General features: G+C 46.7%; 3 protein-coding genes across 14 annotated transcripts; 1 reads left to right on the top strand and 2 right to left on the bottom strand.

The window, feature by feature from the left end:
• Window positions 1-5,621: 5,621 nt before the first annotated feature.
• Window positions 5,622-14,304, bottom strand: SLC25A5 (solute carrier family 25 member 5). The gene is made up of 4 exons (XM_058196710.1): window positions 14,067-14,304; window positions 9,847-10,333; window positions 8,500-8,640; window positions 5,622-6,065 (listed from the first exon to the last, which is right to left on the bottom strand). The coding sequence occupies exons 1-4, from the start codon at window positions 14,175-14,177 to the stop codon at window positions 5,908-5,910; spliced, it is 897 nt and encodes a 298-aa protein (XP_058052693.1). The 5' UTR covers window positions 14,178-14,304; the 3' UTR covers window positions 5,622-5,907.
• Window positions 14,305-17,371: 3,067 nt separating this feature from the next.
• On the bottom strand, window positions 17,372-32,160 carry SLC25A43 (solute carrier family 25 member 43). The gene is made up of 5 exons (XM_058196709.1): window positions 31,743-32,160; window positions 29,695-29,936; window positions 28,333-28,505; window positions 21,718-21,852; window positions 17,372-19,764 (listed from the first exon to the last, which is right to left on the bottom strand). Exons 1-5 carry the CDS (start codon window positions 32,015-32,017, stop codon window positions 19,588-19,590), a joined length of 1,002 nt encoding a protein of 333 aa, XP_058052692.1. The 5' UTR covers window positions 32,018-32,160; the 3' UTR covers window positions 17,372-19,587.
• Window positions 32,161-32,197: 37 nt separating this feature from the next.
• On the top strand, window positions 32,198-56,738 carry LOC131204967 (A-kinase anchor protein 17B-like). 12 transcript variants are annotated; one of them, XM_058196696.1, is made up of 7 exons: window positions 32,199-32,395; window positions 38,607-38,710; window positions 40,000-40,126; window positions 41,652-42,428; window positions 45,252-45,382; window positions 50,234-50,474; window positions 52,657-56,738. In XM_058196696.1, exons 4-7 carry the CDS (start codon window positions 41,667-41,669, stop codon window positions 54,280-54,282), a joined length of 2,760 nt encoding a protein of 919 aa, XP_058052679.1. In that variant the 5' UTR covers window positions 32,199-32,395; window positions 38,607-38,710; window positions 40,000-40,126; window positions 41,652-41,666; the 3' UTR covers window positions 54,283-56,738. The 12 variants fall into 12 exon arrangements, with proteins under 12 accessions (XP_058052683.1, XP_058052679.1, XP_058052677.1 ...); XM_058196694.1 differs by having other exon boundaries at window positions 32,199-32,432; XM_058196692.1 differs by having other exon boundaries at window positions 32,199-32,451; window positions 38,611-38,710.
• The last annotated feature ends 4,210 nt before the right edge of the window (window positions 56,739-60,948 follow it).

Raw genomic sequence — 60,948 nt, 5'->3', positions numbered from 1 at the left:
CTGCCTTCTTCGAGGCAGGTGTCCTTGAGGCAGCATCTCGAGAAGGCACAGCACTTACTTTCATTTCCCCAAGCTTCCCCTCTTTATCCTCCCTCCTCACAATATATGGCAGTCCGTCACTGCATAGCAGCAAACGCAAGCAAGCATAGGATGGCAGCTGACAAAGAACTACTGAACCAATTCAGTTCTAAACCATTAGAATCCGAGGCAAACGTAATAGTCACGCATAACCTTAAACCATATTTTTTTTAAAAAAAACAATGATGTGTTATAATATAGGTAGCCCTCGTTTAGAGACTGCCTCATATAGCAACTGAAATTGCAATGGTGATGAAAAATTACTTTTAAAACCAAATCTTGCATTTACAAGTCTTCCGAGGTCTGTAAAGCAAATGAAAGCAGAAGCAAGATAATAAATGCAGATGTGATTTCACTTAGCAACTGTTTTGCTTAATGACCGAGTTTCCACTCCTAATCACGGTCGCTAAATGAGGACCACTTATATTAGACTTATATTTATATAGTATATTTATATACACTTATATATAGTGACAGCAATCCACCGATGGAACAGAAGTTGTCTTCGGAAGTTGTGGGAGCTTCATAGAGACTGGACTGCCATTTGTCAGAAATGGTGTAGGGTCTCCTGCTTGGGCAGGGGGGTTGGACTAGATGACCCACAAGGTCCCTTCCAACTCTGTTGATCTGTCTGTTTAATCTGTTTAATAGACCTTATAGCATGAATGTTAAGTCAGTTCCTTGATTGATTAGATACGACTCCCGATGCTTAATTAGTCCGAGTACTTTTTTTCAATCGACGGCATGCTTCAAATTCCAACTTTTTTACTGATTAAACTTGGCAGCCTTAAAGAGCGACTCTTTGGAAAGATGTCGCAACAGGCACACGTGGTGTGGCTGGCACTCAGCAGGAAACACAGAGAGCAGAGTGTTCTCCAGCTAAGATTTCCACTTGGTTGTGACGCTGTTGCTTCCGATGAGCTGCTACTACGCTCTCCAAAGACTCCCTTGGTTTCACAATCGTCTATTTTGCAAGCTGCTAATAATTTTGAGGATATCCTAGGGCTGACTCAATCATTTTAAAAATGCTGGCTGAGGAATTCTGGGACTTGAAGTCCCCACGTCTTAAAATTAGCAGAAATCGAGAAACACGGTGTTACAGCCATAAGAAAAGATTGCAGTTTAACGCAGGTGCTATAAAAAAAAAATCACATATCATGCCATGCTTCTCAATCTTTTATTCACTTGTGGGCTCCTTCCAACCTTGGTACCATCCTGTGCATCCAATCGCCCTTCTCCAGGTGTCGTGAACAATGGAGAAGGTTGCCACTGTCACCCTTCACTTGTAAATAAAATATATTTTTATTTATAATAATAAAAAACAAAACAAAACAGAACAAGTAAAATCCTCGACTTTTGCTCGTGGAAAGCTAGCTGGGAAGGTTGCAAATGGCAATCCCGTGGCAGCAGGATGCTACAACCGTCATAAATACATGCCAGTTGCCAAGCTCCTTAATTCTGATCATGTGACTTTGCAATGTTTGTAAGTGCGAGGACAGGGGTAAATCACTTTTTTTCAGTGATATTGTAACCTCAGTCAGTAAACAAATGGTTGTAAGTCAAGGACTGCCTGTTTTTTGCAGTATAAAACAACAGATGGAAACTCATCAAGGAGACAAGCAACCTAGAACTAAGGAGAAATATCCTGACGGTGAGAAAAATTGACCAATGGAACTACTTGCCACGGGAAATTGTGGGTGCTCCAATACTGGATGTTTTTAAGATTGGACAGCCATTTGTCTGAAATGGTATAGGGTCTCCTGCTTGAGCAGGGGGTTGGACTAGAAGACCTCCAAGGTCCCTTCCAACTCTGTTATTCTGCTTTGCTGTGACCCCCTTCATTACATTTTTTAAAATCAGGGGTCTGCAAACTTGGCTCTTTTAAGACTTGTGGACTTCAACTCCCAGAGTTCCTCAGCCAGTTCCTCAGTTCCTCAGCAAAGCTGGCTGAGGAACTCTGGGAGTTGAAGTCCACAAGTCTTAAAAGAGCCAAGTTTGCAGACCCCTGACCTAGGTCCCTCTTGAAATCCTCCAGGGCCCCTAATTTAGGGTTGAGAACTGCTCTTGTTGTAATGGATCAAAATATTGTGCAAGAATAAATAAATACTGGCCCTAAGGCGCATCGCTGCTTTTGCTCGATTTGAAGGGGGGATTTCCAACTCCGAAAACAATTCTCAGCATTGCACACATATTCGTATTAATGGCTCTCCCTTCACCGTTCTCTTTAATAAATGACACTCACAACTATCACATCTTTGGAAGAACGAGGGAAGGAGAACTTGTCTAACCGGAATTTCCAACCCGAACAACTTCCTTTCCAAACGGCCATGAGAACAGCACTCTGAGACTTGCAAAACTCCGAGGCAAACTATGTGAAGCATAAACAGGAACGTAACTTGGGAGATTTGTGGGTTCGGTTCCAGACCACCACAATAAACTTAGTGCCACAATAAAGGACGTGGTGGCTCAGTGGCTAAGACGCTGAGCTTGTTGATCGAAAGGTCGGCAGTTCGAATCCCTCGTGCTGCGTAACGGGGTGAGCTCCCGTGACTTGTCCCAGCTTCTGCCAACCTAGCAGTTCGAAAGCACGTACAAAAAAATGCAAGTAGAAAAATAGGGACCACCTCTGGTGAGAAGGGAACAGCGTTCCGTGCGCCTTTGGCGTTGAGTCATGCCGGCCACAGGACCACGGAGACATCTCCGGACAGCGCTGGCTCTTCATCTTTGAAACGGAGATGAGCACCGCCCCCTAGAGTCGGGAACGACTAGCACATATGTGCGCGGGAAGCCTTTACCTTTTACCTTTACCTTATTGCAATAAAGTCCCTTTTTGAATGTGAAAAATAAATTTTAAAAGAAAGAAATGAAAGGGAGTCACACCAATTCTTTGGATCCCCAGTGTCTAGAAGTTATATTTACACTGTGTTGTAATCTATTAAGCATGCAATAGCATTATGTCTAAAAAAAGAATAAATAAACAGGCCTATTTAATTAAAAATACTTCACGGCTAGCGAGCAAACGCTATTGCAAAAACGACGCGGATAGACTTGTTCAGTGCAAGGATCCTACAAACCATAAATTTCTTTTTAAAAAATGTAGACATACAGGTATGCTTGCAATAGCGGAGGAATAGACAATCATGACAGCTAGTAATTGGGCAGTAGTTTGTACACCTTGCTGAGGCTGTACTGTCCCAATTGGTGGTTTTTCTTTAAACTACACGAAACCAAGTTTGTAGCTGGGTTGCACCACGCAGTGTTTGCTAGTGTCAGCAATTTTTAAGATGCGTGGATTTCAGTTCCCAGGAAAAATTTGTTGTTGTTGTTAGTTGCGAAGTCGTGTCCGACCCATCGCGACCCCATGGACAACATTCGTCCAGGCCTTCCTGTCCTCTACCATCCTCTGGAGTCCATTTAAACTCATGCCTACTGCTTCAGTGACTCCATCCAGCCACCTCCTTCTCTGTCGTCCCCTTCTTCTTTTGCCCTCATTTTTTCCCAGCATTCGGCTCTTCTCCAGGGAGTCCTCCCTTCTCATTAGGTGGCCAAAGGATTTCAGTTTCATCTTCAGGATCTGGCCTTCTAAAGAGCAGTCAGGGTTGATCTCCTCTAGGACTGACTTGTTTGTTCGCCTTGCAGTCCAAGGGACTCGCAGGAGTCTTCTCCAGCACCAGAGTTCAAAGGCCTCAAATCTTTGGCGCTCAGCCTTTCTTATGGTCCAACCTTCACAGCCATCCATTGCAACTGGGAAAACCATAGCTTTGACTATACGCACTTTTGTTGGCAGGGTGATGTCTCTGCTTTTTAGAATGCTGTCTAACTTTGCCATAGCTTTCCTCCCCAGGAGCAAGCGTCTTTTAATTTCTTGGCTGCAGTCCCCATCTGCGGTGATCTTGGAGCCCAGGAAAATAAAATCTGTCACTATCTCCATTTCTTCACCATCTATCTGCCAGGAATTGAGAGGGCCGGATGCCATGATTTTAGTTTTCTTAATGTTGAGTTTCAAGCCAACTTTTGCACTCTCCAGGAAAAATTAAGGAACTCTCCAGGAAAAATTAAGAGTTGCCAAAGTTGAAAAGACTGCCATAGGTAGCTTGAAGGGCTTGGAGATAATCCTGACATTTAAGATGGGATGCTTGGAAGAGGAAAGGAAGCTGGCTTGTGCAGAGCAATCTCCTGCCCTAAGGATTATGGAACAGTCTTTTATTCTTAAGTATCCCAAAGGTGTTCTTTTCCAGAGGCAACTGGACTTTTTCTTTGATGATGTTTCGCTTCTCCTCCAAGAAGCTTCTTCAGCTCTGACTGGATAGTGGGGAATGGAAGGACTTATGCTCCTTCCAGACAGCTGGTCATTTGCATCCTTGCAGACCAAGCTGCCTGAAAGGAGTAGAAGTCCTTTCCTTTCCCCACCATCCAGTCAGAACTGAAGAAGCTTCTTGGAGGAGAAGCGAAATGTCTTCGGGAGAAAAAAAACAAGGATAGACATTGAGTAGAACTCTTGAGCAAACATGCCTTAATACTACTTCCTCCTATTTTCCCCACGACAACCTTGTTAGGTGGGTTGGGCTGAGAAAGATGGACTGGCCCAAAGTCACCCAGATGGTTTGTTATACCTAAGGTGGGACTAGAACTTATTGTCTCCTGGTGATTGGTCCAATCGCCCAAGTAACTTTTGTACCTAAGGCAGGACAAGAACTCACTATCTCCCAGTGATTGACCCAAAGTTACCCAGCTGGCTTTCATGCCTGAGGCGGGATTAGAACTCACTGTCTCCCAGTGATTGGCCCAAAATCACCCAACCGGCTTTCATGGCTAAGGCAGAACTAGAATTCACAACCTCCTGGTTTCTAGCCTTGTACCTTAACCATTAGCCCAACTGACTCTTTGCCAATGGTTGTGTAACTCAGGCGTCACTGTTACAGTTGTAAATGCAAAGACCAGTTGTAAGTTATTTTTTTCAGCGCTGTTCTATGAACGGTCACTAAATGAATCCTCCCAAGTCAAGAATTACCTGTATTACTCAGAACGAACCGAACACTTGGGAATTGCAGTTTTAATAACAGCTGGAGGCTCTCTATTATCCACCACATTATCTTATAATGAACTGGGTATGTCTAGTTTAATAAAAAGAAGGACTAGGGGAGACATGATAGCTGTGTTCCAATATCTCAGGGGTTGCCACAAAGAAGAGGGAGTCGGGCTGTTCTCCAAAGCACCTGAGGGTAGAACAAGAAGCAATGGGTGGAAACTGATCAAGGAAAGAAGCAACTTAGAACTAAGGAGAAATTTCCTGACAGTTAGAACAATTAATAAGTGGAACGACTTGCCTGCAGAAGTTGTGAATGGTCCAACACTGGAAATTTTTAAGAAAATGTTGGATAACCATCTGACTGAGATGGTGTAGGGTTTCCTGCCTGGGCAGGGGGTTGGACTAGAAGGCCTCCAAGGTCCCTTCCAACTCTGTTGTTATGTTATGTTATCGTGCAGTCCCAGCAAAACACTTGTTTATGCAAGAGAAGGAAAAAAAATCAACAAAACAAAAATTTGGGTACCGTTTTTTCTCCCCATTTTATTTCTCAAACTTATTTTAACAGGAGTGACTGAATAAAAATAAAGTTTGAGTCCCATCGTCAAAGGAATGACTTGAGAACGAGGTGGGGGGGGGTCAGGCAAGTAAAATTATGGCCTCTCCATCAACTAAAGAGACAACCTCCCGTGTGGGGGGGCGGGGAGGAGGGAGGGAAACGATAAATAGTTTTGATGCAAGTCCATGGAATATTACGTGGGAAGGGTCGTCTAAGGAGTGGGGTGGGGTGTTGGGGTTTCAGCTTATGTGAATTTCTTGATTTCGTCGTACAAGACTAAGACGAAAGCACCTCCCATTCCTCTGAGCACGTTGGACCATGCGCCCTTGAAAAACGCTTTCCCGCCTTCGTCCCGGGCAATCTTCCGCCAGCAATCAATTGTTCCCGAGTACATGATGTCAGCTGGAAAAAAGAGAAAACGAAATGAGCAACTCAATTCATCCGATGTTGGCGATAACGCAGGTGCCGTTCCGCTGCATTGCTAGTGCTAAAAGGTAAAAGCTCCCCTCGCACACATGTGCTAGTCGTTCCCGACTCTAGGGGGTGATGCTCATCTCCGTTTCAAAGCCAAAGAGCCAGCGCTGTCCAGAGACGTCTCCGTGGTCATGTGGCTGGCATGACTCAACGCGAAACGTGCACAGAACGCTGTTACCTTCCCACCAAAGGTGGTCCCTATTTTTCTACTCGCATTTTTTACCTACTTTCGAACTGCTAGGTTGGCAGAAGCTGGGATAAGTCACGGGAGCTCACCCCCTTACATAGCACTAGGGATTCGAACCGCTGAACTGCCGACCTTTCAATCGACAAGCTCAGCGTCTTAGCCACTGCTAGTGCTAGAAAAATCCTAATAAATTGTCCGTAGAGATTATCCCTCATCCAGGTCATGGTTGTCCCAAAGGTGTTTTTTTTCCTGAAGGCAACAGGACTTCCTTGTTTGTTTGTTTTCTTTTGAAGACCTTTCGCTTCTCATCCAAGAAGCTTCTTCAGCTCTGACAGAAACTACCGTTCCCCAGAGCTGATGAAGCTTCTTCAGCTCTGACAGAAACTACCGTTCCCCAGAGCTGATGAAGCTTCTTGGATGAGAAGCGAAAGGTCTTCAAAAGGAAAAAAAAAACCCAAGAAAGTCCAGTTGCCTCCAGAAAAAAAGCAACTTTGGGTGGGGGTTCTAATAAATTGCTTTTAGAACAGAGACATTGCTCTCCTGAAACACAATTTAAAATGGAGCAGGGAAGAAACAGCCTAAAGGGAAAAGAGGTAAATAAGGCATTAACTCCAGACTCCGTCAGGTTTTTTTCCCCCCCTCAAACATCACCATTTTAAGATGCGTGGACATTTAACTGCCAGAAGACCCTCTGGCAGGGGAATTCTGGGAGTTGAAGTCCATATGCACCTCAAATTTGCTTAGCTCGAGAAACATTGAACTAAATGATGGTTTGAGATGAATGGAAAACATTCCTCTTTTAATCTTCAATTTTTAATTTAAATTTTAATATTTTAATCTTTTAAGCCTCATCCGTGAAAGTCCTGGGAATCAAATCCAAAGAGGATAGTCATATGAAGAGGCTGCTTCTGATTGGCTAACGTTGCAGCCACTCACAGCATGCGCCTGCCAAATGCAACCAATCGGGAACTAAGAATCCGATGGCAGGGGTCCGCTTTTATAGAAAAAGGACCATTCATAAATTACATCGAAGAGAGTTCTATTAGTAATGACGAAGTGTTAGGATCTTTTTATCCTTTAACAAAAAAAATTCAGGAAAAATGCTTGAGCTGAAAAATTATTTCTCCCCCCTCCTTTTAACTTAGGGGTTCTCCGGGTGGCCATTCAGCTCGATATAAGTCATAATTAATACAGGAGAGAGGATAGTCTAAAAGGGGGATATTTTAATTATTTAGACTTCCATTGTAATGGGAAGAAGTTTGTTTCAAATATAGCTTTTTTTCTGCCAAAAAGTAATGCAGAATAATGGACGGGTTCTTGATGTAGGTGACGTAGAGGATTTTCAAAAACATTTCAGCTCTACAGTTCAATAGGAGTTTCACGTGCATTTCTCTAAAAAAATAAATAAATTTACACAGCTAAAGGATTACAATGTTTTCATCTGCTTAAACACAGCTGGTTGCAATTGTTGTTACTGATGGGAGTGGCACAGATTAATGAGTAAATGATCAAGATTATGCACATCTGAAGTCTGATTAAATCACATTTCTACTGATTTGAACAACAGGCTGTCAATCTTGAGCCTTCAACCATTCTCCTTAAAGCAGTGTCCCTTAGATTACTTTTCCTGTGGAGATAACCTACCAGTGGCCAAGTAAAACTACTGAAATACCAGCCAAGACAAAAAACCAGTAATGATGGGAATTGTAGTACTGTAACATCTATAGAATTGGACATCCCGGTCCCTGGGATATATAATACCTTTGCCAAGATTACTCCAGATCTCTGGTTAGAAAGCAACCAGACCTGAGATCACCTCTAAAAGCTGAATCAACAGCTCCATTGATCCGAATTAAAATTGACCTGTTGTTCAGAAAACATAATTTTATCTCTTAGTTACATTTCCCCCACTATGCGTGCCTAAGGGAGAAGCAAGCTGCTAAGCACACCTACAAAGGGACATTTGGAAGAAAAGCTAGATGTAGTCCTTGGAGCTTGTTGTTTTGTAGACGTTTCATGACCCAACGAGGTAACGTCATCAGTCTTGCCAGCTAGTTGGGTTATGAAACGTCCAAACAAGCAAACCATCATGCTCAAAGAGCATCCAGGATTCTACCATTCAACCCTGATGTACAAATGTGTTTTTTTTTTCTACTGGAAAAGCTAGATACCCACCTCCTTTGCGACCAGATTGCATCATCATTCTCCGCCGGACGGTGTCGAAGGGATATGAGGTCAATCCTGCAACAGCCGTTACCGTCTGCGCGATCATCCAGCTGATTAAGATGTGAGTGTTCTTTGGGTCGGGAAGCATTCCTGGATAAAGAAACCCGAAACCCTGCTTAATTATGGTCCGTTAAGAGTGGCGTTTGCTAACCGTGGCGACTTTAAGATAGGTGGACTTCAAATCCCAGAATTCCTCAGTCGGTATGGCTGGATGGGGAATTCTGGGAGTTGAAGTCCACCTATCTTCAATCTTGCTAAAGTTGGGGGAAAAAATGCCTTAGAGCACGGATCTCCCATCTTGGCAACTTCAAGACTTGTGGACTTCAATTCCCAGAACTTTATATCTCTTTTTATTATTATTATTTCTTTTATATGGTTTTTATGTCCGCGTAAGCTGCCTTGAGTCGTCATGCGTGAGTCGGCGGCATTAATTTTCTAAAATAAAAAATGAAATTAAAAAAAATAAACTTCTCAGCCAACTTTGCTGTCTGGGGGAATTCTGGGAGTTGAAGTCCACTTATCTTAAAGTAGTTAAAGTTGGGAAAAAAGCTTTAGAGCTGGAATCCCCACAACCGTGGCAACTTTAAGATACTGTATTTTTTGCCACATAAGATGCACTTTTCCCCCCCTAAAAGAAGGTGAAAATTGGGGGGGGGGTCGTATACACCAAATATAGCCCTGCCCACCCACCCCCACCCTTTGACTTCTGCCTCCCAGCAATTGACCTCGTCGCAGCAAACAGCCCATTTCAGCTTCAGCACAGCCTGATTAGCACAAGCAACAGGGATCGGCCTCCCAACCATCAGCTGTTTCAGGCTGCAGGGATTGCCATTGCCTATTGCTGCGTGGGCCTCTGCTGTATGCAGTAAGAAGGCAAATTGCTAGAAAGCAGATTTTTTTGTGTACTAATCAGGCTGTGCTGAAACTGAAACTGACTGTTTGCTGTGAGGAGGCAAATTGCTAGGAAGCAGATTTTTTTGTGCTAATCAGGCTGTGCTGAAATTGAAACTGGCTACTTGCTGTAAGGAGGCAAATTGCTGGGAGGCAGTGGCAGATTTTTTTTTCTTGTTTCCCCCCCCCCAAAAAAGGTAGGTGCATTTTATAGTCCGGAGTATCTTCTACCCTGAAAAATATGGTAGGTGGACTTCAACTCCCAGAATTCCCCAGACAGCAAAGTTGGCTAAGAGGTTCTGGGAATTGAAGTCCACAAGTCTTAAAGGTCCGAGATCCCTGCCTTAGAGCTTCAACGGGGAGGCAGGGCAAAGGACTACAAGCCCCATCCCCCACTCCCTTTACCTTTGGCGGTGTCGTAAACGCCAAAATACGCTGCTCTGTAGATGATGATTCCTTGGACAGAGACATTGAAGCCTTGGTAGAGCCCCCGAAGGCCATCGGACTTGAAGATCTTCACCAAGCAGTCGCCGAGACCTTTGAATTCTCGTTCAGCTCCAGCTTTGCCCACGTCTGCCGCCAGACGGGTACGGGCGAAATCGAGAGGGTAGACAAAGCAGAGTGACGTGGCGCCAGCAGCGCCCCCCGACGCCAAGTTGCCCGCAAAGTAACGCCAAAACTGGGTTCTTTTGTCAACGCCGCCCAAGAAGACTTGCTTGTACTTGTCTTTGAAGGCAAAGTTTAGGGCTTGCGTGGGGAAGTAGCGGATGACGTTGGCTAGGTTGCCCCGCCAAAAGGAGAGGAACCCTTGCTCCTTGGGGATTCGCACCACACAATCGATGATGCCCTTGTACTGCTTCTCGGCCGTGATCTGCATGCTGGCATGTTGCACCTGGCAAGAGAGAAGGAGAAGGAGGTTAGAAACAGCGGCACTGGCCACATTCAGACTTTCTCTCTCAATCTTTCTTTCTTTCTCTTTCTCTCTCTCCCTTTTCCCCCTTTCTTTTTCTCTCTCCCTCTTTCTTTTTCCTTTCTTTCTCTCTCTTCTTCTCCCTTTTTCTTTTGCTCTTTCTCCCCTTCTCACCCTCTTTTTTCTTTCTCTCCCTCTTTCTCTCTCTCCTTCTTCCCGTTTCCTTCCTTTCTCTCTCCTTCTCACCCTTTCTTTCTCTCTCTCCTTCTTTCTCTCTCCTCATTCTCTTTCTTTCTCTCTCTCCTTCTCCCTTTTTTTTCTTTTTCCTCTCTCCCCCTCTTTTTTTTCTCTCTCTCACTTTTTTCTTTCTTTCTCTCTCCTCCCTTCCTTTCTTTTTCTTTTCTTTCTTTCTGTCTCCCTCTTTTTATTTATTTATTTATTTATTGATCAAATTTTCTTTCTTTCCATTTCTTTCTCTCTCTCCTTCCCCCTCATTCTTCTTTCTTTCACTCTTTCTCTCTCTCTCTCCTCACCCTTTCTTTCTTTTTCTCCCCCTTTCTTTTTCTCTCTCTTTTCTTTCTCTCGCTCTCTCTCTCCCCCCCTCTTTCTCTCTCTCTCCCCATCTCTCTTTCTTCTCTCTTTCTCTCTCCCCTTCACACACTCAATATCTATACCCTCAATATCTATACAACTCAGCCAAGTGACTCTGGGTGGCCTATAATTCTAACATTATAAAATAATGAAAATGTCTCTTTAAAGACATTAAAACAATAAAAACATCCACACAATAAATCAGTATAAACAGCAGGTGGTTAATTAACTAACAATCACCCCAAGTGACAGGGCCTGTAACACATTCTGAGCCCCAAGCCCAAGTAAACAGCCAAATTGTTAAAGCCAGAGGTCATCCATAGAGGCGAGAAAAAAAATGGGCCGAGAGTCACGCAACCATTTTTTCCATGGGCAAGGCAGGACTAGAACTACTAGTCTCCTGGTGATTGGCCCAAAATTATTTAGCCAGCTTTCAGGCCTAAGGTGGAACTAGAACTCACTGTCTCCCACTTTCTAGTCTGGTGCCACTAGACCAGGGGTCTCCAACCTTGGCAAGTTTAAGACTTGTGGACTTCAACTCCCAGAACTCAACTCCCAAAGCTGGCTGAGGAATTCTGGGGATTGAAGCCCACAAGTCTTAAAGTTGCCAAGGTTGGAGACCCCTGCAGTAGACCAAACAGGTTTCCGTTTAACGCGAAATGTTACATTTTGGTTTTCTCACAACATTTGGGACAATCTGGGCCCATACGTGCCCCCTTGCAACATCCAAAGTTAAGATGGCTCAAATGATTTAAAACAGAAAGTGAAACTTTAGTTGGGCAATTACACAAATTAAAACCCTTTCTTGGGTTTTTAGACCAACCGTTAGGGTCCGTAGTCTAAGGGCACAAGAGGTAGCCCGAAAATCACAGAAAACTGAAGGCAAATCATTTTTGGAACGGTGGAAGGGCCTGGCCAATCACCGGTTTTGAAACATCAAAATCATGACAAGCCCTGTACGGTAAAAAAATAAATCAATCACGCCGTATATTGCAGAATACTGTACGGGAAATTCCCGGAATTACGTTTTTCTTTCTCCACCCTAAGACGGAAGGAAGAAACTGCAGTTGAAACTCTCTTTAAAAAAAAAAAGCACCCACAAAAAACTAATTCTTAGTCATTGGTAGTTTGTCTCCTAGGCCTACAAAGCAGCCGGGAGTGTTTGGGTCCCTATTTTAAAATCTCCGGGAGGAGGGGGGGTGGATTTTGAAAGCTTGGCAATTTAACATGTGATCTGTAAAGGGGGAGTTCTCAGGCCAAGAAACAGGTCAGAATCCCTTCAGGTAGAAGTTTACAAGGCCAGCCAGAGGCCACAGGCTGATCTGAATTGATTTTGCCTCTAGGGTAAGCTTAGGTAGACAATGGTTGTAATCCACCCAGTGATAAGAGCTTCTTTGGAAGGTGACCTCCTTCCTGACGGATTGGCGCCATCCTGAGATCAAGACGTCCTTAGCTGCCTCTAGCTAAACAACCAGCTCACAAACCCCAGGTAGTCTCCAAACCCGCTGCATTTTCGGCTTCTCCTTCGCTGCCCCCCCCGGCCCCCCCCTATAAATTGGCCCACGGCTTCTTTTTTTTGGCCACGGTCCCACCCCAAAACGTGGCCCTTCAAGACTCCCTTGCTGCTGACCTTGCAGGAAGTGAAAGATGCAGGTTTAAAAATCTACAGTGACCTTGCTAGGCCTTTATTCACCACCCCTGGGCGAGCAGATGGGGGGGGGAGAAAAAGAAAATGGGGGGGAACGGAATGGTGTTTTTGAATGATTTCAAAGGAAAGCAGCTGCTGGGGAGGCTGGGCTGTTTGCCGGGAACCCCCCCCCTCCCCAAAAGAACGAGCGGGATTCATCCATCCCCGGTTTTTGGCCCAGCTGCCCTTCCCCTTCAAGGTCACAGGATGGCCGGCGGGAGCCAAAACCTTTCTTTGCAAAGGCAGGAAAGCAGCTCAGAGGCCTGGAGGAGAAGGAAAACCAGCTGGCAGGGTAAGTAGCAGCTGGCAGAGACCCTGCCAGGAGAGAGAGAATTGGCAAAGGCCTCCCTGCTCTCCCCGCTGCCTCTCCAATTCAATCTTTTACCAATGCCGGGCCCGGGATTGGCATCAACCAAACCGGTTCTCTCCAGCGCTGCCTGTTTCCATTACCGACGCAGCTGCAACCAACCAACCAGGGAGGTGGTGAGGCAGAAGCCGGGGACGGGGTTGTGGTGGAAAGGGAGGGGGGGGTTTCCGGTGGGTGGGTGGGTGAGAGATCCAGGGCACCCTAAGAACCCGGATGGATGGGTTTTGGAAGGAAGATCCATAGCTATTCTGGAGGCCCGGCCGAGGGTCCCAAGACACCCACCCATTCCCCTGGGTTCATAAACAAGACGGGGAGCCCAGGTTTAGGGAGGGAGGGGAGCCCAAGAAGCGGCAGTGGGAGGGGGACAGCAAAGGGGAAGGGGTTCATAAACGAGATGGGGATTCCTGGTCCACTGGGGTGGGGGTGGGTGGGCAGGAAACGGCTGTGGGGTTTCTGCAATTAGGGGGGGCATCAAAGGAGAAGGGGTTCATAAATGAGACGGGGAGCCCAGATCTAGTAGGGGGCTGCAGTGGCTGTGGGGTTTCTGCAATGGGGGCATCAAAAGGAAGGGGTTCATAAATGAGATGGGGAGCCCAGGTCCACGGGGGTGGGGAAAGAGTGGGCAGGAAGCAGCTGTGGGGTTTCTGCAATTAAGGGGGCATCAAAGGGAAGGGTTCATAAACGAGATGGGGATCTTAGGTCTGGTGGGGAGCAGGAAGCAGCTGTGGGGTTTCTGCAATTGGGGGTGACATCAAAGGGAAGGGGTTCATAAACGAGATGGGGAGCCCAGGGAGGGGACGTGGGGGGGGCAATAAAGAGGAGGGGCTCAGCCTCTCCCACACACACACACACACACACACATCTCCTTGGGACGACCTTGGGGGGGAAGGGCAGGGTGGGTCTTTCCCACCCCCCACCCTCCATCCGCACGAGGCCAACTCTGCCCACGCGGCAGGACCCCCCCCATCCCACGGATGCCCCTCTTCCAGCTGGCTTGGCTCTCCCCTCCTCCCTTGTGATCCCCCCTCCCTCCCTGGCCCTTCAGGTAGAAGCCCCCCCCCTTCCCTTACCTGGAGCAGGAGCTTGACCCTCTCGATGGGGGCCACGGCGGTCTTGGAGATCGCAGCCGCCACGCCACCCGCCAAGAAGTCCTTGAGGAAGGAGATGGCCGCGTCGGTCATGATGCTGCTGCTGGTGGTGCTGGTGGTGGTGCTACGAGGCCGGCAGGCGGAGGAGGAAGAGGAGGAGGAGGAGGAAGGAAAGAAGGCTAGGCGGGCAAAGGGCTGCCGGCGGACTGAGAGCGAAGTCCTTGAAATGGCCGGTTTTTATACGGCCCCCGCAGACTTGAACGTGGGAACGGGGGGGAGGGGGGTGGAACGAGACGCGGGTAGCCACGCAGGGCCGCTTCCCATCGCCCTGATTGGCTCCCGGGCGGAGGGAGGGACCGTGGAGAGGACTGCGGAGAGGTGCCAAGGTAGAGGGCGGGGGAGGGGGGAGGAGGAGGAGGAGGAGGGATCCTGGGATCTCTTCTCTTCCTCCTCTTCCTCCTCCCCCCCCCCTTCCCCGCGATCTGTGTCCCGTGGCAGGAGGAGAGGGAGGATCCGGTGGGGGGAGGGGAAGGATGGATCTCTTCTCGCAAGAGGCGCTGAGCCCGGATTAAACCCGGGTCAAAAGGAAAAAAAAAAAAAGCAAGCAAGAGCCGGCTTTAACCTTGGAGACGGCCGGGGCCCCGCGAAGGATGCCGGCTTGTCACCTGCGTGACGTCTCCCGAGGACTCACGGGCAGGGCGTTCCCACGACAAACCTACGTTTCGTCCTTAAATGGTCCCTTCTCGCCGCCACCCCTGGCTTTCCCCCCCCCCCTGCTCTGGGTCTGCTCGCTCTCCCTTCGCACACACACCCCGGGATCTGCCCCACTTGGGGGGAGAGGCTGATCTGTCCCAATTGAGGAGTAGATGTGGCCCACTTGGGGGGCTGATCTGTCCCAATTCCCAATTGAGGAGTAGGTGTGCCCCACTTGGGGGGCTGATCTGTCCCAATTCCCAATTGAGGAGTAGATGTGGCCCACTTGGGGGGCTGATCTGTCCCAATTCCCAATTGAGGAGTAGGTGTGCCCCACTTGGGGGGCTGATCTGTCCCAATTGAGGGATTTGATGTGCCCCACTTGGGGGGCTGATCCCAACCTGCAGAGGGAACCAACTCCCCCATCTTAAAAAAAATAAAATTAAGTAATCTAGATTGCAGAAAATATGACTTCTGTAACAGAATCATCAGTGCTTGGAATACTTTACCTGACTCTGTGGTCTCTTCCCATAATCCTAAAAGCTTTAACCAAAAACTTTCTACTATTGACCTCACCCCATTCCTAAGAGGACCATAAGGGGCGTGCATAAGCGCACAAACATGCCTACCGTTCCTGTCCTATTGTTTTTCTTTTCTTCTTCATATATATATATGCTTATACCTTTATATACTATATAACCTATCTGTATGATAGTTACATATATTGTTGTGACAAAATAAATAAATAAATAAATAAAATAAAAATAAGTAAAACCAGGATCTGATTTCCTCTTTTTGCTAAAAGGCGGTTGGCTTAATCCTGGTTTGTCGGGTTGGCTTAATCCCGGGTTGTGGACGAGCCTGGCTTCGCAGGTGTTGCCATTTACACCCCCTGCCCCAAATGCAACCCTGAATTTAGGCTTTAAAAACATGGGGAGGGGGTGTAGGGAGGCAGGGGGCAGAATTTTGATATTGCCGCGTCTATTTCTATCTCAACATTTCCTTTCTGGATTGCAGCTGTTTATGTTTAGTGGTCCATAAACAAACCACAGTTGAGTTCAACAGCATCCCATTTGTGTCGTCATCTCTCGTGGCGGGCAGGTTGGAAGGTTTCCTAGGATTTGGATGGTTTGGGACAAGGTATGTCTTTGTCCCGCCCAGCCTGTCCTGGAGAAGGTGAGTAAAATGGAGAATTCTTGCCCAACCTCTGGCCTTTCATTAAGAATGATGACACTGTCATTGGTGCAGTAGATCTAATGTTTTTGGGATCCAGCAGCCGTCCCGCCTTCACCCCTCTGGCTGGGAGAGTGTTTAATGGTAAGACTTCCTCTGCACCCCTCCACCCAAAATTGCTTATTTCCCTCGGGTCCCCCAAATCCACACAAAAGCCGGGCAGCTTGTATCTTACATTTTCTTTTGACCTTCACGTAACAAATAAATGGCCTAAATGGCAGCTGGGCTTTGAGAGCTGCTGGCAAGTGGTATCCTAGCTGAATCATGCAATCCGTGTCCTGTAATAATAATTAGGCCAATAAGAATTATTTTTAATTTGGCTTTTTTTGTTTTGCCGCATCAAATCAACAGACTTGAAGCCACTTTGCGTCCAACTTAAAACGAGACACCGGAGAATGTTCTTTCTGATTTGGAAAGGAAAGTTGTGCCTTTCAAGTTAGTTTTGGACTTCTAGCGATGGTGTCACCGGTTGTGCGAATTGGGCAGCTGCCTAAATTTGTGTCGTAAATAAATCAAATGGCTTAGATAATTCCCTGAAGTCTTCCTAGCGATATTTCTATAAGTGGCTTGCCAGAGCTGAGACTACCCTTAAAAAATTGCTATGGATGCCTGTTTCTAAATTGGGGTGATTACTTCCTTCTCTTTTACCCTTAGTGGATCTCCTTAGAGATTCCAAGGATCTCAATCTGTCCACTTTGAAAAACTCGGCCCAAGGCAACCGCATAATTTACCTGCATATATTCCTTTTGTTTGTTTCGCGCTTGTCATTTCCATAATGCATTTATTGCTGCCATTTTAATATCCAGAAGCTATGCGCAATCAAAAAGATGTTGAGACTCTGGAAAGAGTGCAGAGAAGAGCAACCAGGATGATTAGGGGCCTGGAGGCTAAAACATACGATGAACGGTTGCAGGAACTGGGCATGGCTAGTCTAGTGAAGAGAAGGACCAGGGGAGACAGGATAGCAGTCTTCCAATATTTGAGGGGCTGCCACAGAGAGGAGGAAGGGGGTCAAGCTATTTTCCAAAGCACCTGAAGGCCAGACAAAGAATAATGGATGGAAACTGAACAAGGAGAGATTCTACCTTGAAATATGGACAAATTTTCTGACAGTGAGAACAATCAACCGATGGAACAGAAGTTGCCTTCGGAAGTTGTGAGAGCTTCATCCCTGGAAGCTTTCAAGAAGAAATTGGACATCCATTTGTTTGAAATAGTATAAGTATGGACTAGAAAACCTCCGAGGCCCCTTCCAACTCTGTCATTCGGACTTCAGTAGATTGAGATAGCAGGACAAACGCCCAATTTGTTAATAGGCCCAGACCACCCAATCACAAGACAAACCTTTTAAGCCATTAGGGTCGTTTGTTCTCCTGTTTAATAAGTTCGGTATCAAGTGTGCAGCAAGAAAACACATTAAAACCCGTTATTGCTAGGAATTTTAGAACAACTCTTGACAGCATCACAACTTTTGGCAGATGTCTACCGTAAAATGACCAGGAAGGGAAAGAACCATGCTGGCGTATTATATGTCATGATTTGGAGAAGAGCGAATTTTGCTGTACATTTGGTCACTGCTCCTCTTTTGCAAGCTTTTTAGGGAATGTGTTAGGACAGAATCACGCCTTTTGACAGGTATCTACCATTAAAAAATGACGAGGAAGGGAAAAGAACCATGCTGGCGTGTTATATTTCAAGATTTGAACAGAGGGAATTTTGTTTTACATTTGGTCCTTTTGCAAGCTTTTTAGGGATCTAAGAAAAAAAAGGAGATTTAAGACTACAGTTACACCGGAAGACTCTAGTACTGTGATGGTGTAACCCAGTGGTTCTCAACCTTTAAAGTGCTGCGACCCCTTTAATACAATTCCCCACGATGTGGTGACCCCTTTAATACAATTCCCCATGATGTGGCAACCCCTTTAATACAATTCCCCACGATGTGGCGACCCCAACCGTAAAATTATTTTCGTTTTGCATTTATCGCGCCTGAAGCCATATTGGCTAGCGATCTGAACTGCTTGCGATTGCCTTGAGGACGGAGGCATTAAAGCGGAGACTCCTCCCTTATTAAGTTTATGGCGCCTGAAGCCAGATTAGGCTAGCGATTGGGAGTGATTGCAGCTGGCTTGAGAGGGAGACATCAGAGCAAAGATTTCTCTCTTTTTTAATTCATCGCGCCTGAAGCCAAATTCGGCTAGCGATTTGAAGAGCCTGCAGCTGGCTTGTGGAGTCAACCATTGGAGCGCGATTCCTCGACTCCCAAGTATACTTCCCATATTGCCGATGGTCTTAGGCGACCCCTGGCAAATCGTCATTCGACCCCCAATGGGGTCACAACCCACAGGTTGAGAACCGCTGGTGTAACCTATGGCACGTGTGCCAGAGGTGGCATGCAATGTCCTCTCTGTGGCCGCGCAAGCCCTCGCCCAAGTTCAGCTTTGCCGCACATGCGCGCACACGTCCCACCAGCCAGCTGGTCTTTGGGTCTCTGCCACCTGGGGGGTGGGGTGCATGCTGGGGGCCCACGCATACATGCGCAGGAGCAGGGCTCATGCAGGGGGCCATGCGTGCATGCGCGGGGGTGAAGCGCATGCATGGGGGCCACGCGCGCATTGCATTTTAGAGGTTCGGGCGCACGCTTTGGGCATTTGGTCCGGAAAAGGTTAGCCATCCCTGCTCCAGCAGAATCCAAGCAGCACATAATACAGACTTTTTCGGACTTTCCCATTTCGGAATCTAAGGCAGGGACGGACAGGTAGGTGAATGGTTGCTGTTTTGCATAAATTAAAAGTTCAACCACCCTGTTCAAATTCCAACCTGTGGAAACTCAACCTGTCGGAGACATTTCTAATCTGGCGTCTGTCAACTAGCTCTCGGTGGCCGGGTGGGTGGGTGGGTGGGAGATTTTGATGGAGAGAAGGTTTTCTCTTTAGCCTCCTCCTCCTCACGTACACAATTTCTCTCCAGCTATGGTCCCCAATAGTCCACACGTGATTTCAGGATACGAGATTGTCTCTCATTGGCCCCTTGTCCCTCTTTCCGATGATCCGTGTCACCAAGGATTGACTGGTTAGGAGAGAAAAATTGGCAATATCATTCCAATCAATAGTTGGAAGAGAATGTTCGTAACACAGGGTTGAAGTCTGGGGTCTTTGCTGCTCTCTGAGCTTGGCTGTTTTCTTGCAGACGTTTCCTGACCCAACGAGGTAACCTCACCAGCGCTAGAAGGGAGTCAGGTTTGCTCTCGCGTTATCTATATGAAAACAAACCTCACTTCCCCTCCAGCGCTGATGATGTTACCTCATCGGGTCATGAAACGTCTGCAAGAAAACCACCAAACTTAAGACAGCGTCACAGTTCAATCGCTGGCAATCAATGGATGGTCGATGGATTTTTATAAACTTGGAGGTTGTCTGTTTGCTCAGACCGTCGTGAATAAGGAAATTATGTCCCATTTCCTTGAGTTTGGCTTTGGCAGCAATTCCATGGAAGACAAGACAGCTGGCTGGGAATCTCAGTGTCTCTTTTTTTTTTTTGGCTGGGAAGCTGCGTTTCGAAAAACACATCCAGATGCTTAGAAGTTTCTTCGTCCGAGGAGCCTTAAGTCTTGCAGTTCCTGAGGTTGTAAGCTCTGGTCTATGCCGGGAGTAAGTGCATTGCGTAAAGGAGAATCGGTGTAACCATTCCGGTACAGGCAGACCCGTTTACAAAATTCAAAAGTGCTGAACATGATCCCAAAATAAGGGACGATCTGGATAAATAAAACACGGAAAGGTAAAATGACCTTCAAAAATATATTGATATGGATTGGTTCCTGATTGCTTATTTGTACGCTATGACTATCAATAAGTGTTGTACCTTATCATTCTTGATGAACGTATCTTTTCTTTTATGTACACTGAGAGCTTATGCACCAAAGACAAATTCCTTCTGTGTCCAATCACACTTGGCCAAAAAAATTTCTATTCTATTCTATTCTATTCTATTCTATTCTATTCTATTCTATTCTATTCTATTCTTTGATTGATTATTTGTACCCTATGACTATCAGTGTTGTACCTTAGAATTCTTGATGATCTTTTCTTTTATGTACACTGAGAGCATATGCACCAAGACAAATTCCTTGTGTGTCCAATCACACTTGGCCAATAAAAAATTCTATTCTATTCTATTCTATTCTATTCTTTAATTGCTTATTTGTAATCTATGACTATCATTAACTGTTGTACCTTATGATTCTTGATGAACGTATCTTTTCTTTTATGTACACCGAGAACATATGCACCAACACAAATTCCTTATGTGTCCAATCACACTTGGCCCATAAAAAATTCTATTCTATTCTATTCTATTCTATTCTATTCTATTCTATTCTATTCTATTCTATTCTATTCTATTCTATTCACCATATTTTACGCATATGCAACCAGAGACAAATTCCTTGTGTGTCCAATCACCCTTGGCCAATAAAAAATTCTGTTCTATTCTAAACTCGAATCTTAATATTTTTCTGACTTAAGAGACCGTTTTATCTCTCTAGGAGGCGGGTCTGTGGGAAAATACTGTAGCCATTAATATTTTATTTCGTGAATTGAAGGGGAGCTGTTCTTTGCGGCATGAACACAAAGGTGTCTACTCAGATGGAATCAAATTTTAACAAGTCGCAACACATTTGTAACTGGTGGGACTTTATACACTTGCTTTTTTTAAAAAAAAAAGATATTTTGTTTCAGCTGTGTCTCTTTAAACTTTAAAAAAGAAAAAAGTATATATATAGATAGATAGATACTGTTACAAAAATAGTCTCTTTGGTTAAGCTGTATAGCAATCTTGCATTTCCATTAAAAAACAAACAAACCAGCAACTGAAAAAAAGATAAGACGGCACAGGTACTGTAGTCCTTGTCTTATGACCACAACTGAGCCCGTGGCTAAGCAAGACACTTAAGTGAATTTCCCCCCATTTAAACAACCGTTTTAGCCCCAGTGTTAAGCAAATCTTACTGCCGTTGTTAAGTGAGTAACCCGGTTGTTAAGTGAACCTGGCTTCCCCCAGTTGACGTTGCTTGTCAGAAGGTCGCAAAAGAGGATCACGTGACCCTGGGACGCTGCAACCATCATAAATGTGAATTGGTGGTCAAGCATCTGAATTCTGATCGCACGATCATGAGGATATTGTAACGGTCGTAAGTGTGAAAAGCAGTCCTAAGTCTCTTTTTTTTTTGTTTTTCAGTGCTTAACAAAAGGTGCTCACCAGAGATGGTATTTAGCCGGTTCAGACAGGTTCAAGCGAACCGGTAGCGGCAGATGTAATGCAGTCCTATATAGCCACGTTTTCAAGGCTGGGAGCATTCGCGGAAGGCGCGCGTGCAAGCAAAGTGCATGTGTGAAAGGCTGGGGGCATATGCAGCGGGCACACAGAAGGCCGGGCGCATGCGTGGAAGGCTGGTTGCATATGCTGCGATGGTGCGTGTGTGCGACCGAAGTGAGCATGCGCGTGCATGGCGAACCAGTGGCAACAATATGTGAAACCCACTCCTGGTGCTCACGTGACCCTAGGACACCTCAACTGTCATAAATAGGAGTCAAAAGGTCACTAAATGAATGGTTGTAAGTCAAGGACTACCTGCGAATGAAGGGAGAAGGAAGAAGTGCAGAAGACGGACGTCCGTTGGAATTGACTAGGAAAGGCTTGGAAAACTTACCCTGAGTAAATTGGCAGTTAGTCCGTTCCAGAGCGCCAGGACTCCTTTGGTTTTTACCGTCTGTTTAAAACAATCTATCACGCCGGTAAAACGGACGTCAACCCCTCCAGAACCAGGGAGGCGAGGGCTCTGAGCCTGCTCGGGAAGAGAACAAAGGCAGTGAACTCGACTCCTTTCAAATCTAAAGAAATCCATTTTCTGCAATTCCCTTTTTTTTTTTTACAAACATATCAAACCAATGTGTGAACAGTGTGACACCTGTGTGTCATATATTCTGATACAAGTAAAACTAGTAAAATTGATCAGTAGTTATTGCATTCAATCAACTTATATATATTCCTAATAATGGAATGGAATGGAATGGAATGGAATGGAATGGAATAGAATAGAATAGAATTTTATTGGCCAAGTATGATTGGACACACAAGAAATTTGTCTATCATTAAGTGTTGTACCTTATGATTCTTGGTGAATGTATCTTTTCTTTTATGTACGCTGAGAGCATATGCACCAAAGACAAATTCCTCGTGTGTCCAATCACACTTGGCCAATAAAATTCTATTCTATTCTATTCTATTCTATTCTATTCTATTCTATTCTATTCTATTCTATTCTATGACTATCATTAAGTGTTGTACCTTATGATTCTTGGTGAACGTATCTTTTCTTTTATGTACGCTGAGAGCATATGCACCAAAGACAAATTCCTCGTGTGTCCAATCACACTTGGCCAATAAAATTCTATTCTATTCTATATTTTTCCTTTGTTGAATGATTTCTGGTTATAGCAACTGTAACCCTGGCTTAACAGAAGAATTGTTACCTTAACAAACACAAACACGGTATATGGACCACACCTAGAATACTGCATCTACACTATAAAAAATATGTTGAGACTCTAGAAAAAGTGCAGAGAAGAGCAACCAAGAGGATCAGGGGACTGGAGGCTGAAACATACGATGAACAGATTTAACAGAGTTGGAAGGGACCTTGTAGGTCATCTAGTCCAACCTCCCTCCCCCCACCACACCTAAGCAGGAGATCCTACACCATTTCTGACAGATGGCAGTCCAGTCTCTTTTTGAAAGCTTTCAGTGATGGAGCTCCCACAACTTCTGAAGGCAACGGTTGCAGGAACTGAGCATGGTTAGTCTGGTGAAGAGAAGGACCAGGGAAGACATGATAACAATGTTCCAATACTTGAGGGGCTGCCACAGAGAGGACGAAGGGGGTCAAGCTATTTTCTAAGGCACCCGAAGGCCAGACAAGGAATCATGGATGGAAACTGAACAAGGAGAGATTCAACCTGGAAATAAGGAGAAATTTTCTGACAGTGAGAACAGAAGCTGCCTTCGGAAGTTGTTTTTTGCCCTCCCCAGGCTCCAGAGGCTTTTCTCAAGCTTCTGAGAGGATGAAAATGGCCTCCCCTGGGCTCTGGAGACCCTCCGGAGGCCTGTTTCCAAAATTCCAGAACTTCCAGGAGGTCCGTTTTTCGCCCTCCCCGAGCCTCTGCGCAGTCGCTGCACTTACCTGGCAACTAAAATGAGCTGCGTGGAGATTCTTGGGCGGGGAGGGGTGGGTGGGGCCAGCCAGTCCTTGCAACTACCAGTTCGGCGAACCAGATGTAAAATTAGCATCCGGTTTGCCTGAACTTGTCTGCACCAGCTGAATCCCACCCCCCGCTTGCAGCCCTGATGATGTTACCTAGTTTGGGTCATGAAACGTCTGCAAGAATACAAGGAAGCTCAGAGAGAGCACCATAATTCCACCAGACTTGATATCCTGGGTCTAGAAAACTTGGAACTTCGTCGCCTTCGACAGGACCTGGGTTTAGCTCATAAAATCATCCGTTGTAATGTCCTTCCTGTCAATGACTTTTTTAGTTTCAATAACAATATCACAAGAGCTACCAACAGATTTAAACTCAATGTCAACCGCTCCAGTTTAGATTGCAGAAAACACGATTTCTGTAACAGAATTATATATGCTTGGAATGCGTTACCTGACTCTGTGGTTTCTTCTCATAACCCCAAAAGTTTTACTCTAAATCTATCCACGGTTGACCTCACCACTTTCCTAAGAGGACTCTAAGGGGCGTGCATAAGAGCACAAACGTGCCTACCGTTCCTGTCCTATTGTTTCTTCCCCTATATATATATGTGTTTATAGTACCTCGTTTCTCCTCATATATATGTTTATATATTATATAATCCTCTATGTTATACTTGTATATATTGTTACGACGAATAAATAAAATAAAATAAAATAAATAAATAATAACCCCCTCCCCCTATCAACCCTGAGCTACAAATATTGTCCTTCATTAGTTCGGACGTTCCCCAGGTGCTCTGTCATTCTTATACATGTATGATTGACATGTCCTCCTTAGCACAATGCTACCCCTTTCAGAGCCTGCCGCCTGTGATGGGCTGGCACGCCAACAGACCAAAACCCGAAGAAAGAACGTTTAAAAGCATGCCCGTGTGGGGCAGACTTAAATATAAATGCCGCTTCCTCTTTCTGACTCTGACCTTAGAATAAATCAATCTGCAAAGACAGATTCCAGAGGCGATAAGCCTAAATGATCCCCTCTGGTCATGGAGGATCAACTCTGATTTGCAAACTTGGCAGTTCGTGTTTCAGTTTCGGGAAAGATGCCCTGCTGGGGCAGAGCTTCAGCGGATGGGTGCCAGCCAAGCAGATGAATGCCATGTTTAGAGGATATGCAACCTGCCCTTTTCAACCGCAGGTAGTCCTGGACTTCCAAACAGTTCATTTAGCGACTGCTCCAAGTTACAATAGTGTTGGGGGGGGGGAAAGGAAACCTGTGGCCTTTTTCACACCTGCGACCTTTGAGTAAGAAAGAATGTTCTTTCTTCGCCAACTCAGGAAGCTCAAACTGCCCAAGGAGCTGCTGATTCAGTTCTAAAGAGGAATTATTGAGCCTGTCATCTGCACCTCTATAACTGTCTGGTTTGGCTCTGCAACCCAACAAGACAGACACAGACTTCAGAGGATCATTAGAACTGCAGAAAAAAACCATGGCTACCAACCTGCCTTCCATGGAGGACCTGTATACTGCACGAGTCAAAAAGAGGGCTGTGAAAATATTTACAGACCCCTCGCATCCTGGACATAAACTGTTTCAACTCCTACCCTCAAAACGACGCTATAGAGCACTGCACAGCAGAACAACTAGACACAAGGACAGTTTTTTCCCGAAGGCCATCACTCTGCTAAACAAAGAATTCCCTCAACACTGTCAAACTAGTCACTAAGTCTGCATTACTGTTACTATTAATCTTCTCATCATTCCTAACATCCATCTCCTCCCACTTACGACTGCATGATTGTAACTTTGTTGTTTGTATCCTTACGATTTATATTGATATTGATTGTTTCCTGATTGCTTATTTGTAGCCTATGACTATCATTAAGTGTTGTACCTTATGATTCTTGACCAGTGTATCTTGTCTTTTTATGTACACTGAGAGCATATGCACCAGAGACAAATTCCTTGTGTGTCCAATCACACTTGGCCAATAAAAATTCTATTCTGTTCTGTTCTGTTCTGTTCTGTTCTGTTCTGTTCTGTTCTATTCTATTCTATTCTATTCTATTCTATTCTGTTCTGTTCTGTTCTGTTCTATTCTATTCTCTATTTATTCCAATTTATTCCAAACTGGTTCATACTTATGACCGTGGCTGTGTCCCAAAGTCACTGCAATCCCCTTTGTGACCTTTTGACAAGCAAAGTCAATGGGGGGAGGGAGCCCGGTTCGCTTAACGGCCCTGTCAGGAACATACGAACTGCTGCGATTTGCTTATGTTGCGAGAAAGGTCGTAAAAGGGAGCGAAACTGACTTAACAAATTTCTCACTCAGCAGCAGAAATTTTGGGCTCCGTTGTGGTTGTAAGTCGAGGACTAGCTGTATGACAAGTGGTCCTCGTCTTACAACCGTTGGTCTTTGCTTGGCGACCGTTCAAAGATATAAGATATACTTGGAAAAAGGGAGTTTACAAACCGGATTCTGAAATTGTGGTGGTTGGGCCCCCCTGCCTTGCAGTTACACAATCGCAATTTGGGTACTTATTTATTTATTTATTTATTTATTTAATCGTATTTATATACCGCCCTATCTCCCGAAGGACTCAGGGCGGTTCACAGGCACTTAAAAAACTCAAAACACATAAATACAATATAAAACAATTAAAAAACTTATTCTATAAGCCCGTTAATTAAAATGTAAGAATAAAAGCCAATTAAAACCCATAAATTTAAAATCTAGCTCAGACCTGCACAATTAAATAAGTATGTTTTAAGCCCGCGGCGGAAGGTCCGAAGGTCCGGAAGCTGACGAAGTCCGGGGGGTAGTTCGTTCCAGAGGGTGGGAGCCCCCACAGAGAAGGCCCTTCCCCTGGGCGTCGCCAGCCGGCACTGCCTCGCTGACGGCACCCTGAGGAGACCCTCTCTGTGAGAGCGCACGGGTCGGTGAGAGGTATTCGGTAGCAGTAGGCGGTCCCGTAAATAACCCGGCCCAATGCCATTGGCATTGACAACAATACTTGACAACAAAACTTTCTCTCTGCAGTCCAGTGACCACATTTTATGACGGTTTTGCTGGAAACTGGAAATTACTGGGTTCGTTTAATGACTGTCACAAGAAGGTCATAAAATCAGGTCACTCATGTGACCACAGGGCAGGCTCCATTATGGTCACCGACTGAGAATTACCCGCCCTTGAAAGGGTTGAAATGCAAGTCCTCAACTTATGGCCACAATGGAGCCCAAAATTTCTGTCACTAAGTGAGACATCTGTTAAGGAAATTCTGCAATAGAAAGGAAGTTCTAAGTCAGGGGTAGACTTAAGTAGCAGCAGGGCGCCCCCTAGTGGTTCAAAAGAAGCAAGACTTTCTTCTTCTTCAACCCTATACACCAGTGGCAGTCAACCTGGTCCCTACCGCCCACTAGTGGGCGTTCCAGCTTTCATGGTGGGCGGTAGGGGTTTTGTCCGATACTGAAGCACTTTCCTTTTTTTAATTAATTGGCTTTTTAAAAAATTTTCATAGCATTATTTAAAAACATTTTCATTAGGTTTTCATAAAATTCCCCGTGACAATTTAAATTTCTGAAAATATGCTATTTGTATCGCTCGCGCATAAGTTTAGTTCACGTTACATAAGTGAAACTAAATGGCGCTATAGTGCGACCGCAAACAAAGGAGCCTCGTCCCAGAATAGCTCACGCATCTCCCCCCACACCACCCAGCTGTAACAGACAAGCAGAGCTGGTAACCGGCACCCCCCCCAAACCCCAAACCCAATCCACGATGCGCAAGAGGCATGTGCAGACGACAATACACAGCGCATTACTGTGGAACCGGTGGGCGGTTAGAAAATTGTACTACTAACAGAGATACAAAAGTGGGCGGTAGGTATAAAAAGGCTGACTACCCCTGCTATACAGGGAGTCCTCGACTTACAACGTTTCACTTAGTGACCGAAGTGACTACAGCACTGAAAAAAGTGACTTAAGACCATTTTTCAGTCTTATGACCGTTGCAGCACGCGTGATTTACATTCGGATGCTTGGCAACTGGCTCACATTTATGACGGTTGCAAGGGTTTCCGGGGTTGTGCGATTCCCCTTTCGTGACCTTCGGAAAAGCCAAGTCTGTGGGGGGCCCTGATTCACTTAACAACCGTGTGACTAATTTAACAACGGCTTAACGGATGACCCCAGGATGCTGCAATTGTCATAAGTCCGAGTCGGTTGCCAAGGGTCCAAATTTGGATCACCTGACCATGAGGATGCCTCAACGGTCGTTAGTGTGAAAAACGGTCCTAAGTCATTTTTTTCCCAGTTGAACAGTCACTAAATGAATGCTTGTAAGGTCGAGGGCTACCTGCAGGGATGGGATTCAGCCAGTTCGGACCAGTTCGGGTAAACCGGATGTAAACTTTAAACTGGTTCGGCAAACCGGTTGTTCCAAGAACTGGCTCACCCTGCCCGCCTCTCCCGCCCTTCCCAGCAGTCTCCACGTGGCCCATTTTGGATGCCCGGTAAGTGCAGGGCATGCACGGAGTCTCTGGGAAGGCGAAAAACGGGCCTACTGGAAATCCAGAAACAGGCCTGTTTTTTGCCTCTGGAGGGCCTCCGGTGCCCGGGGGAGGCCGTTTCTGCCCTCCTGGGGGCTCCAGGAGAGCCTCTGGAGCCTGAGGAAAGCAAAAACTGGGCCTACTGGAAGTACTGGAAATCCGGAAATGGGCCTCTGGAGGACCTCCGGTGCCCGGGGGAGGCTGTTTTCGCCCTCCTGGAGGCTCCAGGAAACCCTCTGTAGCCTGGGGAGGGTGAAAAAACGGGCCTACTGGAAGAACCGGAAGTCCAGAAATGGCCCAATTCTGACCTCCGGAAGGCAGACGAAGCAAATCGGTTGTTACAACCAGCGAATCCCACCACCTGCTACCTTTTTATAGACAGCTCCCTATAAGGGAAGGATGCACATCGGTTTAGGTCACCACCGAGGCAAAGAGAGGCAACCATCTGGCCATTCCCAGCCAGCTGTCATGCTGTACTACCTTGGCAAGTGTGAAAAAAAAAATGGTAAGGCTTACCTGTATTTTCCTCTTGACAGTTTCAAAGGGGAAGGAGAAAGTTTGGGCCACCGCAGTGGCCAGACAGCCATTGAAGAAGTTTTGCATGGGTGTGAAAGAGAGGCTGGGTTGACCCCAGAGTTCATCCAGGTGAGTGTAAACAAGGAAGGAGCCAACGGAAAAGGGGATTGCACCTGTTAGAGAAGACAGACGAGGTAGGTTTGGTTAGGAAGATCCAGAGGCAGGGACGTAGGTATCAATATTGATCTCCTAGGACAATATCTTTGAAGGCCTGGATGTTCTGACCCGCCTCCCCAAATATGACAAACCCTCTGAAGTTAACTCAAAAGATTCTTTTATTAGGACTGCCGGCAGGCTAATAAGTCCGTCCCGCAGGGAGATGGATAGTTGTCTGCCACATCTATTCATCTCCGCCCCCTGACTTTTATCCCCAGAGCTAGGGTGGGGCTTCGCTAGCAGTGGTGGCTCTTCCGTCCCAAGGACCGGCCCATAGATTTCCACTGCTCTCCTCTCCTCTGCCTTCTGTGCATCCGCGCGTCAGGCACTGGACCCAGCTCTTCCTCCTCTTCCTCATCTGCCACCTCCAGACCTGGGGGCTGTTGACTCTCCATCTGAGGGCTGACGGACGGCCCAGGCTCCGCCTCTGTCCCCCTCTCTCTCTGCCAGCTCCATTTCCCCTTGGAGCTCCCAGGTTGCCTTGATGCTGACCCCAACTCCTACGCCTCCTCTTCCTCTGATTCAGCTGCTAGAGGGGCCGGCCGCCGACACTAGCTCTCTGGAGTAGACTCTAAGGGTGGGAAAGGTGGAAGGGATGAGAAGAGGACAACCAGAAGCAAGACGGATGGACTCAGGTGAAGCAGCGATGGGACAGACCTGGAAGGCCAAGTTAGGGACAAATCATCACGGAGAAAATCTAAGATCTAAGTTGCTTCTCTCCTTGATTAGTTTACCCACCATTGCTTCTTGTAACATCATTGATCTAGAAAGGACAGGGCTTCTAGCCCTGATGATGTTACCTACTTGGGTCATGATGATGTTACCTACTTGGGTCATGATGATGTTACCTACTTGGGTCTCCAAGCAAACAACCAAGCGCAAGGAGCCTCAAGGACCAGCCTCACTCTTCAACCTTGAGCTACAAACATGCTCCTTCATTGGTTACTGGAATGTCCTTGGAAGAGATGATAGCTGCAAGTTTGTAAGACAAGTTCGGGATAGATGATTCTGGTGGAGGAACTCTTTATATATGAGTGATCACACAGCTTAAAGAATTCTGGGAGCTGGGAGTCCAGACCTCTTAAAAAGTGCCGAGTTTGAAAGATAATAATAACAATCGATTTGAGGAGAGGGAATCTTAAATACCTAATACTGACAATGAAACACCCCGATAAAGTGCAGAGGTTCCTTCCTGGTGGTAAATCATGTACAAAGCATGGAGAATGCCTTTGTAGGGAGGGTCCAGTCGGTTCTGCACGATCAACCGGGTCTTGACCACCTCGGTTGGGTAGGTTGCGATGGCCGCCATCATTCCCGCCAGACTCCCGGCCATGATGGCGTTCCACTGGGATATGTGACCGAGATCATCCATTAGCAGCATCACGCATCTAAGGCGAGATCAACAGAAGAGGATGGGGGGGGAAATCATATTTTTGGGGAGTGGAGTTATCGTACAATAGGAGTTTTAGCTCTAATCCAGCTCAAGATCCAGTTCTACAGAGGAATTATTGTCATCTGCATCTCCATAACTGTCTGGTTTGGTTCTGCAACCCAGTAAGACAGACACAGACTTCAGAGGATCATTAGAACTGCAGAAAAAACAATGGCTACCAACCTGCCTTCCATGGAGGACCTGTATACTGCAGGAGTCAAAAAAAGGGCTGTAAAAATATTTACAGATTCCTCACATCCTGGACATAAACTGTTTCAACTCCTACCCTCAAATTTCACAGTTAGGACGTGGATAGCTTTCAGCAGCAAACGGCTGTCCATCAATTATGCTCCTTGTGCATTCGTCTGTGATAGAACAGAACAAACCTGACTTATTAAATGGGGGGAGGGGGAAAAGAGAGGATGGAAAGCCTGGAGAAGTTAAAAGGAGTTGAACAAGCCACTGACTTTCTTCTCTTTCTCTCAATATTTTCTGGCGATGGAAGATGATCAAAATGTTTCTCTCCAGAAGAGAGACAACCAATTTTTCCCTCCGCCCTGGGATAAATGTTGGATTCATCATTATAAAGAGGGTTCAACAAAAAGAGGGCTGTGAAAATATCTACAGACCCCTCGCATCCTGGACATACAGTAAGCTGTTTCTACTGCTACCCTCAAAACGACGCTACAGAGCACTGCACACCAGAACAACTAGACACAAGGACAGTTTCTTCCCGAACACCATCACTCTGCTAAACAAATAATTCCCTCAACACTGTCAAACTATTTACTAAATCTGCACTACTATTAATCTTCTCATCATTCCCATCACCCATCTCCTTCCACTTATGACTTTAACTTTGTTGCTTGTATCCTTACGATTTATACTGATATTGATTGTTTCCTGATTACTTAATTGTAACCTATGACTATCATTAAGTGTTGCATCATTAAGTGTTAAATTTGTACCCTATGACTATCGTTAAGTTTTGTAAGTCTTGTACCTTGATGAAGGTATCTTTTCTTTTATGTACGCTGAGAGCATATGCACCAAGACAAATTCCTTGTGTGTCCAATCACACTTGGCCAATAAAAAATTCTATTCTAAAAAAAAAAAAAGATAGAGGTCCCCATGTCGAAATTTTGGGTGAGAATAAGATCTTCGAGAAGGGATAGAGAGGTAGTCCTTGACTTATGACTTAACAACTGGCAAAATTTAAAATTACAAAATTTCTATGCTAAGCAAGATATTTGTTAAGTCGGTTTTGCCTCATTTTATGCCCTTTCTAGCCACAGTTGTTAAGTGAAGCACTACAATTGTTAAGTTACTAACACGGTTGTTAAGTGACTTGTGTCTGACTAGGTGGCTCAGTGGCTAAAACACCGAGCTTGTGGGTCAGAAAGGTCGGCAGTTCAAATCCCTAGTACAGGTCTCCTGTGCGAGCAGGGGGTTGGACTAGATGACCTCCAAGATCCCTTTCAACACTGTTAGTGTTATTCTTAAGGTGCATTGAAGGGTTAAAATACACAGATTAATACGGGGCCCTTATGCTCATGGGGCCCACAGGCAAGTCCCCATGGGGGCAAGACAGCCCTGTGAATCTTTCTGCTTCCCGAATGGGTCCAATCTCTCAGGCCATTTTCAGGTTCAGCCAGCGGACCGAACTTCTAATTAGCTTTCATGACTTGACTCGGTTGGATACTGGAGACGCGCCCCAGATCGCCGCTTGGTCCCCTTTCCTTCCCTCTCCATCCTCGCTTACCGGCGGTAGGAGGCGAGCTGCACGGCGCTGTAAGGCAGGAGGCGCAAGCAGGCGGTCAGGTTGCCTTTCCAGAGCGCTCCCGGTCCTTCGGCTCGCCACAGGTTGCTCCCCGCTCGCCAGAGGCCGGTTCTCCGCCCGGGTAGCGCCCCGACCTGGCTCAGCACGGTGAGCACTTCCAGCGGGGCCGTCAAAGTGTGGCTCGCCGCTCCGGCTAGCCCGGCGCAACCCAACCGCTGCAGCGCCGTCAGCCGCCCGTCGCGCTTCCAAGTGGCCATGGCGCACCATGCCAGGGCAGCCGCCGCCCGGGGACGGTGGAAGGAAGCGAGGGCCGCCGAGGCTCCGCGATCCCCCGGGCAGGGCTGCCGGCCGGCCGGGGGCGGTGTCTACAAGCCAGCTGACCGAGCAGGCAGGCAGGCAGGCGGGCCGGAGAACAGGAAGGGGAAGGGCGCGGGAAGCGGGCCGCCCTCTCCGGGTCCCGGTGCGCAAGAGCGCGCGCCAGCGGAGCGCAGGGAAGCTTGCAGCAGCAGTAGCAGCAGCAGCGCCGGGGAAGCCGATCGAAGCGCAGCAGGAGCGGCTCGCGGAGGGGGATGCTCGCCCGCCTGGGCAACCGGCGTCCCGGGGAGGCGGTGGATCTCTAGGCCGGCCGCTTTTCGGTTCCTCGGGGGCGTCGTCGCCGGCTGCGGAGAGGCGGTGGTGATGCGCCGTGCGGGTAACGGGGAGAAGCCAGTAAAGGAGAATATTTGTAGTTCGGGGTTGAGGGGATTTTTGTCGGAGGTTGGTGGCTTTTTTTTTGGGCGGACGTTTCAGGACCCAACTAGGTAACATCATCCGGGGTAGGTAGAAGAAAGTGGGGTGCGTGGAAAGGAGGAGGAGGAGGAGGAAGATGATGACGACTGTGGGGTCCTTGATGCTCTCTGAGCTTGGTTGTTTTCTTGCAGACGTTTCATGACCGAACTAGGTAACGTCATCAGTGGTAGAAGGGATATGGTTTTGTGAAGGGGAGGAAGAGGAGGAGGAGGAGGAAGATAATGACTGTGGGGGTCCTTTCCTTGATGCTTTCTGAACTTTGTTTTCTTGCAGACGTTTCATGACCCAACTAGGTAACTTCAGCAGTGCTAAAAGAAAGTGGGGTGTGTGGAGAGGAGGAGGAGGATTCTGGGATCCTTGATGCTCTCTGAGCTTGGTTGTTTTTCTTGCAAGATGTTTCATGACCCAATTAAGTAACATCATCAGTGCTAGAAGAAAGTGTGGTGCGTGGAGGGGAGGAGGAGGAAGATGATGACTGTGGGGTCTTCCCTTGATGTTCTCTGAGCTTGGTTGTTTTTCTTGCAAGACGTTTCATGACCCAACTAGGTAACTTCAACAGTGCTAAAAGAAAGTAGGGCGTGGGAGGAGGGGGAGGGGGAAAGAGGATTGGGATTATGGGGTGCTTAGTGCTCTCTTGGTTTGGTTTTCTTGCAGAGTTTCATGACCCAAACCAGGTAATTTCATCAGTTGCTAGTCAGCACTAGCTCATCACACTGATGTGAGCTCAGAGAGCACCAAGGACCCCATATTCCTCCTCCTCCTCCTCCTCCTCCTCCTCCTCGCAAACCTCACTCCCTTCCAGCCCTGATGATGTTACCTAGTTGGGCCACGAAAACCCCCGAGCATCAAGGGCCCCTCAATGGGAAGAGCATCGGGCTTGGCTGGTGACGATGCAGTGGGGCGATGCCAGCCTGTCCGGGTTTGGGGGGGGACTGTCCGTCCTTTTCTTCTCGGCCTAGCCTATCTGCCAAGGTTGTTGATCGGGGGGGGGGGGGGGGGAAGAGAATTTGGGGTGGCTTTGCTGGAAGAGAGAAAGGGGGGACCCAAAGGAGTTCTCCCAAGGCTCACCTTCCCCAACCTGGCAGGCAGCACGTTTACAGTGGCCAGGATGGGGTGAGGGCTGGGGTGTGTGTCCCAGAGTTATGTTGTCTAGTTGATGGATTTGATGGGATTAGGGGTTCCCCCTTCTTGAACCCTGTTCTGGAGGAGAGGGGGTGTGTCACTGGATTGTCCTCTACCCTGCCTTCCTCTTCTTATTCAAAGAAAAATAAGGCAGACTCCGCGGAAGTTTGCTAAATATCACCCTTCCTTCCCCAAAATCTTTTCTGTGCTTTTCTGCCCCCAAAGAAATGTTCCCGATTGCAGAGAAAATGGGATTTTTTTTAAAAAAAAAGCTGACATGCGGAGAGGCAGCTGTTTACAAAAGATTACAAAAGATTGCTTAGGGTCCCAAGGATTTGGCCCCTTAGGGGACCTTCTTCCCTTGGGGGTGGGTGGGTGTTTGGAAGCCAGGCTTCCCTAACTCCTTCCAGCTGTGCCCTCTTCCAGATGTGTGGGGTTCGGGCTCCTTCCAGCTCTGCCTGCGCCCACGGGGGTTGGGGGGGGGAGAACCGAACCCTGAAATTTGGATGGAAAGTGGCTTTTTGCAAAGGTTAGGATGGGGGGGGCAGGTCGGACTCAAAAGTCACCCACATCCTGTAAGGGGTAGTGGTAGGTGGTGGAAACGTGGTGTGGTTGGGGAGGGGGGGGAATCATTGCCATTGGGGTTGCCAAATCGCCCCACATCTGTGCCAGAAGGAACTTGCTTCCCCAGGGCTGAATATGGCCCTAGATGCATTGTTGTTGTTGTTGTTGTTGTGTGTGTGTGTGTGTATATGTGCGTGCGAGCTTTGGGGGTGTGTGACCCCCCCCCAAAGTTGTCATTGATCGCCTGGGGGTCTTGGTTCCCCCAGGACAGTCCTGGAGGCTCCTTGGGGGAACAGAGCTCCGGATGAGTCCTGCCTCGGCCCCGGGTTCAAATCCAGCCTGCCGGGAGTGAGCAAGACCCCTGGGGCGGGGAGAGATGGGGGGGTCTTCCCTCCAGCAAGGGGTGAGCTTTGCTTGAGGGGGAAATTGAGTATCATTGGGGGGGTGTCTTGCTGGGGGCTGCCCCCTGGACCCCTTTGCCGGGGGTCAAAAGAAGAGATGAATCCTGCCCCTCCTGCCTTGGCCCAGGGTTCAAATCCAGCCCGCCAAGAGCCAGCAAGACCCCAAGGGGAGAGATGGGAGGGTCTTCTCTCCAGCAAGAGGTGAGCTTTGCTTGGGGGTTGATTATCATGGGGGGTTGTCTTGCTGGGGCTGCCCCTGGACCCCTTGCCAGGCGTCAAAGGGGAACGGAGCTCTAATGAGTCCTGCCTCGGCCCCGGGTTCAAATCCAGCCCGCCTGGAGCCAGCAAGACCCCAAGGGGGAGAGATGGGGAGGGGGGTCTTCCCTCCAGCAAGAGGTGAGCTTTGCTTGGGGGAGGTTGATTATCATGGGGGTTGTCTTTCTGGGGCTGCCCCTGGACCCCTTTGCCAGGTGCCAAAAGAGGGAACGGAGCTCCTAATGAGTCCTGCCTCGGTCCTGGGTTCAAATGCAGCCTGCCAGGAGCCAGCAAGACCCCAAGGGGGAGAGATGGAGGGGGTCTTCCCTCCAGCAAGAGGTGAGCTTTGCTTGGGGGGGGTTGATTATCATGGGGGGGGGTTGTCTTGCTGGGGGCTGCCCCCTGGACCCCTTTGCCAGGCATCAAAAGTGGGAATAGAGCTCCTAATGAGTCCTGCCCCGGGCCCCGGGTTCAAATCCAGCCCACCAGGAGCCAGCCGGGGGAGAGGGGTGTGTGTGTGGGGGGGTTTCTTCTTCCCTCCAGCAAGGGCGGTGGGTGGAGGGAGGGTCGGTCTCCCCGTAGCCCCAGGTGGGCACGTGGGGGAAAGGGAGTGACCCGACACTTAGTCCTTCGGAGGAGAGGAAGCCTTCCCGGGGCCGGGGGGGGGAGGAGAGGAGACCCCCGGGAGAGCCCCAGGCCGAGCGAGCGAGCGAGGGGGGGGCGGCGGGGGGCGAGGAGAGGGGGCGCGGCGGGTCCCCCCCGGGGGGGCCGGACCAGGAAACGGCGGCGGAGGAGAAGGAGGCGAGGCAGGCCCGGTAGGCCGCGGCGCGGGAGGAGAGGCCGAGGGGCGGCGGCGGTGGCGGCAGGTTGGAGGCGGGCGATCCGGAGGGGCCTCGCCGCGCTGAGGGGCTCTGAGGGGAGGGACTCCCAGGTCCCATCTGGCCGGCTTGCCTGGGACTCCAGCTCCCATACGCCTCGTCTCCCCCTCGGACTCCAGCTCCCAGCTGCCAGGTTTGCCTGGGACTCCAGCTCCCATACGCCTGGCCTGGCTGAGACTCCAGGTTCCAGCTGCTAGGTTTGCCTGGGACTCCAGCTCCCATCCACCCAGTTTGCTTGGGACTCCAGCTCCCATACGCCTCGTCTCCCCCTCGGACTCCAGCTCCCAGCTGTTAGGTTTGCCTGGGACTCCAGCTCCCATCCACCCAGCTTGCTTGGGACTCCAACTCCCATACGCCTCGTCTCCCTCTCGGACTCCAGCTCCCAGCTGCTAGGTTTACCTGGGACTCCAGCTCCCATACGCCTGGCCTGGCTGAGACTCCAGGTTCCAGCTGCTAGGTTTACCTGGGACTCCAGCTCCCATTCACCCAGCTTGCTTGGGACTCCAGCTCCCATACACCTCGCCCCCCCCCAGACTCCAGCTGCTAGGTTTACCTGGGACTCCAGGTCCCATCAGCCTGCCTTCCCTAAGAGGACTCCAGGTTCCAGCTGTTAGGTTTGCCTGGGACTCCAGCTCCCATCAGCCTGCCTTGCCTAAGAGGACTCCAGGTTCCAGCTGCTAGGTTTACTTAGGACTCCAGGTCTCATCTGCCTGGCCTGCCTGAGACTCCAGCTCCCATCCACCCAGCTTGCCTGGGACTCCAGCTCCCATACGCCTCGTCCCCCCTCAGATTCCAGCTCCCAGCTGCTAGGTTTACCTGGGACTCCAGCTCCCATCAGCTTGCCTGCCTGAGACTCGAGGTTCTAGCTGCTAGGTTTACTTGGGACTCCAGGTCCCATCCCCCTGGGCTGCCAAGGATTCCAGCTCCCATCTGCTTGGCCTGCCTGAGACTCCAGCTCCCATCCATCCAGCTTGCTTGGGACTCCCATCTGCCGGTCTGCCTGAGACTCCAGGTTCCAGCTGTTAGGTTTACTTGGGACTTCAGGTTCCATCTGTCTGGTCTGCCTAGGACTCCAGCTCCCATCTACTTGGCCTGTGTGGGACCCCACCTCCCATCTGCCTCGCCTGCCTGAGATTCCAGCTCCCAGCCGCTAGATTTAACTGGGACTCCAGCTCCCATCTGTCCGGCTTGCTTGGGACTCCAGCTCCCATCTGCCTGACTTTGCTGGGACTCCAGCTCCCATCCTTTCTGTTTGGCTCGTATTCCTGCTCCCATCTGCCTGGCTTGTCTGAGACTCCAGCTCTTATCTGCCTAGCTCCTGTAGGTGCTGAATATCTGAAAGTACTCCAGTTCCCATCTGCCTGTCACTTGCAGGCATTGGGGTGAGTGCAGAACGTTGAGTTGTGTCTGGGACTCCAGTTCCCATCCACCTGTCTCCCTAGGTGCTGTGCATTTGGTTCCCGTCTGCCTGTCTCCTGCAGGTACTGGAGTGAATCCAGCACATGTGGGATTATCTGGCACTCCAGTTACCATCATCCTGAGCACTGGGGAGTGATGGGACAACATTTGGAGAGGGAGTGCCATGCCAATTCCCACCTTCCTATCTTCCATGGGCCCAGTGCCTCTAGAAGTGTCTGGAACTACAACTCCCATTTGCCTGAGCACTGGGGGTCCCAAATGCCTGGATGGGACAGGAGTCAAAGATAGGAAATCAAGATAATCCCTCATCCTCTCTAGCATGCGTGAGGATGGATGTTGTAGTCCCACATATCTGGAGGGGAGGTCTTATAGAGGGAAGCTGGGAGTTCTTTGCAAAAAGAAGACTTATGGGAGAAGGAGCCTGCCCTATGGAAGGGGATGATGGGTTATAGGGGCATTTCTAGCATTGCATTGGCATGGTGCTCAGTGACCGTAATAAATATTTGATTTGATTTGATTTGAGCATTGTTTTGGGGAGGTGGCAACGTGGGGTGCTGCCCCTGTGCCGTGGCTGTAGTGGTGGGGTTAGTGTTATACAGCTAGTCCTCGACTTACGACGACAAAGGAGCCCAAGCATCTGAATTTTGATCACAGGATCATACAACTATAAAGGTTGTAACTGTGAAAAATGATCATAAGTCACCTTTTTCAGTGACGTCATAATTTTGAACGGTCACTAAATCAACTGTTGTAAGTCGAGGACTACCTGTACAGATAGTCACTTAGCGACCATTCAAACTTACAACACTGAAAAAATAATGACTTTGGACCAATCCTCGCACTTACCACTATTACGGTATCCCTACGGTCACGTGATCAAAATTCGAGCATTTGGCAATCTGCACGTATTTATGGCGTTTGCGTAACGGTCCCTGGGTCATGGGACCACCATCTGTGACCTTCCCAACCAGCTTCATCATCCTCTTTTAACGACCCGATAATCCCTTGCGGGGTGGAGTCTGGGCCACTGAATGGAGCTAGCAGAGTGTTTAATGGCCAGATGCCCTTCCTGTCGCCAGTGCTGAGTTTTGTTCTTCAGATACATTCTCACTGTGCCCGGAGAGAGAAATACCTGCCTCTACTTCCGACAACTAAAATCACTGGAGGAAGTAGGATTCACTTACCAGCAGCCTGATTCACTTAATGACTGCAGTGACTCCCATAACAACCATTGGCATGAAGGTTATGGAATTGGGTGCAACTCAGCTGCTTTGTTTTTCCATGGAAATTCTGTTCTCTATATATAGGATTCCCTCTATTTTTTAGAGTTGAGTTGAGTATCTCAGAGTTTTTACAGTGAGGATGAGCAACTCAAGGCTCTAAATCGTTCTAATTTAACGAGTTTTCTGTATTTCTAGCCAGTTAAGAACAAAAATTCAGCAATGAGAAGGTTATGGACTCCCATTTCACATGACCTGTGGAGGAAATGACCAGAAATTGAAGCAAATAAAAAGATGTCGAGGTTAGTTTGTTTCCCCTGTTCCTTCCCTCCCCACACACACCTTAAACTTTTATCTGGGTTCAGATGGGGTTTATCTACTGGGTTAATTTGGGGTTCAGGCTATTATATGGAGCAACACAGCTTTGAAAGAGATCTCATACATTAAAAATAATACCCTAGACTTGTGTAATGCTGTCTTTAAAATTAAGAATAAAAATATTCTACACAAGTAAGGAACTATGAACTAGAAATAACTTTACCAAGTAAGGAAAAACAAAGCAAAGTGTAATTTTAGCCATTTTGCAGAAAATCCACCCCCTCGTTTGCTTTGGGGTGCGGGGAGTGGGGAAGAGCAATTGTACCAGAGTCGTTCTATGAGGAAGGTGGGCAGTTTCTAAATACGTTATATAAATAAATATAGATATAATAAGGCAAACGGGGCTTCAGCAAGACCGTTATGAGACTAAATTCAGCAAGGAGTAGTAGCAAAGGCCCTTTAAGGCGAAAGACATTTTCCATTTGGTTTGCTTGCTAAAATTTCTGTGATTAAGAAGAATATACATACCGTGTTTCCCCAAAAATAAGACCCTGTCTTATATTTTTTCTGAACCCCAAAATAAGCGCTTGGCCTTATCGCCATGCGCTCAAAAGCCTGATTGGGCTTATTATCAGGGGAATGTCTTATTATGGGGGAAACAGGGTAGTTTCAGAATATATGAAGAATATACTTTCAAAGCCCTAAGACCTGTTTACCCTCTGCAACTAACCCAGAAATAAATTCAGATTAAGTTAGGTGTTTTCAAATGTTCTACTGGAGGCCCGTTTCCCCCCCAGAAGTTGGCTGTGTACAAGTTTGCAGACCAGTTTGTCTGCCCTGTTCAAAATGGGCTGCTTTTTATTCATTTAAGGCATTTAAATGCCACCCTTCACGTTCCAGGGAAGTCTGTATCGCTGACGCTGGGTTTGTGGGTGTGTTATTATTTCAAGAGGATGTTTATCAGAAAGAGAGATGGTCGTGTTGTTCTCCATTGGCAGCGCATTTCGTGGACGTACAGCTGTGATGGAGATGTTTTGTAAAAGATGGGCACAGGTGATGCCTTTGCCTCTGGGTGTATTTGATTGTTCAGGCTCCCTTGAGTTCGGCAATTGGGGTCTGAAAAAATCTCAGAAGAGAGCTTGGTAGAATTCGCTAGTAACCTTCCTCTGCACATTCGCGCCGTGGCACGGTTGCGCAGAGAACAAAGGAACGCCTTAGTAACTTTTAACATTCGGAAGACAGTTCTGAGTAAATTCTCCCATTTATCATGCAGAGCCTGAAGACAAGACCGGCAAAGAACAGGAACATGCGACCCAAAGATCCAAAAATTGTCGCCAAGTTCAAAAAAGTAACTGGAATTCCCACCACCTATTAATCGCTTCTCAAAGGGCACGCTCAAGGTTTGTAAAGGTTTAATAATCGCATGGGCTTGGTGGAATAGATTGTTCTAGATTAATAGAAAGATAGATTAACAGGCATCCTCAGAGCAGATATATTTAGCCCTTGAACTGGTTAAAAACTGAAAATATATGTCTCAGAACGGTAAGACGAGAATGGAAAAAATGGCAAAAAGCAATTTCAGTGCTCTACACAATAGTATTGATAAAATTGAGCTTATTGAGAAAAAGTGGGTTTTGGGGCTTATTTGCAAATTAGTTAAAATGGTTTTTTTATATATATTAATGATAAGCACTTTTAATCAGTGGCAATCTGTTAAAAATTGCAACGTTTGATGTGTTCAATTTACTTAATCCTTTGAAGTAGCATGCAATTTACAGAAGGTTTTACTCCCATATGATCTTGTTAGAATTACTAAATAGCGCAGATTTTTTTAAAAAAAAAAAGTCTTAATATTAACAATCCTAATTGTCCCTTATTAATTGTGAAATAATTTGGAGTGGATGGAATTTCTAAGTAAACAGAATTCTGTCTAAAGATGTCTATCTTCTTTTATTCTACAGCTTAGAGTCTGTCAGATCAATTCCTGCTTGGCATTTTTTTTCCCTTGACATCTTGAATGGTCTGTCTCTTCCTGAAGAACAATTCAAATGAATCTTGTTTTTAATTTCCCTTGTTGCTGAAGGTTTAGATGTATTAATTTTAAGTCCTTCTCTTATCCAATTAAGTTAAAGATCATATTAGTTATGCTTGTTATAATACAGTAAAAACAATGTGACTGCACTGAGTTTTAAATGAGTAGATACTATGATATTGCAATGACATATGTGCAAATTTAAATTGGATTAACTCCCACCGTAAGTAACAATTTATAAAAACCAATTAGGCTACCACAACAAACTCAGTGAAGTCCTTGGTGTTCTCTGAGCTTGGTTGTATCTTGCAGATGTTTCATTATCAAATTAGATAACGTCATCAGTGCTTGATTAAAGTACTAGCACTGATGATGTGACCTAGCTTGGTGATGAAGCATCTGGAAGGAAGCAAACAAGCTCAAAGAGCCCCTAAGGACTTCCCCTTTCAACTGTGAGCTACAAATGTCCTCCTCCATCAGAACGAACTTTTTCAGATATAATCAAGAGTCAATCAAGATATAAAATCAAGAGTCCTCAACCCCTGGGCCATGGCTGTCCGAAACGTGCTTTTTCAAGAGGCAATTGCACTTTTTCTGGTTGGTTGGTTGGTTTTTCTGTGAAGACGTTTTGCTTCCCATCCAAGAAGCTTCTTCAGTTCTGACAGAAACTTCGATTCCCCACTATCCTGTCAGAGCTGAAGAAGCTTCTTGGATGAGAAGCGAAACGTTTTCAAATGAAAACCAACCAACCAACCAATCAACCAAAGTTTACTCGCCTCTTGAAAAAAAACACCTTTGGGTTTGAAGGGTAGACAGGCCTAAAGCCACTTTTGCCAGAAGTTACAGACTGTCGTTGGGCGCACGTAAGTTGTCTTTGAATTGTTTTTCCGAAGGGATATTCGGACGCCATGACGGTCACCCTTGTCTGCGATCCCTCCGAAGCCACGGAGCTGTGCGCGGCTCAGCAGCTTTACCTGAAGCCGGTGGCGAAACTGACAATCAGCGTGGTACTTCCGGAACACACCGGCTCTACCCGGGCTTTCTCCAAGTGGGAAGTGATGGACAAGCTGAAAAACATCATCTCCCCGGACCAGTTGACCAGCGTGAAGGTCTCGAAGAGCACCAAGGCCTTCATCCGCTTCGAAGGAGAAGCCGAAACCAAGCGTTTGGTCTCCAGCCTGAAGGAGAAGCTCCACGGCCAGCTGATCAAGCTGAACGGATTTAAGGAAGACCTGCGGGTGGTCGCGACGGAAGCCCCTCCCGACGGCCCACCCGCTCAGGAATCCGAGCCCCAGGCCAAGACCCGAAAACAGCTGGAGGAGGAAGAGCAAAGCCAGGTGGTTCCCGACTGCGTCTACCTGGAAGGCCTGCCCTGCAAGTGGTTCGCCCCCAAAGGTTCGGATAGCGAAACCCCCAGCGAGGAGGTCTTGAGGGCGGTCTTTGGCACTTTCGGGGAGATCAAGAACATCGACATCCCCATGCTGGACCCCTACCGGGAAGAAATGGTGGGGAGAAGCAGGAATCACTTCGTTTTCCGTGGGATGAGGTCCTTCGAAGCCTTCGTCCAGTATCAGGAGCCCGAATCGTTCGCCAGAGCCATGGAGGCGCTGAAAGGCATGAAATTGATGTTCAAAGGGGACGACGGGAAAGCTCTGGCGTGTAACATCAAGGTAAGGCGTCGTTTGCGCTCGTGGGGACACGCTCTAAGCCAGGATCGCGAGAAAGAAACCCAAACCACGTACCCCAGAAATATAGGATCAAATGAGTCCCGAATTGGTAGACCGGAGAACGCTCGTCAGCTCTGCTTCCTATCCAGTGCGGTGCATTTTTTCCTCCAGGATGGATTTAATTTCAATCAAGGCGATTTAAATCACTAGTAAAAAGGCTTGATTTAAATTGATTTAAATCCTAATTTTTAAAGAGCAACTATCGTCTCTTTATATACTCTCTCTATATACCCTCATGCTACATAACTAAGCTCCATTTCATGCTGAATAAACTAAACTATTAATGTATCGTAAATAGAAAACTATCTTTAGATCGATTTTTTACTCCAAAAGCATTTTATTAAAATAAATTTAATTTTTTTTTAAAAAAAATTCCGATTTAAATTGAAAAGAATCTGATTTAAATTTTTTAAAAATCCAATTATTTTGATTTTTTTTTAAAAAAAAAGATCGATTTTTATCCACCCTTGTTTTTTTCCCCATAAAATTCCACGCCATCATAAATCAGTTTTCACAAGGACATCATCCCCTTCCTGTCTTGCTTTCACATGCAGGTAGTCCTTGACTTACAACCATTCGTTTAGTGACCGGTCAAAGTTATGTGGTTGAAAAAAGTGAGTTACGGCCATGTTTCACACTGTTGTCCCCCCCCCCCCCATGATCATGTGATCAAACTTCAGACGCTCGGCCACCAACTCATAGTTATGACGGCCACAGTGTCCTGGGGTGTCCTCCTGACAAAATCAATGGGGAAGCCAGATTCACTTAATGACCGTGTGACTAATTTATCAGCCGCGGCGATTCGCTTAAGAAAGCGGATCAAGCAAGTTGACAAAATGAGGCAAAACTCACTTAACAAATGTCTCAGAAGTGCAACAGAAATTGGGAGGGGGGTGACTGTTGTGGTCGTAAGTCGAGGACTACCTGTAACTGGCTGCAATTGACTTTTCTTATGAGGCGCATCAGCTGTCCAGAATGTCCTTCCGAAAACGATTCTGCCACTTCCTTAAATTTCCGGGTAATCCTCCGGTTATGACCGATCGCTTAGCGACCATTCAAAGTTACAACCGATCTCCCTGGAGGTACTTGCGATTTGATGCGATGTTCCGACGGTCGGCACTTCCCTCCCCCCCGCCCTCCCCCAAGGTCTTGTGACCACACTTCAAGTGTTCGGCAACTGTGTCGCATTTATGGCTGCCACATCCCGTGGTCCCATAACTAGGTTGTATGCCTGTTTTGCCGAAAACGCGCGTTTCTTCCCAGTGTTTCGGCAAAACGGCGCCCGTAGCAAAGCTTCGGTTCGCTTAACGTCTTCGGCCTCCGCTTAACGCCTGCTGCAAAAATCGGTCATTCAGTCGGTCGCGCGGAAGGATCTAATTTAAGACCATCCTGAGTTAACGATCTTGATGGTCAGGTCCCATGACGGTCATAAATCGAGCGTAACTATCTGTACTTTTATAAGGGCCAATATCGCCCTAGGTTTTCCGTATTTCGTTCGAGAGCCGGGGTGTCAAACTCTTATTTCATTGAGGGCCGCATCAGGATTCTGTTTGATCTCAGGGGGTGGGGTGGAGCCATGGTGGGCGTGGCCAGCTCTGGGTGTGGGGGTACTCGTGTCAGGGGCACCTGTGGTGGCCAAGTGCTAAGGCAGGACTTTCTTGAGACCCTCCCTCACTCTCATTATAATCTCCCTTCCTTCCTTCCTTCCTTCCTTCCTTCCTTCCTTCCTTCCTTCCTTCCTTCCTTCCTTCCTTCCTTCCTTCCTTCCTTCCTTCCTTCCTTCCTTCCTTTTATTTATTTATTTGAATTTATATCCCACCCTTCTCCGAAGACTCAGGGCGGCTTACACTATGTTAAGCAATAGTCTTCATCCATTTGTATATTATATACAAAGTCAACTTATTGCCCTCAACAATCTGGGTCCTCATTTTACCTGCCTTATAAAGGATGGAAGGCTGAGTCAACCTTGGGCCTGGTGGGACTTGAACCTGCAGTAATTGCAGGCAGCTGTGTTAATAACAGACAGACTTAGTCTGCTGAGCCACCAGAGGCCCCTTCCTTCCTTCCTTCCTTCCTTCCTTCCTTCCTTCTTTTTCTTCTTTTTCTTTTTCTTTTCCTCTTCACTCTTCTTGCTTCTTCCCCTCTTTCCTTATTTTTCCTTCCTTGCTCTCCTCCCATCTTTCCTCCTCTTTTATCTTTTCCTTTCTCCTTTCCTATTCCTTCTTGCGTGCTCAAATGCAAAAGGGGAAACATTTCTGCTTTTGTTTTGTTTTTACTTTGTTTTGCTAGGCCCCCCCCACACCCCAAGCTCCACTTTTGCTGGCGGAGGCACTGCTAGCCAGCCCTGCAGGCCAGATCTAAGCACCCCGCGGGCCTTGAGTTTGATACAGGGGTGAAATTCAGCAGGTTCTGGCCGGTTCTGGAGAACCGGCAGCGGAAATTTTGAGTAGTTCGGAGAACCGGCAAATAACAGCTCTGGCTGGCCCTGCCCCCAGCTGATCGGGAGATTTTGCAGGATCCTTCCCCCAGGAGTGGGGAGGGAATGGAGATTTTGCAGGATCCTTCCCCTGCCACGCCTACCACAACATGCCCATCAAGCCACGCCCACAGAACCAGTATTAAAAAAATTTGAATTCCACCACTGGTTTGATACCCCTGTTCTAGGGTATAACTCTTTTGCCTATGAATAATAAGCAATTCTATATATATGGGACAGAAAGCAAGTCCGAATTAGCCATGCGCTTTGTTGTTGCTGTTTTGAAACAGGTGACATCCGACGCCACTAATCATTTCAGTGAGAATGCTATAAAACAGAGAACCCTAGAAAGATTAACCCTCCAAGGCCTAGAGCGAGAGAGAAAGAGAGAGGAGAACAGAGGCAGAAAAGGGACGGAAAGGTGAGGATCTTAAATCACTGGCTTTCGTTAATCACGTTAATCGTTCGGGAAAACACACCCGTGTGTATGTGTGTGTGTGTTTGTGGAATTTGAGAGAAGCGAGCAAGTTACAGGTTAAAAAGGCCAAATCATTGGGCCTCCCTGCATTTCAAACTGTGGACCAAGAGCATTGACATTTTGGGGGGTGGGGGGCTCATGGTCTTTTTAGACTGAGGACATGCAGGAAGTCCTTGACTTATAATGATTCGTTTAGTGATGAAGTTTCTGTGACCCTGAAAAATATGAGTCGTCCCCAGTGACTCGCATTAATTTACCGTGAGGGCTGCAGCTTCCCCATTATGACCATTTGTCACCTCCCCAGCTGTTTTGTGTCCAGCAAATTCAACGGGGGGGGGCAGCTTTGCTTAACGACCTCATGATTCACTTAACAACATGAGACATGACTCATTCAACAGCCGCCTTGCTTAGCGACATAAGTTCTGGCCCCCTAATTATGATCCTAATTCGAGGGCTGCTTGTACACGTACGTTGTCCTATTTTTCCCTAATTTATTTTGGGTCGGCTAGCAAAAAGACAGTGGCTCAATTCCATCACGTTCGCTCAAAACAGGCTGCTAATTCCTGGAAATCTTACTCGGGACGCTTACTCGCCTCCTGAGATTTCAGCAAATGTTTTCCTCGCGATCCCCACGTATAATATTTATCGTGAGAGTTTGGACTCTCACTACTGAAATAGATCAAAGTTGAGTGAGGACGTTACCTTGAATACACTGCATTATAATAATTATTGTACATTTAACTTTCTATGAAGTTCTGGCAAATGTTACAACCAAACATAACCTTAGACAAGAGAAAGGTAAATTCAGCTGGACAATTACTCCTGTTCAATATGGCTATGTTGACCACATAAACCTGTGGTTTATGTCTGAATAAATAGATTCCAAAGTCTGTTAATAATTTGAGAGCTAGTTTTCAAATAGGTTGCAATCACAAACATCATAAGTATAATTGGCTGATGGGTTCACTTGCAGTTCACTTTCTCACTGCCTGCTGTTCTCTTAAGGCAGAAATATGTCTAGCCTGAAATAAATATATTATTATTATTATTATTATTATTATTATTATTATTATTATTATTATTATTATTATTATTATTATTATTATTATTATTATTATTACCGTTTCCCCCCAAAAATAAGAGCCTGTCTTATATTTTTTTGAACCCTGAAATAAGTGCTTGGCCTTATTGCCATGTGCTCAAAAGCCTGATTGGGCTTATTATCAGGGGTGTCTTACTTTGGGAGGAAACAGGGTATTATTATTATTATTATTATTATTATTATTATTATTATTATTATTATTAAGATCACAATGCAGTTCAAGATCCTTGAAGCCTTAGTAAGACCACACCTAGAATCCTGCATCCAGTTTTGGTCCACATACTAAAAAAGATGTTGAGACTCTAGAAAGAGTGCAGAGAAGAGCAACCAAGATGATTAGGGGACTGGAGGCTAAAACATACGATGAATTGGTTGCAAGAACTGGGTATGTCTAATTTAATAAAAAGAAGGACTAGGGGAGACATGGTAGCAGCGTTCCAATATTTGAGGGGCTGCCACAAAGAGGAGTGGGTCAAGTTATTTTCCAAAGCCCCCGAAGGTCAGACAAGAAACAATGGATGGAAACTGATCAAAGAGAGATTCAAAATTAGGAGAATTTTTCTGACAGTGAGAACAATCAACCGATGGAACAGAAGTTGCCTTCAGAAGTTGTGGGAGCTTCATCACTGGAAGCTTTCAAGAAGAGATTGGACTGCCATTTGTCAGAAATGATGTAGGGTCTCTTGCTTGGGCAGATGACCTACAAGGTCCCTTCCAAGTCTGTTAATCTGTTAAAATCCAGGGTGGACTGTTAACATCTGCTTGTAAGTTTATAGTACTGTTGTTTTCTCAGTCTGCTTTGCTTCTCCCAGTGGGTTCTGCAGACATAAGTACACCTGAGCTCTGTTAGATTCTTTCCCCCCCCCCCCTTTTAATTCTGCAGGGAGGGTTCCACCCACTCCGTTGGGTTTGGAACAAAGGTTGTTATGCTACAGACCAAAATAGCTTTGCAACTCTCTGGACAAATGCAGTGCTTACAAGGTTTTCTGTTCCCATCCTTCCAACCATTCAGCCTTGTATATAAAATGCTGGCCTTTTATTCCTAGGGCGCTGAACGATATCGTGCGATTGCTTAGCATTTAGCGCTTGGTACAAAATTATGACAGGTTTAAATGGCGTCTCCCTTAAGCAGCTTAAGTAATCCAAAGGAAGAAAACGAAAGGAGTGTCCAACAGAATAGAAGTCAAACAATACAGAGGAAAAAGGCAACCCCCACGAGACTATAGGGAGAAGGTTGGTTAAGAAATGTGAGAATAAATTTAAGAAGTAAAATACATCGACGCGACGTATTTGCTTCGCCACTGCGGCAAAAAGTTGCAAAAAGTTGGGTCTGACTCATTCAGGGGTGGGCTTCGAAAATTATAGCAGGGGGTTCTCTGCCCGGTTGCTGGGTGGGCGTGGTCATGGTGGGCGTGGCCTAGCCGGCCTTCTGCACCACAGTATGGGGGGTCGTTTTGGCCCTCCCTAGGCTCCGGAGGCCTTTTTTGAGCCTCCGAGAAGGTGAAAACTGCCTCCCCAGGCTCTGGAGGCTCTCCGGAGCCTCTGGCCCGTTTCCAGCCTTCCCAAACTTCTAGCAGGCCCGTTTTTCGTTCTCCCCGAGCCTCCACACGCGCCCTTAGCTTGCCTGCATCCAAAACGGGCCGCGTGGGAACTCTGGGGAGGGGTGGGCGGGGCCAGCCAGGAGTGAGTTTTGGGTGTTGTCTGAACTGCTCAGAATCTTAGCTAGAGGTTCTCCCGAACCCCTGCAAACCCCCCCCAGCAGCCTACCCCTGGACTAATTTAAAAAAGCGCCTTACTTAGCTCTGGACATGCTGTTTTCTCAAGTCTACCACCCGGATGACCCAATTAAGGACCTTCATAAGTTACAACTGTGGTCATAAGTCAAGGACAGTCTGTACTAGTCTGCCGTATCACTTGATCCGCAAGGAAGCGAGGGAGGCTCAGAGCAGCCATGGGAAACCACAGATGGTCTCTTTGGAGAGAAGGTGCTGGGAGGGCCAGAATAACTTTGGTAGCTTGGTAGCCGTGGTAGCTCAGGCTGGTAAGAAGCCTGTTATTAGAACACAGCAGCCTGCAATTACTGCAGGTTCAAGCCCGGCCCAAGGTTGACTCAGCCTTCCATCCTTTATAAGGTAGGTAAAATGAGGACCCAGATTGTTGGGGGGGCAATAAGTTGACTTTGTAAATATACAAATAGAATGAGACTATTGCCTTATACACTGTAAGCCGCCCTGAGTCTTCGGAGAAGGGCGGGATATAAATGTAAATTAAAAAAAAAAACTGACTCCTCTTTCATGCGTAGGTGTAGAAGGAACCTTTGCAACCAACCACCCCTTAAATGAGACAACAGACCTAGGAATCGCACCCAGGGTCAGCCAGTAATTTCTTTTCTTTGAACACACATTGTTTTGGTTTTGCTGCCACGTTTGTGACCACCGATGACTTATTCTTCTGCAAGCTGATTAAACCCTACTGCCTTGGGAGCTGTGTTCCTAAAAAAACATGATAAGCAACCTCAGGGCCTCTACTGTAGATAGTTTCCAAGGGCATCCCTCAGATTCTTCGGCGCCTGTTTGCGCCAGCCAAGGCTTATGGGGTAGATAGTTTCCAAGGGCGTCCCTCAGATTCTTCGGCGCCTATTTGCGCCAGCCAAGGCTTATGGGAGCTGGGAAGCCAAGCAGCGCTCCCCAATTTCTGCTCTTAAAAAGTTCATCTGGTTTTACAAGGCTGGTTGCCCTTAAAATCTGGCCCGAGAGGGAGTCATCCTGGAGACAAGAAGTGAGATTAGAGGCAGTTAAGATAACAGAAAAATGAACAGCGTGACCTCTAAGCAAGAGAGAATGATATGCATGCTGATTTTTAAAATAAAAATAAAAAAAAATCTCACACAGGAGGCAAATTTCAAGTGCCCTTGGAAAGGATTAAAGCTTTAATTGGGAGTGTCAGCCTGGCCTTGCTGTACAGCTGCTAATAATCAGAATATTGTAGGAGTGTCAGATCTCTCTAAAGAGTAGCTCAAATTTCTCTCCAGCTTATTTTACATCTCCTTGGAAATCTGCAAGGTGGTTTTGTACGTTGGTAGCAATTAGATTTCACAATGGGGCTCGTTTTTACTCTTTAACAACCTGCAACGCTTGTGTAAATAGAATAGAACAGAACAGAACAGAATAGAAATTGGAATAAATAGAATAGAATAGAATAGAATAGAATAGAATAGAATAGAATAGAATAGAATAGAATAGAATAGAATAGATATAGGAGAGAATAGAATAGAATAGAATAGAATAGAATAGAATAGAATAGAATAGAATAGAATAGATATAGGAGAGAATAGAATAGAATATAATTCTTTATTGGCCAAGTGTACATAAAAGAAAAGATACATTCGTCAAGAATCATAAGGTACAACACTTAATGATAATCATAGGATACAAATAAGCAATCAAATCATACAAGGAAACAATCAATATAAATCGTAAAGATACAGCAACAAGTTACAGTCATGCAGTCATAAGTGGGAGGAGATGGGTGATGGGAACGATGAGAAGATTAATAGTAGTGCAGATTTAGTAAATAGTTTGACAGTGTTGAGGGAATTATTTGTTTAGCAGAGTGATGGCGTTTGGGAAAAAACTGTCCTTGTGTCTAGTTCTGATAGGTATATGCCTTTAAACGGTTCCGTTATCGCCTAGAAAAAGACGGGAAGAGGAGGACAAGAAAGGTGGAGAAGGACGGCGGAGGTCTAAGATCAAGAGGCGAGAAAAAAGGCGCATCGACCGAGAGGAGAAACGCCCCAGGAAGCATTTGAAAGCAACAGCTGCAGAAGGACTCAATTCCCCAGACCTGCCTGAATGGGAGGAGAGAAAATACATCTTAGCTCAGAGAAGGGTGGAGTCAATTAGGCTCCTCACAGTGCTGCTAAGCCAAATAAAAGTAAGAATATTTGTAAACGTATCTATTCCAAAGGGAGTTATTGATCTTTTCAGTTCTTTTCGGGCAGGGGAGATCAGCTGGTTCATTTTAAGCGATTGAGCCCTAAAACATTGTTTGATGGACGTATCCATTCGATATGCTCCCAGCTGTCTCTTAAAATGCTTGGATTGTTTTATAGTCTTAGAACTGTAAGCCACCCAGGGTCACAAGGTTGAATTGGGTGGCTATAGAAATCAAATCACATCGCATCGCATCAGATCAAATTAAATCGATCGATCTAAGAAGAGCGGTGCGGTGGCCTAGAGGTTAGAGCTCTCGCCTCACAATCAGGAGGGCTGTGAGTTTGATCCTAGGTAGAGGCGGATATTTCTCTCTCTCGGCACGGTGAAACTATATCTGCTGAATGAAACTCCGTGTTGGCAACAGGAAAGGCATCCGGCCAGTAAACACTCAGCTCTAGTCAGTTGCCCAGACTCCACCCGGCAAGGGATTATGGCAGAGGTGAAATATAAAATTTGTTACTACCAGTTCTGTGGGCGTGGCTTGGTGGGGGGGGGAATGTGACTGGGTGGGGCTTTTTTTTTTATTTTTAAAAGCATTTTTTCTACAACCTCTTCGGCTGAAGAGATTGTAGAAAAAATGCTTTTTAAAGGATTCTGACGATCCCAGCTGAGTTGCCTGATCGCCAGAACCCTTTAAAAGCATTTTTTACAACCTCTTCGCCCAAAGAGGTTGTAGAAAAAATGCTTTTAAAAGGTTTGGACGATCCCAGATGAGCCATGCGATCATCAGAGGCTTTTTTTTTTACTTTTAAAGGCATTTTTTCAGCCGAAGAAAAAACGCTTTTAAAAGTTAAAAAAAAAAAACCCTCTGATGATCGCACGGCTCAGTTGGGCATGGGGGAGGGGGGGGCAGGGATTTTTGCTACCAGTTCTCTGAACCACCCGCCACCATCGCTACCGGATTGGGAGATCCGGTCCAAACCGGGAGCATTTCACCCCTGGATTATGGGGTTGTTAAAAAAAAATGATGAAATCAATCAGTCTAAGAATGTGTTTCTTCAAACAGAGTAATTTCAATTTTGTTAGAAGTATTGGAGAGAAACAGACACTGCATTATATCTTTCCCTTCACTTGAAAGAGGGTGAAGGAATAAGAGCTGTATTAAAATATACTATTAAAACTCTCATGTCTGTAACCTTTAGCTGGGCGAACCGGAGGAGGCCAAACCAGGAACTGAAATTTGGCAAATTTTACAAAAACGTTTTATGACGTCAACATTATCGTAGTGCAATTTAATGACCACACTAAGAATATCATAAATATCATTTCCTGTGGTCACCTCCCCTTGTTTGATGGCGCTCTGCGGTTCAACGGGGGCTACTTTCAAGGCAGATACACACCTCTGAGCATCCCCTGGAATTTTTAAAAAAGAACTTACCAAGTACATTAGCACCTCTGTCATTATCGAAGGCATAAGGAGATATTTCTGAAACAGTGATCGAATGAGTCTCGGCTTGTCTAGTTTAAAATAATACAATTTCTCTCTCCCCCCCCCCCCACAATTTCATTGGGTTAAGAGCCATTGAAATTGATCCAGTTCCTACTAGTGCCCAATGATGGTTTGCAGATGAGAAGATACAGATGTTCTCCGTCTAACCAAGGTGGCAGGGATGGGCTTCAAAAATTTTAGCAAGGGGTTCTCAGCCTGGTTGCTGGGTAGGCGTGGCCATGGTGGGCATGGCCTAGTCCGCCTCCTGCACCACAGCAAGGGGGGGTTGCCCTCCCCAGCCTCCGGAGGCTTTCCTCGAGCCTCCGGTAGGGCAAAAATGGCCTCCCCAGTCTCCGTAAGCCCGCTGGGCCTTATTCCCAAACTTCTGGTAGGCCAGTTTTTCACCCTCCCCGAGCCTCCGCTCATGCCCTGCACTTACCTGCATCCAAAACGGGCCACGTGGGGACTCCTGGGAGGGGCTGGGTGGGCGGGGCCAGCCAGGAGTGGGATTTGGGGAGTTCTCCGAACTCCACAGAATCTTAGCTAGAGGGTCTCCCTGCGAACCCCCAGCCTCCCACCCCTGAAAGGTGGATGAAACCCAAATTGCATGTGAGCTCTTCCTTGTTAGACTGTGGACTCCCCTTCACTTTGTTGTGCAGTAATTCCGTTTGTCTTTCTGTTTCTCCTCAAGAACTTTGTGCTGTCCTCCGGGCAAGCAGAGGCCCATCTTCCGGAACCTCAACCTGAAGAGGAGAAGGTTTCCTCCCCCGCTCCCGTAGAGGACACACGCAAGGAGGAGACAGATGTGCCTCACCTTGAACATCCGGCAGCAGAGGATGAGACTCAGCCTGCCTATCCTTCTGCCCTGCTGGAAAATGTCACCATCGAAGAAGAGAAAGAAGAACAATTCCTGGCTGGAGACTCCCCTCCTTCCTTTAGAAAAGCGCTTTCAAACGAACCCGCTGCGAGGGCCGTCACCAGCCACTTAACGGAGAACGTTGCCCACCCCTTTCGCGCCGGGGGTTTGCTGCAAGTGACGGTCACTCAGGACTGCCAAGCGATCGAGTCGTCCCCCGACAGGTGGGCTTACCTGAGACCCCACTTGAGGTCCTTCGCGGATGCTCCCTGCGTAGCCAAGCCTAAGAAGCAAAAGGTTTACGAAACGGAGGAATTCATACATTATTTACTGAACTACTACCAAACGCCCCGATACGCACGAATCTGTCCCAGCGCACAAAGCCCGTCGGATACGTCTTGGTGGAACAGGGTGGTGTCTTGTTCTGGAGACGGCTTCCGGGTCAAACTGAAGAACAGAGATGAAGACTGCTGGACGGACGAGAGTTTAGGATCGGATCTTCCGGAAAACGAGCCCCGAGAAGATGACGAGGGTGACCCCTGGGAGATAATTGACGGACGGTCTGAGCCCGCAGAAGACCAGGCATGCCCTCAAGAGTTTAGCGAAAGCTACCAGGGAGAATGGGACGATTCCCTGGAGGAGGACAGTGTCGGCTCCCCGCCGGATATCTTGCGTAGCCCCATCCCAGGAGGACGCAACAATATCTCTCGCCCGAAAACCTCCCAAGAACAAACAACCGAAATGACCGCTTTGTCGTCTCCCACTATGTATAAACTGAAAGACCTGCTGGAAGAGATCAGCAGCGATTCGGAATATTTCAGCGAGGCGCTTAACGAAACCCGGAACCCGTCGGAACAAAGAAACGGCGGCTACCAAGGCAGCTGCAAGACGTGGACTCTCCACCACAACCAGCAAAAGGCCAAAGAACTCTTGATACGCGTCCAGAACGTGGGCTGCGAGGGCCACGACGGGAGACGTAACGCCCGCAGCTTCTGTTCCGGTGCAGAATGCTGCGACTCCCCTGCAATGAAGCCCAAGACGAGGTTCAAGAGATCCGGCGGCAAACTCTGGTACGAAGAGCCGAAAATCCAATGGCTGTCCAGCGAAGAGGAGAGGGACCTCAGCAGGAAGAAGAAGAAGAAGAAGAGGAAAAGGTTCTCAGACAGTTCCTTCCCGGATGAGGAGGCGCAATTCCTCGAAACCAACCACCGCAGAGAGTTGGAAGCCTTCAGCGAGATCCAGAGGAAATGTAGCAAGCTCATCCATCGCAAAGCAAAATGTAAGACTCTCCGGCCCTTGGAGGGGACCTTCGAAATCAAAGACCTCATCCATTTCAGTGCCTCTCCATCGCAGGAGGAAGCCCAACAGATGACGACGGGTAAGGGGAACCTGGACGTTGGCGAGAGAAGGCACAAAGCCGACGACCGGCAGCGACTTTCCAGGCGCCTGGTGGAAAGGTGATAATAAGAGTTGGCAGCTCAGGGATGGAGTAGAAACGGCGGGAGACGTAGGCGGAGGATCGTGGCATCCAAAGAACTCGATGGATAAAGCAAGTCAACAAGAAGACACACACACCCCTCAACTCTTTTGAGTTCCTTGCCTTTCTCCCTTGCTTTGCAGGGTCCTTTCCTATTGGAGAAGCATCTGGAAACGGTTCGCCAAAGGGTGTCCTTTGGTTTCCTGTCATCCAGCTCAGCTCGTGCCTGGACTCCTCCATCTTTGGGGGCAGACCTTGGGGGGGGGGACGGGGCAGGGGCGGGGAGGATGCTAGTTTGGTTGATTCCGACGGGATGGCAGGGACCTTGGAAACGATTGGAGTAGAAGTTCATATTAAGTCGTTTTATACAACCCCTCTAAAAGGGCTTCACTGCAGAGCCCGAACTTTGATAATATTGCCTTGAGGGTTGGTTGGAGTGTGTGTGTGTGTGTTTTTGTTTAGCTTTGGTTGTGCTGGGTGTGTCCTCTGCATGCTGGAAAAGGAAGAGCAGCGTGGGTGAGACACCTCATCGCGTCATCAAAATAGGTGGCAGGGTGTCAGTTGACCGGATTTGAGGTCCTTACAAACCCCTCTCTTTTTCCTTTTTTTTTTGGAGCGGCTTTACAATTCAGAAACTCGTGTGCGGGTCACCCAGCAGTTCCAAGAAATCTTGGTTTCAAATCCCCCCACCCCAATTCAAAGGCCGAGCATCTCCCTCAATATTGTCAGAAAGAGAACTGGGCGGGAGAGAGAAAATACTAATATTTGTAATAAGGCAGAGAAGAAAGAGGTTTGATAACTTAAAACGACCAAAAGAAAAAGAAAAAGTGAGATTAGAAAAGCTTTATCCAGGATTGCACATTGGTGAAATTCTGTCTGATCTCTGCCATTTCCTGATTCCCCCCCTAACCCCACCTTTGGAAAAACTGGGTAACCAAGATAACCCAGAGTTTCAACCAGCTTACCTTATTCTGCCCCCAAAAATAAAGTTTTGTGTTGACTCATCCATTTTTCTGATTTGAGGGGGAAAAAACAACCGCTCTTTAATCTCATGGAGTGAAGATGACCTTCAGAATTGCAGGGCTCCACCAATTCTCCCTGCACTACTGCTCTAAATAATCCCTTGAAAACTGGCAGAAGGAACGCTGATAGGATGAAGGTACCCTTCCCATGTACCGGACTGACAGCATCTTTGGAGAAGGGGTTTAAATGGGCAGAAACTGGAAAAAGCGTTCAATCTAACTAGCGTTTTCAGCTTGCAGCTTTCGTCCATTTGATCCCCTTCGGCTCCCTGTCTGAGCACTTTCGTGTTTTTAAAAAAAACACATCGAGAGCTTATGTGGCAATTCTTCTTCATTGCCATCCACTTCGATCCTGATTTAATGGACTGTGCCCAGAACAGGGGTCTCCAACCTTGGCGACTTTAAGCCTGGTGGACTTCAACTCTGGTGGACTTCAACAAAGCTGGCTGGGGGATTCTGGGAGTTGAAGTCCGCCAGGCTTAAAGTGGCCAAGGTTGGAGACCCCTGGCCCAGAAAGTTAAGAGTTTTGCACCTGAGATAGGTAAGAACTCGTATTCAGCTCCAGGGAAGTCCTTCTGAGGCCTCCTCCAGTGTGGGTCTTCCCTTGCTTTGTCGGGCGTGCTGCCGATTTAGTGACAAACCAAGGTGGGTTTCGGGTGGGTTTCTTCGTAGGAAGGCCCCGAAGACTCAACGTGGGGTGGGGGGGCCTTCTTGGCATCCCGTTGAACAAAAGTTGGTTTGAACAGTAAAACGGAGTTACGAAAGTTTCTTTGTTGATGTTTGGGAATCCCCATTAGCAAGACAAAGCCTCCAGGTTGGTGGTATTAGTTGCTGGAAACAAACACGGGTGAAAAAATACCCACTAAATTAAAGGGACACCCCCCCCCCCCGTCTTAAATGGCCGTCACCAAATTTGGTGATTTGGCAGTTCTCGGAGGGTGCAAATGGTCTCAGCCTGGATCGCAGGACCGTAATTCCATGCAGAGAGGGTGGGGGGAAATAAACAAGACCTTTTGGTTCCAGTTTCCGCTTCACTTTAAACGTGATTTATTTATTCCATGTCATTGTACTTTTTCGTGATACGACTTAGCTAGCGATAACGTTTGTTATAAACTTTGGCTCCGATAAAAGTAGTGACGAAACCCAAAAGTACGCAGGGATTTTTCTGTGCTTAAGACCCGTGTCCTGCTGGTCATCGGTGGTGGTTCCTTTCGGCTTTTGAAAGCCCCGACTTTAAAACTTTGTAACGCTAACCTTTTCTTCTTTGCTCTGGTGAGGGAAAAGAAATTCGTTTCCTGAGCGGGTGAGTGACAAGTATTTTTCTCTATAAAGAACTTTTTTGTACTTGCATTGTTTCTTAGCCCTCTGGATTCCAATGGAAAGTTAGCTGTGAATAAAACTTGTTTTATAAGAACATCCTTCTGGGGACTACGGCGATTGTTTGTTTTCATTGCAGACATGATTTCTGGGTTTCCCTTCCCCTCCGTTTCGAGTCTTTCTCTCTTTTGTCTTTGTTTGGAACTGATTTGCCGATGTCCTTTTGAATAAAACGTTTGCGCTCACTTTTAAAAAGTGCTTGGTTCCTTGACTGGAAAATCACCAAACCTGTTTTATAAGCCTGTCTTCTGACCTAGGCTTCCCAAAAGCACAACGCCAACTCCTCGTCCCGATTAAACCCCTTTTATTTAGTTAAAGGGAATTCCACTCCAGCAATGTCCCGGCCAACAGTCTTTCAAGAGATTTCACAACTACAGACAGTTTATCAGGCTTGGAGAACTGCCAGGTTGATATCTTCCAAATGCCACTCTGTAGCAGACAGTACTTGGCAAGAAGTCAGGAACAGATCTTCACTTTGTAGAATAGTTTGACTCCCACAAAGAAGAGGGAGTCAAACTATTCTCCAAAGCACCTCAGGGTAGAACAAGAAGCAAAGGATGGAAACTAATCAAGGAGAGAAACAACTTAGAACTAAGGAGAAATTTCCCAACAGTGAGAACAATTAATAAGTAGAACAACTTGCCTGCAGAAGTTGTGAATGCTCCAACAGTGGAAATTTTTAAGAGGATGTTAAATAACCATTTGTCTGAAGTGGTGTAGGGTTTCCTGCCTAACCAGGGGGTTGGACTAGAAGACCTCCAAGGTCCCTTCCAACTCAATTATTACTTTAATGAATTGAACTAATTGTCTCCTGCAAACTTTCCTCTCCTTTCGCTCCTCTTTATTCCCTATGGGAAAATTAACCAGCCACCTGTGGCTTTACTGCTGAGTCGACCCTTGTTCCTTAGCTGTTCCCTTCTCCTGGCAGCTCTGTGCATGCGCACACTGCTGTTCTTCTTCCCCACTGATGTCCAACTCCGAAGGCAGCTGACAACTGTCAGACGGCCCTGGCCCCATCTCTGCCTCCGACGCAGAGCCCTCATCAGAGCCTTCCCGACTCCAGGATGGCCCATGCTCCTCCCCAACCTCCTCACTGTCTTAAGTCTGCCACCTGTTCTGCTGGCGGGCCACAACAGTCTGAAAGACCAGGGAAGAATGCAGCTTCCCAACACACCTGTATTCTCCAGCTTCTGGAAAAGGACTTACCGGACTAAGCATCATAATCAAAGGGATAGGCAATCCAAGCTACCTACAGTAGAATAAAATTTGGATTCCTTCCCACCCTTTGATACCTTAGATAAGTGGTTCCTTTCTTTCATCCCAAAAGTTAGAATCCAGAAAAGTTTCCAATAGTTCAGATCATTAAGAGTTGGAAGGGACCTTGTAGGTCATCTAGTCCAACCCCCCGCCCCCAAGCAGGAGACTACACCATTACTGACAAAAGGCGGTCCAGTCTCTTCAGTTTTCTTCAGACTTCAGTTCCCAGAACTCCCCAGCCAAGGCGTCCATTGTGGAGGATTCTGGGAGTTGAAGTCTACCCATCTTGAAGGGGCTGCTAGGTTGGGAAAAGAGTTGGTGAAACACTACCTCTGCTGGCTGGGGAATTCTGGGAGTTGAAGTCCATAGGTCTTCAAACCGCCAAGGTTTTTTGGGGTTTTTTTGGGGGGGGGAACAAGTTTTATTAAAACTTTTCTTTCCTTGTACATATTTTATGAACGGAGTGTTGACCAGGTCACATCTTATACATCACTTTTTCCATATTCTTCCCTTTTATAAAATTATCACAAATACATCATTTTTCACCGTCTCTTCCTCTCTCTTTTCTCCTCCCCCCCAAATACATTTTACTTATATCTCCTAAACATATTTAAGTGTACAGTCTCTTACGCATCATTAATCATTAATTATTCATCTTGTCCTTTAACTTTCATTTTCCATTGTTTGGGGCTGCTCTTTTACCATCTCCCCTCCTTTACCTTTCCCCTTCTTTCGCCCTTCTCTTCCTTCTTCTATCTTTCTGCTTTCTTCATTCCTCCTCTCCTTCCCAATTTCTACTTGCCCTCCCCTTCCCCAAAACCGCCAAGGTTAAGAGATGCCTCTGGCCAATACTGTAGCATCTTTTATTTTTTAAAGAATGTCTCTGAAGCTAGGAGAAAATGGCTGGAGTCCGGGTCTATGTTTAGAAGCGAGACCAACTGTCCACAAGTCGAAGGTTGAGTTGCAGTGGTGGGTTTCAAATTTTTTTTACTACCGGTTCTGTAAATACTACCGATTTTTACTACCGATTCTGGAGATATTGTAAAATCTCCATCCCCACTCCACTCCAATGGAAAGGTTACTGCAAAATCCCCATTTCCTCCCAATCAGCTGGGACGTGGGAGGCAGAGAATAGATGGGGACGGGGCCAGTCAGAATTTTTACTACCGGTTCTCCGAAATACTCAAAGTATCCGCTCCCGGTTCTCTGGAACTGGTCAGAACCTGCTGAAACCCACCTCTGGTGAGTTGGGGTGAAAATCCACACTTAGTGGTTGGCGAGGAACGCCCTTCCTCCCCTTTTCACGGGGTATATAAGCAACAGTGATCCACGTGGCACCAACTCCATCACTTCATTGGACTTTACCCCCCTTCCCACAAAATAAATTGCTTTATGAGCTAAAAGGGCTTTGAAGAAGCTTGAAGATTCTTGCCGTCTCCATGGCATCACCTTAGAGCTGACTTGCAGTTGTGTTAAGAGCACGCACGTGTGTGTAAACCGTTCGGAATACTGAAAACCGAAGCAGCATAGAAGCCCAAAGGATAAATAAAGGCTTTATCTGGTTCCAATAAAGGAGAATATTTGTAGCTCGGGGGTTGAAATGAGGGTTCCTTGGTGGTCTTGAGCTTGGTGGTTTTCTTGCAGATGTTTCCTTACCCAACTAGGTAACGTCATCAGTGCTACATTTCTCCAAGTTTTCCCACTTCTTATGTTTGCAAAATTGACCAGTGGTTTTCCTACTGCCTCTTTCCCCTCACGCAATCTCTCCTCCTTGCTGCCAGTATGTTGAAACTGAGATTTTTGGGGTGTCGCCTATGTAAACATGCCAGAACCCCCAATCGTCTTTATCTAACGCTCAGCCGGAGGCAACTAATAAACAATGGAGATTTTATATCAGATTTCCTGAGCATGTTGTAAAGAGATGAGACGCTGGGATACAGAGCACTTTTTTTTTTAAAAATCCTGGTTTAGAAAGGTTAAAAGAACGTGGCTTCTTAACATGGGAACGTCCTGCAAGAAAATGTAGCTTTTAGCCTGTTTGTAGCCCTCGTTTTATTTCCATCATTGCAGTGTTCTAAAATTGAGATTTAAGGAACAAAACCAAGCAAATTTTATTGCATTAAACACAGAAATCCATCCGTTTGTACCTTTGGCAACTCAGTTCAGAGCCTGCTAATGCAAGCTTCCGAATGAAAGGCAGGCTTATTAATCTAAAACCAAAAGAAATAAATCGGTTTTTTAAGGCTGCATTTGGCACTGAGCAACGTGGTGCTGTGTGATGCCGTCTTCCAAAAATTTGGACTGGGCACCAGGTTCCTAAATTAGCTTTACATCACCAGCAGTTCAAAAGCCCTGGAGAAGAGACTCCATCTAAAACACTTTCCTTTTTCCCAGCACGTCATATATTAAAGTCAAAGGGGAAAAAAAACCACATTTGTAGGAAGAATTTTATTTCCTCACCTTTTAAAAACAAAGCAAGTTACAACCATCTCGGTTTTGAATGCGAAACTTCGTTCAGCATCAATTCTGCAAGAATGATGAACTTTAGAAAGATGCAGGTTGTTTTTTTTTAAAAAAAATAGCTTTTTGTTAATTACCCTACAAAGCCCAGAGGTAGGTCACAACATTTCAGCCAGTTAATTGTCTTTAGAGCAACAAGCAAGAACAAGATCTTTTTAAGAAGGTTGTAGATTTGGGGGAAATGGGAATAGGCAACAAAAATTTAAATTTTGTACTTTCAATTTACCAAAGGTTCAAAGTCACAATATTTATTGCTTGTTGTGAAAAGTAGTGGTTTTTTAGAAGCAAAAGAGAAGAGATCTGTAGTGTTTGAGTCCCGCAAAATGATGAGTATATAAAAAAGGTTGGAAAAGAAACAAACTTGGGAATAACTTCTTTGAAACATGTTTATCGGTTCCATAGTGCTTTCCTAAATCCAACCGATTTCACGCTGCGAATGACCACGCAAAATGAACTGGATCTCAACTGCACCCC

Source organism: Ahaetulla prasina, chromosome 11 (genome assembly GCF_028640845.1).
Source record: "Ahaetulla prasina isolate Xishuangbanna chromosome 11, ASM2864084v1, whole genome shotgun sequence".
NCBI classification, from domain to species: domain Eukaryota; kingdom Metazoa; phylum Chordata; class Lepidosauria; order Squamata; family Colubridae; genus Ahaetulla; species Ahaetulla prasina.
Note: the sequence above shows the minus strand (reverse complement) of the source record. Positions and strands in the feature narration are given on the sequence as shown.

Coding starts and splice junctions, on each gene's coding strand:
- SLC25A5 (XM_058196710.1), bottom strand. CDS start 14,177: ATGACCGACGCGGCCATCTCCTTCCTCAAGGACTTCTTGGCGGGTGGC. Junction 8,641..9,846: donor CGTTTACGACACCGCCAAAG/GTAAAGGGAGTG, acceptor TTCTTTATCCAG/GAATGCTTCCCGACCCAAAG. Junction 6,066..8,499: donor GCAATCTGGTCGCAAAGGAG/GTGGGTATCTAG, acceptor TCTTTTTTCCAG/CTGACATCATGTACTCGGGA.
- SLC25A43 (XM_058196709.1), bottom strand. CDS start 32,017: ATGGCCACTTGGAAGCGCGACGGGCGGCTGACGGCGCTGCAGCGGTTG. Junction 29,937..31,742: donor CAGCTCGCCTCCTACCGCCG/GTAAGCGAGGAT, acceptor ATCTCGCCTTAG/ATGCGTGATGCTGCTAATGG. Junction 21,853..28,332: donor CTGTCAAGAGGAAAATACAG/GTAAGCCTTACC, acceptor CTTCCCGAGCAG/GCTCAGAGCCCTCGCCTCCC.
- LOC131204967 (XM_058196696.1), top strand. CDS start 41,667: ATGACGGTCACCCTTGTCTGCGATCCCTCCGAAGCCACGGAGCTGTGC. Junction 45,383..50,233: donor GGCAGAAAAGGGACGGAAAG/GTGAGGATCTTA, acceptor GTTATCGCCTAG/AAAAAGACGGGAAGAGGAGG. Junction 50,475..52,656: donor TGCTGCTAAGCCAAATAAAA/GTAAGAATATTT, acceptor TTTCTCCTCAAG/AACTTTGTGCTGTCCTCCGG.